The sequence below is a fragment of the Lampetra planeri genome, chromosome 17 (genome assembly GCF_965212315.1).
Source record: "Lampetra planeri chromosome 17, kcLamPlan1.2.h2, whole genome shotgun sequence".
NCBI lineage: Eukaryota > Metazoa > Chordata > Hyperoartia > Petromyzontiformes > Petromyzontidae > Lampetra > Lampetra planeri.
The window spans coordinates 1,976,268-2,047,746 of record NC_136123.1 but is presented as its reverse complement, the minus strand read 5'-3'; the positions used below and the strand labels follow the sequence as shown (position 1 = coordinate 2,047,746).

General features: G+C 48.5%; 3 protein-coding genes across 9 annotated transcripts; 1 reads left to right on the top strand and 2 right to left on the bottom strand.

The window, feature by feature from the left end:
- Positions 1–20,952: 20,952 nt before the first annotated feature.
- Positions 20,953–38,140, bottom strand: DNAJA2 (DnaJ heat shock protein family (Hsp40) member A2). Its single transcript, XM_078601846.1, has 9 exons — positions 37,992–38,140; positions 32,421–32,480; positions 30,306–30,544; positions 29,292–29,372; positions 25,139–25,272; positions 24,340–24,536; positions 22,415–22,559; positions 21,659–21,786; positions 20,953–21,282 (listed from the first exon to the last, which is right to left on the bottom strand). The coding sequence occupies exons 1-9, from the start codon at positions 38,067–38,069 to the stop codon at positions 21,076–21,078; spliced, it is 1,269 nt and encodes a 422-aa protein (XP_078457972.1). The 5' UTR covers positions 38,070–38,140; the 3' UTR covers positions 20,953–21,075.
- Positions 38,141–39,685: 1,545 nt separating this feature from the next.
- WRNIP1 (WRN helicase interacting protein 1) lies at positions 39,686–50,074 on the bottom strand. Of its 4 annotated transcripts, none has more exons than XM_078601840.1 (7): positions 48,675–50,074; positions 47,289–47,483; positions 46,543–46,802; positions 45,605–45,837; positions 45,123–45,278; positions 44,487–44,561; positions 39,686–42,671 (listed from the first exon to the last, which is right to left on the bottom strand). In XM_078601840.1, the coding sequence occupies exons 1-7, from the start codon at positions 49,554–49,556 to the stop codon at positions 42,601–42,603; spliced, it is 1,872 nt and encodes a 623-aa protein (XP_078457966.1). In that variant the 5' UTR covers positions 49,557–50,074; the 3' UTR covers positions 39,686–42,600. The 4 variants fall into 4 exon arrangements, with proteins under 4 accessions (XP_078457966.1, XP_078457965.1, XP_078457964.1 ...); XM_078601839.1 differs by having other exon boundaries at positions 45,127–45,278; XM_078601838.1 differs by having other exon boundaries at positions 44,482–44,561; positions 48,675–50,071.
- Positions 50,075–50,115: 41 nt separating this feature from the next.
- PDRG1 (p53 and DNA damage regulated 1) lies at positions 50,116–58,960 on the top strand. Of its 4 annotated transcripts, XM_078601842.1 has the most exons (6): positions 50,454–50,898; positions 53,342–53,414; positions 54,030–54,104; positions 55,236–55,316; positions 56,689–56,740; positions 57,847–58,960. In XM_078601842.1, exons 1-6 carry the CDS (start codon positions 50,815–50,817, stop codon positions 57,911–57,913), a joined length of 432 nt encoding a protein of 143 aa, XP_078457968.1. In that variant the 5' UTR covers positions 50,454–50,814; the 3' UTR covers positions 57,914–58,960. The 4 variants fall into 4 exon arrangements, with proteins under 4 accessions (XP_078457970.1, XP_078457971.1, XP_078457968.1 ...); XM_078601844.1 differs by lacking the exon at positions 54,030–54,104 and having other exon boundaries at positions 50,116–50,898; XM_078601843.1 differs by lacking the exon at positions 56,689–56,740 and having other exon boundaries at positions 50,463–50,898.
- The last annotated feature ends 12,519 nt before the right edge of the window (positions 58,961–71,479 follow it).

The following is a 71,479-nucleotide window of genomic DNA, read 5'->3' as shown; positions in this document are numbered from 1 at the left end:
CCGCTCGCCTCCTCCTCTTCTCCCTCTTCGCACTGCTGGTGATGACGCCGTCGAGCGGCGTCCTTCATCGCAAGGCCCGTGGGCCACCGGAGACCCCTGGTGGCCTTCGGTGCGGCCACCGACAATTACATAAGCGTCGTCAAGTTTCAAGTTTCATTTATTAGGTATGGCCCTATGAGCCATTCGGCTCTTGAATCGGGTACAACCGCAACAAACAAAAAAACAAAAACATGAACAAGAAAACATCTTAAGGTGACTATGTGCAAACAGAAAATCCAAGAAAAGACAGCTAAATATTGCAGAACAAACACCGTACACCAACACTGTGTGTAAAAATCCCAATGGGGTGCAAGTCAAACATCAACAACCACAAGACAACTTAGATTAAGGCCATCAGTCTAACTCTGTACTACAACAAACAAACATGGCCAAACCGAAAAACTTTTCAAAAATCACCAAAATAAAGCCATAAAAGCAATGAAACAGTGATCATAGAAACTGTGACCGAGTTTTCACAATAAACGACGTCAAAACACCCCATCATCGCGTTGGGGAGACAAAGGCGGCCAGGCGTGGTGTTGGCCACCCTCCCCCCTTCCTCGTGTGCCGTGCCGGCCTTCATATCTGCTACTCGCTACCAGCGCTTGCCCCAACAGTCTATCAAGGCTACACGGGGGAGCTTTGTCGTGGTGTATGTCTGTGCGTGCGGGGAGCGGTGGTGCAGCGGTTAGCTCGCCGCGCTCGGAAACCGGCGAGCCGAGTTCGATTCCCGCCCACGGCCACCGTCGGCAATGAATACCGCGTCCTGGGTCGATCTTGGCCTTCCGCTAGGTCAACTCGGCATTAAACGAGTACCTGGTCGCGGTGCTTGCTCACAACACTTTCCCCTCCAGTCTGTAAAGGCTATACGGGGGCTCTTTGTATTTGTGTTATGAGTCTCTATCCCCCTCCCCCCGGCCCGCGTGCACACCCACGCCGGGTTCAGTGGGAACGGGAACCATCGAGCCTCAATTATTTACATTATTAAAACACGCGGCCGTATTGTTGCATCACGAACAACCGTGTACCGCGTGACATCGGGCAGCTGAAGAAAGAAAATCCTCCCAAGCGAGTTTTGCGGGATAAAATAGAATTTACAAAAAAATATAAATCAAATGACGATGGTGCAGGGGGGGAAAAGGAGAAGTGAAATTAAATATCGGAGAGTTCCAATTAGTCAGGCCAGACGAGTAGAGATACATTCCTCGAGGAAGAGCTTCAAAAACAACAACAACCACTATTCATTGCTGAGTGGCGGTGACGTTACCACAGCATTTGTGCCAGGCTAGGTGCACCTTGAGGCCACGTGAAGTGTCGAAGGCCCGCTGGCAGGAGGTCACGGAACAGACCCAGGCCCCACGGGTTAACTGACCGATGCACTCACTACCTGTGCTCCCAAAGGTGCCAACTTTCTGCGTTTTATTAACCGCCCGGCGCTCCGCTCGTTGTTGTGAGCGTCGGCTCCTCTGGAAGGCGACTTGCCTTCCAACTCCCAAGCGGTGCCCTTCACGAACCTCCTACTCTACAGGAGGCACGATCTTGACACCGCTGGTACCGCCACCGGCAATTGCAAACGGCTCCACACATCCCTCATTCTGTACCACATCAGTCCGTCTCTTCCTCACACTCCACACACGCGCACGCTTGCACGCTCACAGCCGGCAAGCTCATCAAAACACACACCACACGCTCATAAAACTCGCATGCTTCCCCCGTGTCATCCTCCTTGCCATCGCCAGCTACTGCTGCTGCTGCCGCTGCTGTAATCGTCAACCTCCGACGCCGCGGAAATCCACGGAAGGCGCAAGAATACGCGTCGCAGCGCTTGCAAGACGACGGCACACCAGGGTCAGAAGTGCAGCCCCTGCAGTTGCTCGCCACGGTACACTGTTGGCGGAAAGGTTTCCACTAAGGAGCTCTTCTTGAGTGGTGTTTTTGGCCGACACTGCCATGCTGGTTGTTTTGTGTTTCGTTTTTTTTGTTCTTCCCTCCCCCCACCGCCGCACCTCCGATTAGCACGGTTTGGCTACGTACGGTGCGAAAGAAGTTCAACGTATTCATAATGCTGGGCCACGTCCTGTCCTCACCACAGACGGAAGCTGCCGATGGACTAACCTTCATACTGCTGGGTGGTACAGAGGGGAGGTTGGCGGGGGGGGGGGTTAAGAAACGTGCAACGTTGTCTCAGAGTTTCATTTTCCGCGCCGGGAAAATTAAGTGACGACCTCTGTTCCCGGCCATTCGACAGGGGCATCACCCCAAAGGCCACTCACACGCAGCGCCGTCAATCCACTGCTGCACTCGGTCACGGAGGTTCGTTTGTTCAGGAGAGTCTCACACGACCAATATTCATCTTCTTGGTTCTTTCGGTAAATTCACGTAGAAGGGAAACAATACAAAAATTTGTATAATTAATTTATTATTTTATTGTTTCCCTTCTACGTGACTTTACCGAAAAAACCAAGAATATGAATCCCTGCAGTCACGAAAGCTTTAAATCAAAATTTTTTGACCAATATTATTCATAATAAAAAAAGGTTTTTGGGTCAAATTGCGCAGAAATATAAAAATGCCGTGTCGTGACCCTCCACCACCCGACGCAGCCAATTAGTAAGGGATTTATCACGTAAACAAAACGCCAAGTAGTTGCTACTTCAGCCCACCGGTGTGTTTGGAGAGTAAATGTTCAGGACCATACTTCACCATGCTTCACCATACTGCACCATACTTCACCGCGGTTCGTCAGCCTACATAGGGCTTGGTGACGGAGGGATTGTCACAGCCCCAATCTCTCGCCGTTGACGTAAGCAGCAGGGGGGGGGGGGGGGTCGGCAAAAGGAATGTGACAAGAGGCGACATTTATTTCGAATTCAGTAAAAACAACCTCAAAATTTCAAGAGCGGCAATGTGCTGTGTGTGGTGAATAGCGCGGCTGTCACGCACGCAAGACGAAGTGGACCACAGCTTGTGTCCACTGAGAGGACACGGGAGGTGAAGCCTGTGATGGAGGGGGGGGGGATGCTGGAACAAAAAAAAACCAAAAGAGTCCCCCGAGTCGGCCTCGACTGCTTCCCGGACCATCTGACACTGGAGTCATCATTCAAGTTAAAGTTCAAGTTCATTTATTAGGTATAGCCCTGTGAGCCATTCGGCTCTTGAATCGGGTGCAACCGCAACAAACAGAAAACAAAAACATGAACAAGAAAACATCTTAAAGTGACTATGTGCAAACAGAAAATCCAAGAAAAGACAGCAAAATATTGCAGAAAAATCACCGTACACCAACTCTGTGTGCAAAAATCCCAGTGGGATGCAAGTAAAACAACAACAACAACAACCACAAGACAACTTAGATTAAGGCCATCAGTCTAACTCTGTACTACAACAAACAAACATGGCCAAACTAAAAACACTTTTCGAAAATCACCAAAATAAAGCCATAAAAGCAATGAAACAGTGATCATAGGAACTGTGACCGAATTTTCACAATAAACGACGTGAACAACATGTACCACCAAACTCTGCAGCCATAGCTGGCTGCATGAGTCACATCAGTCCCCAAAACGAGCCGCATGCCGCCGCTCCGAAGCCGCGGGTTGGCGACCCCCCCCCTAACCCCCACCCCCCCGAGTTGAGAGCCGTGGGCTCAGAATCGAACTGCCGCTTGGGTTTGTAGCGCGGAGCGCTAACCGATATTGACCGCCGCTCCACGCGAACCGGTTAATTGCACAAGGAGGGGGGGAGTGCGCGTCCGCCGGCTCGCCTCCGGTTGTGTTTTCGGTTCGCGTCGCGTCGTTTGTTCGCGAACGTTGTCCGACGTTTCGCTCCACTGGGCGAGAGAGCATCTCCCGGGAAGCGAATTCGGTGTAGTTCACGTGCAGGGAGTTGTTGTTTGATGTCGCTGTTGTCAGGATGCGAAACAGCGTGCGGTGACAACCCGAAAACACGTCGGAGTGATGTACAACATAAAGATACAAAGATCCCCCGTGTAGCCTTTACAGACGCGGGGTAAGGGGGAGGGGCAAGTGCTGTTAGCGAGCACCTCGTAAGGCCGCTGAGTTGTACACGCAGCCGCGCACAACGCGAGTGTGATTGAAATATCGCAAGCCCTCATCCCCGTACAGCAGGTACACACGGTGAGGTCCTCTGGTGGAAGAAAACTCTCGCTCCCTACGTCTCCCCCTCTCCCGCCTCGCTTCAATGGACAGCTGCCATTCGTCACCGGCAGCCAGGGATGTCGCCAAGGAAATGGTGCCAGGCTAGGTGCACCCAGGCCTTCACGTTAGGTGTCTAAGTCTCGCTGCAGGTAGGTCACGGGACAGACCCTCCCCCCCCCCCGGGGTGTCACGGTGTGACTGACCGAGATGACTGGCTTGTGCTCCCCCTTGCTCTGAAACTGTACCTGCGTTTTAGCCGCCCGGGGATCCACTCGTTGTTGTGAGTGTGGCTACACCGCCCTCTGTTGTTGTTGTTGGAAGGCAAATACGTACAACGATCCCCCGTATAGCCTTAACATACGGTTGGGGCAAGTGCTGTTAGCGAGCACCTGTAAATGCCGGCAGAGCACACGAGGGGGTGGGTGGCCAGCACCACGCTCGACCGCCTTTGTCTCTCGAGTAGCGATGTTGACACACCGCACTTATATTTATTTGAGGCCGAGTTGACCTCGGGGAAGCACAGAACCGGTTCTGGTATTCGTCACTGGTGTTGGCCGTGGGCGGAAATCAATCTCGTGTCAACGGGTTGGTAGCACAGCGCGCAAACCACTCCACTATGCAACAATACAATAAAGACGCCCCGTATAGCCTCGACAGACTTGGGAGCAAAGTGCTGTTCGCGAGCACATATGAAGGCCGGCACGGCACACGAAAACAAAGGACGAAGACTCGCTCAGAGGTGTCGTGTTGGTGATCAGAGGTCGCCCTCTGCTGCTTCGAGCCACGCGTGCATGCTGTATAAGTTGAGTTCGGCATCCACGTGGTTCAGAGGCATCTATTGAAACTGAAAAAAAAAAATTTAAATGTTACCAGGTGAAGGCCACTGAGCTGTATAGCTCTTTATCGGAAGCAATCTGGCGATCACAAATGATAGCTCATCGAAGTGGGTTTTCACGTGTCGCAGCCAAATTATCTAAACGCACGTTGATTATAAAATGCGGAGGGAAAACACCGAAAGGAACCCGGGAGAAAAATCCATGCGAGCACGGAGGATAGAGAGAGAAAGACACATGCAAACTCCACATGTACAACAGGCGTCAGGATCTGGATCAAAGCCACGATCTCCTGCAAGCCAGGCATGTAGAATGGTGAATTAAATCACTTTCTTCAACCCGTATCACTCGAACTCTCTGGAACCTTGAGCGTGATGTGAAAGAGGACCACTGCCCGAAACGTCTACCTGTGGTATTTTTGTTTAAATTTTAAAGGCAGTCGTTATTGACGAACGTGTCGAGTGGATTTGTTTATTTGTGGTATGGTGTAGTTTTGACACTTTGAACCTTTGAACTTCGTGCCCCTTGGCGTGGTGAAAGAACACGTGGACGAAAAACACATCCGACTCCGCCGCTATCGCAAAGTCAACTCGGAACAACTCGGGCACTTCCTCGTCACGAGAGTTTCAAAATCATCCCAAGATACCAGTCAGCTCTCTACTCTGTCAAGAACATTCGTAAAAAAAGAATAACAAAATATTTTTTTCGTAGCTGCATCACGATTGCCAAGCAAATGACCCAAAGTTTCCCCGAAAACGCCCAGCGATCAGCAGCAAGCAGCACCTTTTTAACATTCGCAATCGATGTTTTTCAACAATAGTTTCGTGCGCCACTATTATTATTAATTATTAATCAGAAATCGTTCAAGTTTATTTCCCACTGAGTAAAGCAAGTTGAGTTAAGAAGCTCCTTTTCAAAGGCGACTCGTCTGGCAGACGACACAAAATCATTCTACAATCATAAAAAAAAAACTAATAATGATTTAAAAAATGTTACGAGAAATAAGGATAGGTTTCACCCTTTCTGGCAATAAAACAGGTGTTAAGATGTTAAAACACCAAATAGAAACCTTTTGCAAGGAATCAAGTCTGCATTAAGCACACGTACTTGTAGTGGACATGCAAACAAATAGGCTCTGCCATAATAGAAGTTTTTTTTGGGTTAGATCGCGTAAATTTATAAATGTGTCGTTAAACCCGCCACCACCCGACGCAGCCAACTAGTAAGGGTTGTCACATAAACAGAACGTGGCCAATTCGTCACTAGTACAGCATCACCGGTGTGTTGGAGAGCCAAGCCACAACATTTACAATCCGAGTACGACGTTTATATATTTACGCGATCTAACTAAAAAAAACCTCTATTATGGATAATATTGGTCGCGAAAGCCCTACGTGTTAAACTAAACGTGCGCTAATAATTATGTATGGATTGTCTTTGAAACGGATGGGCCTACACTAGAGACAGCCTTATTTATGGCCTAGTCTCACAAATGTCAGACCAGAGTACAACGCCAATATTTAGCTGATATATCAGATAGCTGCTTCATAGCTGGTATAGCTCCTCATCCAGAGTCATATATACGTGCATTGTCTTTGTATTGGTCGCCTTTTGGCATTCTTTGGTCTGACCCTGGTGTGTGACAAGGACATAAAGAAGGCTGTTTCTGGTATAGGTTAATAATTTTCAAAGATAATTAATGCGTATTATCAGAGCAGGTGTGTTTGAACATCTTCTTGGTTCTTTCGGTAAAGTCACGTAGAAGTAAAATAATAAAATAATAAAAATAAAACATAATAAAATAATTTTCACGACGTTTCGGCCACAACGCAAGCAGACGTCTGTCGAGAAGGCAGAGTCTGCCTTCTCGACAGACCTGTTCTCCACCTGAAGACGGCTGCTTGCGTTGTGGCCGAAACGTCGTGAGAATTATTTTATTATGTTTTATTATTTTATTATTTTCCTTCTACGTGACTTTACCGAAAGAACCAAGAAGATTAATCCCTGCAGTCACGAAAGCGTTAAGTCGTGTTTGAACATCTAGTTGTATTGCCAGAAAGGGTAACACCTATTCTTACGTCTCATACTTTAATACTGGAAAAAAGGCCCGCATGATATTACAATTATGTTGTAAAATTACGTTGAAATGTAAGCTTTAATGATTTTAAGAGTCCGTTTAAATGGGGACAGAATGAAGATGCCAAGAGGCGAAACAAGATGGTTCCAAAAGCTTGGGACAGCGTCTACATTAAATGTTTTTGATGCAAATTGCGCGCGAAATCTGGAAACTATTACGACTATTTACGTCGTGTTTGTTGTTGGCATAACGCGTGCACACGTTACAAGCACTTGTGAATTGGCTATATCTCGTGTTGGCGGGGCTCACGACACAAATCTAGCCCGGTTATATCCAATTTCGTGGCCCAACACAAATATAAATGATCAATTATAAATCCTGATACTGCCTTCCAAAAATAAAAACCACTCTCAGTGTTAAGTTATCACTGTTGAGGTTGTCATTGCGCAACGCAGCGCTAACCGTTGCGCCACCGCTCCCTCGCCCCCCCCCCCTCACCACGCAGATCTACAACCCCCACCTGTGGGAAAGCCATTGGGCCAGAGTTCCCCCGCATGCGTCCAAGCCAGAGACAAACAGGGGAGGGAGGCAGCGAGAGAGAGAGCGCGGTTGGAACGAAGCAGCTTCCCCAAAAGCAGCAAAGTTCCTTCCTCCATCCGATAGCGAAAGCGCCCCCACCGCCTCCCCCCCCCCTCGATTTCGCTATTAAAGCGCTGACTCGATGTCCGCGGGCACCGCTCACGTGAGCGCTCTTCTGCAAAAAAAACAACACACACAACCTCGTGCTCTCTCGCTGACGAAACGTCACAGCAAGGGGGGGTAGATTGCCCCCCTCCCCCTTCCACCCTCGTCCTTTTCCGACCCCCCTCCCCCACCCCCCTTAACCTCTAATATCGCCCCAAAGACAAAGATCCACTGTATAGCCTGTACAGATTGTTGGGGCAAGTGCCGTTAGCGAGTTGCAGCACCTATGGAGGCCGGCACGGCACACGAGGTGGTGGGGGGTGGGGCAGAACCACATCATGCCGCCTTCGGCTCCCGAAGTGGCTAAAATGCTTTTCAAGCTCCTGCTTTTAACCTGAAGTGGCTGGAAGACGTTCTCGCCTGCCTGGCTGCACACCGCACCGGGAACTCATTTTAGGCTAAGTCAACCCAGAGGAGGCCCAGGACCGGTTTACAGATAGCCGTCACTGGTGTTGATAGCCGTGAGCGGGAATCGAACTCTGTCTCGGCGGGTTCCGAGCGCAACGTGCTCACCGCTGCGCCACCGCTCCCCACCTGCAATCGATCCCTCGTGCAGCGAGATGCACGCGAGCCGATGTCATCGCTCCGGTCTGCACGGGGTGGTCATCATCTGGGCACGGGGTGGCCATCATCTCGGACCACTTTCCCCCCTTTGACTGTCAACTCAGCAGTGGACAGACCAGGGTCTGTAATTGTGATATTGCCAGCGAGACATGACCCCGTCACGTGGATTACGGCACCGCAGCGACTACGAGGGATTGCAACAGGGATGAGGTGGGGGGGGAGATGTTCGTCATCCAGCAGTGGATAGATGATGGTTGATGATTATGAACCACTTTTGGATCATACTAGATTATTATAACGGTCTCTGTGGTGGTGGTGTTGATGATGATGCATCTGCTGCTGCTGATGATGGTGGTGGTGCTGCTCGCTGCTGCTGCTGCTGATGATGATGATGGTGGTGGTGCTTGCAGCTGCTGCTGATGATTATTGATGGGACAATGAAGTGCAGCATAATGGAAGTTGCATCACTCACCACATTAATCTCAACCACGGAAGTGAAACCAAAAACAAGCGACGTTTAACTTGGCCCAAACATCCACAAATAAAAGTGCAGTCTCACTCTTACTTCCACATGACCCCGCTCACACACAGCACACACACAGCACACACACACGCCAAGACACACACAGCACACACACAGCACACACACGCCACCACAAACACATCACGCACACACAGCACACACATACACACAGTACGCACACACAACACGGACACACACAGCACGGACACACACAGCACACAGCACACACACGCGGCACCACACACACATCACGCACACACAGCACACACACACAGCACACACATACACACAGTACGCACACACAGCACGGACACACACAGCCCACACACACAGCACAGCACACATACAGCACACACGCGCCACCACTCACACATCACGCACACACAGCACACACAGTACGCACACGCCAGCACGTACAGAGCACGCACACACAGCACAGCGCACGCCAACACAGCGCACACACACCAACACACACCAATAAAAACACAATGGCAACCAGCAACACGTAGACAAAGATCCTCCGTATAGCCTGAACAGAAAATATGGGCAAGTGCTGTTCGCGAGCACGTTATGAAGACGGGCAAATCACACAACGGCGTGGTGTGGACGTAACCACAGCCGGTCGCCTTCGTCTCCCTTGTGGCATTGTTTACACATCGCACCAGGTACTCATGCGATCATGAATCGACCTGGGGGAAGCCCAGGACCGATTCAGATAATCAGCACCGGCGTTGTGGGCGTGAGCGGGAATCCAACTCGGCTCGTCGGGTTTGCAGCGAAGCGCGGCAGGAATGCCGACGCGAAATCACCCGCACACGTCCGTGGTGCTCAAGATCCCACGAATCGCCGGTTCAATCCCTGCCCATAATCGCTCCCCGATGCAGACACTTTTTTTTCTTCCGCCACCTCCTGCTGCACCTCCACGTGTCTGGCCCCGTCTTTCCCGATTCGCGTAGGGCACCACGGTGGGTGAGACGTTAACCGCCTCGTCTGGTGTACAGGAGGAGTTCGTGGGTTCGATCCCGACCCTGCCCGATGCCTGTAACATTTGTAGTTTGCGTGTCTCACTCTCTCCACGTGCTCGCGTGGATTTTTTTCTCCGGGTCCTCCGGGTTTTTCTTTCCACGTTTAGAATGAACATCGCGCGTTCAGAATATTTGGCTGCTATACTTTGAGCGGACACATTTGGCGATTGCCAGGTCGCTTCTGAAAAATAGCTACGTAGGAGCTCAGTGGGCCTTACCTGGTAAAATAAAAAAAAAATGTTTTTAGTTTAAACAGTGTTCCTAGGGGTTTTTCCGGTAAAGTCACGTAGGTAAAAATAAAAAATACAAATAAAATTTATATTTAAAAAAATATATTATTTTTAAAAAATAAAAATAAAAACAAATAAATATAATAAATTAAAATATTTTATTCTTATTTTGTTATTTTATGATTATTATTATTTTTTTCCCCTACTTGACTTTACCGAAAAAAAAGAAAACTAAGAGTATGAATCTTTGCAGTCACGAAAGCTTCCAATCTAGAATTTAAACAGTGTGTTCATGTCATTGTCCGGCTAAATATTGAGGCTTACTTGCGCCTGTATCTCACCTTTTTCTGTCGCCTTTCATCTCATATTACATCTGCTCTGTTGCTCAACTCATACGCATTTTGTTTACGACCGCTACAACACCTCTTTGCAATATCCCTTAAGTACCCCCACCCCCCAACACTGTTGTACCTCGTTCTCTGCAATATTGATGATGGGGTGGTTGTTGTTGTGTTGTTGCTGCTTTTATTATTTTAATTTTCTTTCTGTCGCTGTGTAGCCTTCACGCAGCACCACGGATCACCCGTAGAAAATAGCCGGGGGGGGGGGAAGGGGGGGGTAAGTGGCCAAACGAAAAACCATCATCCCGTGTGTAACAAATCAAGACGTGTAAAACTTCAAAAAAAAGTAAACCACGACGCTCGCACAAACACGCGGAGCCCCCCCCACCCCCCCCCCCCCCCCGACGCCCCCCCTCCCCCCAAGAGTGCTCATCGGCGCATCCTCTTTAATTAAAGCTCCTGAATTATTTAAGCGCAGCGCTATCGACTCTCGCTCGTAGAAGCGCCGGGCGCTATAACGGGGGGGGAGTGGGGGGGTGTGATGACGAGGGGCGGCGTTTTAACGAACGTAGCGCGTTCGCAGTAACGCAAGGACAAAGGTCACCCGTACAGCCTTCACGTCGTTTTGGGGGCAAGTGGTTGTGAACCGTTCACCTATGGAGGCCGGCACGGCTGAGTCGACCTAGGGGGGAGGCATGACCGGTTAAGATAATCGCCACCTGCTGTTAGCCGTGATCGGGAATCCAACTCGGGTCGCCGGGTTCATAGCGCAGCGCGCTAACCACTGCGCCACCGCTCCCCAAATTAACAACCACCACAACCACCAATATCAGTGGTCGTTAAAATCCACAAACCCTAAAACCACAACCACCACTAGCCACCACAACCACCACGAACAATAGCCACCACTAACCGCCAACGCAGCCACGATCCACCACCACAACTACCACCACATGGCTTCCTCAGCACTAACAGAGGATCTGTTCCGCTCAGCACACATTTTAATATAACAATAGCTCACAAGCAAAAGCTTGCCGCGAGTATTAAACATTTGTCATTTCACTTAGACATTTCCAAAAAAGTTTTTTGTTAAAACCCGGAGGGAATATATACATTAAAAAAACATCACAGATTTGAGTTAATGTTTAAAGCAAATGTTTAAAATAATAATATTAAGTTGGAACAACTTGGCTGTCCTCTCTCGCACGCCAACTCATCTTTTGAATTAGCTTCCCTTGGATGCGTTTCTAAGTCAAGTGGGGCAATAGAAATCCGCGGAAGTTCCAGTGTATGCGACTGAAGAAATCTGCAGAAGTGAATTTAATTTATTAAATGACTCTGAATCATTGCAATCTTTATGTTTTGGCCGTTTCCTTTATTCTTATCAGCATTTTTAATCCCATCTGGATTCTGTCTCCACACGTAAATGAAATCCATTGGCGCTGCAGACCAATATTATCAAGCGGTATTTGTTGAACCATGCAAACTTGGGACCCGTTTCGACCTGCTAGCTCTCATCGGCAGTTAGGCTTGTTAAACGAATGCTTTTGGATCGCCGGATGTTATTGACAAAAGCAGTCCCCAGAAATCATGGGGCCCAATTCATCGCCAAAAAGAAAAGTCATTACCTTGCACACTCACGCATCACGTGTTTGTGCTTGCAGGCTCTTTCGGGTAAGAGCTGTTTGCGAGCACCTATTAAGGCTGGGGCTGTGGACAGGGCCACACCAGGCCATCTTTCTATCCCCAGCGCGTATTCTTTTTGGCACACACCTCACTGGCTAGTTATTTAAAGCCGAGCCGACCTGAACACCAAAAATAAAACGCTACTTTCCAAAAGAGCCAAGCAAATGCGTAAACACTTTACGTGTATGCACACTGTAATTGAAACGCAGTTTTGTTGGTATGTCGATAATATGCCCCCTCTAGTACCCGATTAGTCCGGCGAGGACGCGACGAGAAGCGACTACTAAATATCGTCTCCAGAGCCGTTTGGAAGCTGTGGACCTAAATGGATGATGATACCAATCATAATGACAACTTGTTAAACGCGAACAAATTCGCAAAAGGACTCCAGGTTGAGCGCGACTCGGGGGGCGTGGAGTCAAGCTCGGAGTGATTCAAATAAGTCGTCGCGGGTCGCGTGGGTTAACCCCGCGATATCTACAGGAACTCATCCACTCTCCAACGAGGGGCCCTGAGATTTCTTCAGATCGCCTTCTGCGAAAGACACCGAGGTCACGGCTCTGTCCCCTGCAGGGCTGATCGCGATGTTGCCACCGTGCGCCTCCCAAACTTTAGAACTACGCTTTGCCTTTTGATAAGACAATCAGAGTCGTTAGATATAATTAAGTCATGTCTTGGCGTCTCACCTCGGTAAACTGGACTTGAACTCTCGTCGAGTTCTGGCCGTTTACCCTGCAGGTTCTGAGCGTGTGGGTGGGTGGGTGGGTGAGCTAGTGGGTGAGTCGGTGAGCGAGTGGGTAGGTGAGTCGGTGAGTGAGTGGATCGGTGAGTCGGTGAGTGGGAGAGCGAGTGGGTGGGTGGGTGGGCGAGCGAGTGGGTGGGTGGGCGAGCGGGTGGGTGGGCGAGCGGGTGGGTGGGCGAGCGGGTGGGTGGGTGGGTGAGCGAGCGGGTGGGTGGGTGAGCGAGTGGGTGAGTGGGCGAGCGGGTGCGTGAGCGTGTGAGTAAACTGGCCTTTACCCCCCCCCCCACCCCGTCTAGTTTTGGCCGTTCACCCTGCAGGTTCTGTTGCTTTCCTGCTTTCCGTACGAGGCATGGTTGGGTATCTACGGATGAAATGCGCCTAACAAAATGCAAATTTATCACGTAGGCTTTCGTGACCAATATCATCCATAAAACAGCTTTTGTAGGGGAGGGGGTTAGATGGCGTAAATAATACATGTGTCGTTAAACCCGCCACCACCCAACACACAAACCCTTACTAATTGGCTGTGTCGTGTGTTGGCTGGTTTAACGACATATTCATATTTACGCGGTCTAACCAAAACAAAAAAACCCCAATGTATGATGGAAAATGTCAATGATTATTAATATTAAACGAAGTCACGGGTCGTGCTTGGCCCGCGGGGTGGCTTTTAAGGCCCCCTCCCCCCAACCCGTTTGCTTGAGATATACACGTTGTGCTTATTACAGGGAGACACGGCTGCTGTAAGTCGACTTTTACTACTGGCCTGAAATTCACGAGCGTCCTTAATTGTGGCTAGGCGTGGTACGTGATTAAAAGACCATTCCGCGCTGCCAACAACACAACAACAACAACAACAAAAATGCAATGCGGGAGCGCAAATGTGCTTACGCGACTATGTGCGCGCGGCTAAAAAGGGGGATTATCTTCACGATGAGACGTTAATTAGAAGGGTTGTGTTAATTGGTGATCTCTGTCGGTCGCGTGTTTAATTGGACATAATTTAAACGCGATGGCAGGCAGGGATTGGGGGCGGTGGGGGATGTTGCCGAAGTCGGCCGTTGCGATGGCTTGGTTGATGGGCCCGTGATTGTGCGAATTAATGGTGATGGAATTAGCAAGTGCACATTACGCAACTTGCTAATTTGCTAGAGCCAGTGGTTCCGAGTGATTCAACTCACGCACGTGGATGTATACTATATACCTACACACAAAGCGGGCAACAGCTCCCTGTACTTGCTGGAAAGTACGTGCGGTTTGCGAGCACCTATTAATAAAAAAGGCACGCGTGATAGCGTGGTCGGCATCCACGCCCGATCCGTCTTCGTCTTCCCGGCTGCTCGTCGTGTTGTTGCATATTCGAGCAAGTTCTTATTTAAGGCCGAGTAGACTTAAGGGAAGGCTTCAAGTACCGCTTCGGATAATCGCCATTGAACGTTTCGCCATCGCCAGGAATCGAACTCGGACTGTCGGGCTCGAAGCGCAGTGCGCTAACCACTGCGCCGCCGCTCCTGCCGCCGCCACCACCGCTCGCCGCAACCGCTCGCACGAAGAAGCTCATTTTCAGGCCACCTCGACAACGCGGTCGCGAAGCGCAATTTGTGACTAAACGGTGCCCTCTGCTGGCTCCTTGTGGCATCGCATCAAGGCGCCAAGTTTGGAGACGCACCTAAAGCTCCTCCCGGGTGTAGCCTTTAGGGCTTAGGCAATTCCTCGTCGGGGCAATTCCTCGTCAGGGCAATTGCTTCTCTTGAGCGCCCACTGATAAGGCACACGTGGTGTCGTTCATATGGGCAACACGACGCACGGACGCCTTCATCAATCCCAGTGCTAGTTGTGGTGGCGGTTACGCAACATGCCGCCCCAGACACTCGTTTCAGACGGAGTCGACTTGGGATGAAACATCCAGGAGGACATTTCTGCTCAGATAAAACGTGCAAACCAATGGCCAATGTATAACACTGGTTTGCACGTTTTTTTTTTTTAATCGACGATGGCCTTGAACCCAGGCACGCACACAGAGACCCCCGTCATCGGCCACGATCTATCTATCCACTGCTGCACATTTCTCTATAAATTAGTTGGGGGGCAGGAGAGGGGGGGGGGCTTTGACAGGTTTGTGGGGAGCGGTAGTGTAGCGGATAGCGCGCTGCGCTACGAACCTGGCGAACCGGGTTCGATTCCCGCTCAAGGCAAACACCGGTGACGATTATTTGACCCGGTTCTGGGCTTCCCCTAGGTCGACTCAGCCTCAAATAAGTACCTCGTGCGGGTAAACATCGCCACTGGGGCGACAAAGGCGGCCGGGCGTGGTGTTGGCCACCCACCCCCTCGTGCCGTGCCGGCTTTACTAGGTGCTCGCTAACAACACTTGCCCCTACAGTCTGTTAAGGCTATATGGGGGTTCTTTGTCTTTGGAGGATGTGTGTGGCACAGGTGCTGCATCGGCAAGTCATCTGTCAGTCGACCCATGGCACCTGCTGGGTCTGTCCCGTGACCTCCTGCCAGCGGGCGTTAGACACTTCACGTGAATGTGTGGTTGGACACTGCTTTGCTTCTTCTGGACATGTGAACAAAATAGCTTTGTAGCTCATAAAATTCCTCCAATATAAATTTACCGATTCCCGATGCTTTCTAATCCGGTCGGGAAAAAATTATCTTAAAGGAAAACCCCCTCGAAGCCGGATTGATTATATTAATGTGCGCGTACTATAATTAAATGTCTACGTTTATACGTACAATGACAAATAACGAAATATCACTTATTGGTGACATGGCCTTATTGCAGAGGTTCGCGGTTGTATTCCAGCGACAAGCCCGGATTAATATTATATAGAAATAGGCTGTCTATGTTACCCGCGAATTACTACATTGGAATCCTATTGTGAAATATTGGCAGGACACCTTCCTGAACATGTCACGAGATTCGACAAGACTTGTGGGAAAACAAGCGTGATAATTAGTCATTATCGGACATGATCAATCCACTGCTGGATGAAGGCTTCTCCAATCCACCGCCACCTCTCGTGATTCTGTTGAAATTATCTTGCACAGCAAATAGCCAACAGCGCGGACAAGGACGACAACACGTAAACATTAAGACATTTATGGTCAGAGGTGGGACAAAGTCATTGTTATGCAAGTCCAAGTCGAGTCGCAAGTCATCAAATTCATGACTCGAGTCTGACTCGAGTCCAAGTCACATGACTCGAGTCCACATCTCATATGTGGGACAAAGTCATTGTTATGCAAGTCCAAGTCCAGTCGCAAGTCATCAAATTCATGACTCGAGTCTGACTCGAGTCCAAGTCACATGACTCGAGTCCACATCTCATAGGTGGGACAAAGTCATTGTTATGCAAGTCCAAGTCGAGTCGCAAGTCATCAAATTCATGACTCGAGTCTGACTCGAGTCCAAGTCACATGACTCGAGTCCACATCTCATAGGTGGGACAAAGTCATTGTTATGCAAGTCCAAGTCGAGTCGCAAGTCATCAAATTCATGACTCGAGTCTGACTCGAGTCCAAGTCACATGACTCGAGTCCACATCTCATAGGTGGGACAAAGTCATTGTTATGCAAGTCCAAGTCGAGTCGCAAGTCATCAAATTCATGACTCGAGTCTGACTCGAGTCCAAGTCACATGACTCGAGTCCACATCTCATAGGTGGGACAAAGTCATTGTTATGCAAGTCCAAGTCGAGTCGCAAGTCATCAAATTCATGACTCGAGTCTGACTCGAGTCCAAGTCACATGACTCGAGTCCACATCTCATAGGTGGGACAAAGTCATTGTTATGCAAGTCCAAGTCGAGTCGCAAGTCATCAAATTCATGACTCGAGTCTGACTCGAGTCCAAGTCACATGACTCGAGTCCACATCTCATAGGTGGGACAAAGTCATTGTTATGCAAGTCCAAGTCGAGTCGCAAGTCATCAAATTCATGACTCGAGTCTGACTCGAGTCCAAGTCACATGACTCGAGTCCACACCTCTGACAGAGACACACACAGACACACACACAGACACACACACAGACACACACACAGACACACAGACACACACAGACACACAGACACAGAGACCAGAGGTGGGACAAAGTCATTGTTATGCAAGTCCAAGTCGAGTCGCAAGTCATCAAATTCATGACTCGAGTCTGACTCGAGTCCAAGTCACATGACTCGAGTCCACACCTCTGTTTATGGTATGCCAGGCGTGGACAGATCCGGAAACGCTATCCGCATCACTCGGTCCGCCTTCAAGAAGTTTTCCTGTATAAAAAAAAAAATCAGCCAGATCAGAAAGAAAGCAATGCTGTGATCGTGTCTATTTAAAAAAAATCACCAGAAAACCGTATCGTTAAACTCAAGAAACAAGAGGCCGATTTTCGATTTAAAGCTTTCGTGACTGCAGGGATTCATCTCATTGTTCTTTCGGTAAAGTCACGTAGAATGGTGAGAAACGTCGTGAGAATTATTTTATTATGTTTTATTTTTATTATTTCCATTCTACGTGACTTTACCGAAAGCACCAAGAAGAAGAGGCCGATTATCAAGTGAAATTAATTTATTTTAATGAACCAGGGTATTATAGTCTAATTTGGGAGTGTGACCTGGGTCTCCACAAATGACAAAATGCTAAAAAACTAATTAAGAGTAGAGCAATGAAGCAAATAGGAAACAGGGCAAGCACAATTGCGTCATCGCCACATGAGAATTCAAAATTATTTGGAAACGTTCAATAATTCCCCCAGACCTTCAGAAGGGGGGGGGGGGGGAAATTATTGAATAACTTCGAGGGATCAAGGCAAATTCCTTTTTAAAATTAAAGTTTTGCTTTATTTTAAACTTGATTTGGCGCATACATTAGTTATCTTCCCATGCTTTGTTGTCCTGAGCCCACACCTCCGATTAGCACGATTGGCTACGTACGGTGCGAATGAAGTTCAACATACATACACAAACACATTCCTGCGGAGGGAGCTGGTAGGAACGTTGGGTTGCTCGCTCAATGGCCAGGGTCAACGGCGGCGTGGTGTATTCCGCAAATATGCCCGACTGTGAGGGCGGGCACAAGCCGGCGTGAGTAGGTTAAACGTTGAGTTTTATAAGGGCACCACGGGGTGACCCTCCCCACCCAGCCCCACCCCTCCCCACCCAGCCACACCCCTCCCCACCCAGCCCCACCCCTCCCCACCCAGCCCCACCCGTCCCCACCCAGCCCCACCCCTCCCCACCCAGCCCCACCCCTCCCCACCCAGCCCCACCCCTCCCCACCCAGCCCCACCCCTCCCCACCCAGCCCCACCCCTCCCCACCCAGCCCAACCCCTCCCCAACCAGGCCCACTCCTCCCCACCCAGCCCCACCCCTCCCACCTAGCCCCACCATTGCATGACGGACGGACACAATAATCCCGTGGGCTGGTGGAACCAGTGGGTTCCTACCAGTAAAAGCTTCTCAAGACTTGTTCATAAACCCACTTGCTGTACCTCTACCTTCGAGCCACCCTGCAAGTCCCATCGAGTTTGTGAGTTTTCGTAAATCTGCGTGCTCTTAAACCAACCAACACCTTGCGTTTCAAAACACTGCATCGAAGGCGGCGCGCGCATGTGTTACAGCAAGCATATCAAGGAACGCACACTACTTGGGGTTGTCATGGGTAATGTTCAGTTACGTGTTTATTGAGAAAGAAAGAAAAACCATCTTGTTTTCCATCACAGTGTGAACAAAAGAAAAACCATGGGCACGATGGAGCATATACAATTGGGCTCAATCGGATACAGACCACGCACGACGCTACAAGGCTTCACTGTCAAAAATAGGAGTTCCCGTGACCATACTCATTACCTGTGGAGAACCGTCCTGGGCAGGGAAAGAATGGCAAAACAATATATACTATAGCATAAACTTATTAGAGAACTACATGAAAATATTGCAACTGCCAATCAGACTTTAACGACTGTAGATGAGATACAACAGGAATAAACCTTTGGGTTAGTGGCAGGAAACTCGAATTTGCTTTGACACTGTTGTGACATTCACGAAGGGGTGGGGGCTTTTATTTTGACAGGGTGCCACCCTAAATGAAATGGGTCCGTCTTAGAGGTGCAGCCAAACGCATACCGTGCGTGTTAAATAGGCACGACACAATGTATTTATGATTAGACGTTAAACGCAAAGCATTGGCGACAGAAACGGGAGGGGGGGGGGGTAGAGAGGACAGAGGTGGCCCCCTTGCCACCAATACCATTGTCATCACATCAGTGTCAAACTCTCACACATCACTAAAACGACACCACAAGGCCCGGATACATTGGTCAGGTTTTCTTCACGATCTGTCGTTCGCTGGGACAGAACATCCTGGGCGCTGGCACGCGATAGCAAGCACAGCTGTTCGCCAAGTCAAATTTCTGACCGGTTACACTCCAAAATAAATGTGGCGCAGAAAATGCTGGGGGGGGAGGGGGGGGACCCGAAGCGGCGTTGCCTATTCATGTTAGCTGAGATACGACAGTAATAAATTAGGACTGATTAGGGGTTACACGCACTTTGGGGGGTATGGGTAATGTTCGTGGCACTATTTAAACCCCACCGGTGCTTGCCGCGCGACTGTACGTGTGGGTCTCGTTACCGCCAAAGCACACTTGCCTATACTCAACGTTTTGTTTTTACACAACTTGCGCAACTTTGCGTGAAATAATTAAATTATTAACATGCGATTACACGATGATAAAAGCAATAAACTAGTAAGCAGTGGAGAGGGAGGCCAACTATTTGCTATCCCCATGGGTCCAAGCAAGCATAACTTACAACAAGTTGCTGACCAATGACTAACAAATAAAACGACCGCGAGTGCACGCGGCATCTCCTCCACTTGCAATTTTGTACAATTTAGTTTCTGCTTCCATCACGCGTGCTCCCAATTGATCGCCGTTGGACAAACGTCCGTACAAGCTGCTCCCGCGCGCCACCCCTACCACCCCTAGAGTGAGCCCGTTTCCACGCCGCATCACACGCGCAAACCGCGGGGGGGGGGGGGTGGCAGGTTACCACCTTTCAACGTACTGACGGCGCAGTGAGGTGCAAAGTGACGCCAACCACCTTTCTCAACGGTTCTTCTGCACACGGGAGTTTTTCCCCCGGTCTGCTCGTCCGTTAATCTTTAACCCACAGCACGTATATAAACGACAAGGCTGCGCGCCAACAACTAAATCACAGTTGAACCAAATCAACGCGAACAAGTCCAACACACAACACACAAAAACAGGCGTGTGGCTAAACAGAAACAATTTGCACCAAAGACAGGCAAGGATACACACTGCCGCCACAAGATAACGGGTGTTGAATGTACTCGCGTTGAGACCATCTCTGAAGATGACAGACCTGAACGGTCGCTTGCGGATAATTTGGGGAGTCATGAAGGGAGTCTTGGTGGCGTCCCATGGAGAGTGATGCACCCAACTTAGTTTACCAATCGTGCAAGCCGCGGGGGGCTGGTTAAGCAAGGCTCCTTAACACTGTACATATCACTGCAACGAACAAGCGTGCGCACGCACACATACAGAATCAAACGAAAGGGGAATTGTCCTAGTCGAACAAAACAATGCAGAGAAAACTGGGCTGCGACGATGCTTTTAGGGATTTGACAAAATTAATAATAAGCAAGTGTACTTATTGAGGAAGGGGGTGTGGGGTGAAGAGGGGGGTGGGGAAGCATTAGCTACACGCGCGGGTCGATATTTCACCTCTACCGCACTTGCGTGCGCGTGCGTGCACGCTTCGCGGTTAGGAGTGCTCCCCCGAGCGCCATTGCCCGGACAAAACAGAAAAAACTTCACACGAGACAAAAAAAACCCGGCTCAAACACGCGCGTGCCTGCGCGTACCTCCACGTCCATGCGCGACAGAATGCGGTGGGCCCGAGCGACAAAATGCACATGGGCCTAGCAGTAGGAACGCACCAACAAAGCTATGCGCGCGTGTGCAACCGCGAGCACACACGCGCACACACGCGCACACACGCGCGGGGCAACGAGCGCCAAAGCATTCACGCACGCACATGGGTGACAATCATCAAAGTGCACGCAACCGCTCATGGCGCGCGCACGCGTGGCCCGTCACTGGTGCGCGCACTGCACGCCGGGGCCCTGCTGGTAGCCGCCCTCGTCGTCCGAGCCGTCCTCGTAGGCCTCCCGCCGGCCGCCGGGACCCCCGGCGCCAGCCCCTCCGCGCGTCGCCTCCAGCTCGTGGAGATCCACCTCCTCGAAGTCGCCACTCGTGGGGCGCGGCAGCGTCGGTCGCTCGGGCAGCAGCTTCTCCAGGAGCTGGTGGTGGGAGAGCGAGAAGGCAAGGGGGGGGAGGGAGGGCAAAGCGAGAGAGGGTGATGGAGAAAGGGTGGGCAAGGGAGGGTGATGGAGAGTGATAGAGAGAGGGTGAGAGGGAGTGAGAATGGCGGTGCATGGTTACGCTTTGCCACCGCTTAACTGCGTTCCGTTTGAATTTTACATTCCAATAAAAAAAATGGGCACTGCAATTTTTGGGAAAAAAAATCTAAAATATTTTAACTGCCCTAGATACACAATGCCAGATGATGGTTACAAAATATTTTGATTAATACAAAAACATTTTTTTTAGGTAAACATCGTCTTTCCTAGTTGGCACAGCACCAGTGAATTCGCCAATCCGACCCAACAGCCTCACCTCCAGTTTTTCGCCATCGATCCAATTCTTGTCGGGGAACTCCACGTCAAACTTTATGTAGAGGTTTCCCTTCTCGAAAGGGTTGCGGTAGTGGGGCATTCCCTCCCCAACGATTCCACGAATGCAGCCTGCACACACACAAGTCACCACCAAAACCAGTGTCATCAGCCACCATCCCATGGCACTGCTGGAAGAACGCATCTGAGAGTTGTCATCTCTCGTTATGCTCGATGTGTTAATGATCCATCCAGCACTTGAACGCTAGCCAATGTCTTCCCTCCATCTCATCTGCAGAACGTCCTCTCGGGATGCAATCCATTCCTTCGTGGCATTTTTTCTTGATTGTTGTCCATTAATCCTTGCGGTGACATGTCCCCGCCAAGCCCATTTAATAATCTTAACCCAAGTCGATTACAATTAGCCAACGCAAACACGCTCGGTCTCACATTAACGCGTTCATTTATGCACAGATATTATATTTTACCTTCATTGAGATCATCTTTAAGAAGAGATTAATTACGTTCCGGCACTCACTCATTCAAGTCTCATCAGCCGACAGTTGCCTCCATAGCACTGTCCCATCACTGCTACCGCCGTTACTGTTCCAATGAGCACAGTTGGCCACGTACGGTGCGAAAGAAGTTCAACGTGCATACACACACACTCCTAAAAACAAACCTACAAGTCTTGCGAGGCTCTTGCTGGGTGAACAAGCTAACGGTGAGCGACAGCATGCGCTATCACCAGGTGCCTCACCTGGCTGGATGACGTTCCCCGGGGGGTAGGTGACGAGGATCTGCCGCCCGTCGAGGTGCGCCAGCGTGAAGCGCACCCCGCACAGCGCCTCTGCCAGACCGATCTTCTTCATCATGTGCAGGTCGTTGCCGTCTCTCTGGAACACCTTTGTGAGGCGACAAAACATCGTCGTCATTGTCAAAACAAGCAAAAAAATACCAAAAATATAAGTTGGGAAAGATATTTGACACGCGTTCGCGCTCTCCTGACACTCGTCCATCTTCCGATTATTTAAATTAACGACATGCAAGCCGATGCGGGTAGCGGTTTGGGTTAAAACACTTGCATATTTGCAAATAGTCATTTTATCTCCATGTAGAGTGAGGGGGGGGGCATCTCCAAAATTTTGGGCAACGCCTTCATCAATTCGCCTCGTTTTCAAATCGGGCAAGTACCTAATATCTACACGATTGTAAACTACAGATTGGTTCTTGTTGGGTCATCTTTACAAGATGGGCAGAAGTAGTGGATTGGCAACCTTGGTTAGAAAGCGTTAAAAACAGGCGGCTAATGATTCATCCTGGCATCTATGACACACCGCCGGCCATATGTAAGAGTTGCAGGAGTGAACGGAGGTTTATAACAGGTGGCAACGTTTTATTCCCAAATCTAACGCGATGAAAGAGATTCCTCAATGAGGGAACAGCCACCGAGAAATACTTTTTCTTTACCATAGACCGAATCAAACCTTAGGAATTTTAGAGTAATCATCGATATTATACAGGGTGACCATTTGATAAATACTCCACCTGATTTCTAATGACCCTCTGTATATCATCTCAACAGGCGACTGAATATCGTGAAAGCGATAGCTCCACGTTTCAGAGGAGTGTTAACTTATTTCATGAAGTTAATACATAGCAAGGCTTTCACAGCCAATACCATGATTCTTAATACATTTTTGGGTTAGGCCAAGCAATGATCTGGCCAGATTTTTGTCGCAAGATCCTCCACCAACTGACACAGCCGAACAAGTCAAACTATCACCCATTCAATCGTATAACGTGCCCTCGTGTCATTGCTTAAAGCTGACCGGTAAATTGAAAATCAATACTGACAACCATATTTATAGAGGCCTTGAAATAAAACGGTGCTTTCTCCGAATGTCTCGCATGTAATGCCGTTTGCCATCCCTGTTCACACCCATGTGCAATACCTTCCTGTTCTGCTCTCTTGATAGGGGTGGGTAACCAAAGGCCCACGGGCCAGGTACAACCCGTGACTTGACTTCACACGGCCCAAGACCTACAAACTATTTGTATCCATCGCTAAGCATCTTAGCGGCACTAATCGGGCACTCGTTTCTAATTTTAACGCGCTAAAGTCACTTCGCTCGTTGCAAGGGCCCTCCCGCTAGTAGTAACCTCCGATTAACACGGTTGGCTACGTACGGTGCGAAAGAAGTTCAACGTGCATACATGAATACAGAAATGACTGGGTATGTGCGAGTCACAATGTGTAGTTGTAGGCCAAAAGTATCTCCAAGTCCTTTTCTTGCCCCTTAGGTTCCCGACCACTGATGTACAACCCCCCCCCCCACACCCACTAAAGATGGCCCACTCTTTTTACACACTCCCGCAAGGTTTTACTCTGGGCATGAACGGTATTTTTTGTTCACAAACATCTTCCATCAGCACACTTCCACCACCACCGGTAACTGCTAGCCCAGGAGTCGGCAACCTACGGCTCCGGAGCCACATGCGGGTCTTCGAGAACTGCTTCATGAGGTTACGCACACGCATTGCGGCACTTGAAATAAGTTTTTTTTACACCGAATTATTCTGGTTGCCAACCCCTGTTGCTAGCCTCACGGTAACACAGTTGAGGATGGTGACGTGGTTGCCACGGCAACACCGTTGCCCCTGGCAGCCTGTGCGCCCTTTCACCTCGTGGTCCTTCTCCTGCAGCACCAGCACGATGTCGCCGGGCTCCAGGTCCGGCGCCTGGTCACCCTCGCCCCGGAAGGCGATCTTCTGGCCGTGCCGCATGCCCTTGTCCACGTGCACCTCCAGGATCTTCACCTCCTTCACCACCTTCTTGCCCTCGCATGCCTTGCACCGGTCGCGTTCGTTTATTACTTGGCCTGTAAGGGGATGGCGACGTACGGTCAGGAAGAACGCACGCAACGAGTGCCCCCGTGCACAAATGCACGCGACAAAGATCCCTCATTAATATAAGCACACAACCCCCAGCCGGTGTGGCTGGTTTTCCACTGGCTATTTACCAGGCCAAGCAGAGTCAGAACCAAAACCAATATTACGGAACCACTGGTGCTATGCACTTTAAATTTGGATTGAAAACACGTTTCTTTAGAACAGCTTTTTGTGTCTAGTTTGTTGTCCTTCCCCCACACGTCCAATAAGCACAGTTGGCTCCGTACGGTGCAATAGTAATTCAACGTAAATACATACATGCTGACCCACCCATAATGGACATCTGTAGAAAAAGAACTTCATAGCTCAGATTCCTCCAGTCTAAATACAAATTCTGATACATTTCAAACCGTGTCGTTACGTGTGTGTGTGTGTGTGTCATGTCAGCATGCACGGCTTGGCTTCTGCAGGTGGATAAACCCGACACGTCCCGCAGCCGTGCGGGGGCTCGCTCGGAACGGGCACGGCGCGGCTCTGTTGCGGTAGTGGAAAAAAAGAGTGCCAAGAGTGTGCCGGGTAGTGGAGGCCTCACCCTCCCCGTGGCAGTCGTGGCACATGGTCTGCATTTGCTGCACCATCCCGGGCGCCAGCTGCCGCACCATCACGCGGATCCCTCGGCCCTTGCAGCTGGAGCAGACCTCCACAGCACCAGCCTTGCCGCCTTTGCTGTATGTGCGTGCGTAAGATGGTGGAGGTGGTAGGGAGACGGTGATGAGAAATGGAGGTTAAGACAAAAAAGATAAGTTGGGGGAAAAAAAATCGTGCATGCACATGGATTATGTAACACTTTCAAATAAGCATTTTTTCTGCAGTTGCTGCCAGGGAAAATTGTGTATTAGACAACTGCAAATAATTATTTTTTTTATTTTACTTTGGTTCGTCTCTCCAATATTTTTCGGCAACATGACGGATCAATTTGGCACATTTCTTATAGGTTACGTCCCGAATAGCAACAATATTATACTGCAAGTTCACTCATATTGCATCATCATTACCAGCAGTGACCACCCCATTACAGAATAGACGGACAGACAATGTAGAAATGAATTTCAACCTCCGTTGCAAAGTGTAAAAAAACAAGTTAACGAGCCTATGGTGAAATCTCCAGCACAGTTGTGCTTGGTCACTACTTGGGATGAGAAACTGCCTGGAAATAACAGGAGTAGTATGTCTGTGCTGCAGGGTGGCCACACGATGGCAAGATAGCAGTGGATTATTCAGTCTATTGCAAAGTAGACTCAAGATGGCAAGATACGCAGTAGTTTTATTAACAGGTTATCTGGTTTCACACGGAATTGGGCAAATGTCATATGTAGCAGGACCCTCCTGAAAAAGTCTTGAGACTGAATTAGACTTTCCTGGATAAGTAATGAAAATGATTTTGTCTAATCATATTTAACCTGCTCGTTATGGAAGTCTCCATGTACAATGGAAACAAATCACCAACACAAGTACAAACGAACGCACCCATTAGGTACACAAGCTTCACACCCACACACTTGCGTTGTAACGGCAGTCACGCTGGTACGCAGCGTGTCATTTGTTCTTGAACACTTTCAATTCACAACCTTGCCCAAGAACTACGCAGATTTGAACAACGGTATTGGAGAAAGGTAAAATACATTTTGTAGCCGTTTTGTTTCGGTGTTTGGTATGTCAAGGGCTCTCGGATAGATAGACAAAAAGATGGAGGAATGAATGCTACAATTCCTAAGCACAGCAATAATAGTCGTGAATAAACAAATTAAAGCATCACCAGAGATGTATAGGCGGATACGGTTTCCTACGTGCAGTGACCTTCACAGCTTTCATCATCACCAGTCATGATCAATAACAACGCCATAACAAAGGTCTCCCAAAACCGTAGTAATCTCCCGCGGTACCGCGATGCAGCAGTCCATCGCTCACTCTTCTCATACTGCCTACGTCAAACAGTACTCCAAACAATCGCGTATATATTGACTGTGAGGCAAGGACTACGAAACGTTTGATAATGCTTTGCCTCGGGTCTTTTAACGGCCTCATGTTGATACCCCCTGCCAACCCTAAACGCTCACTCGCTACATCGTGATCAGTGTAAGGAGAGAGCACGGCAAGTCATGTCAACCTATGTATGTGCTGCGGCTTAACCTGCCAGCCATTCTGGTGACAAGGGTACCGCGTGTCAAATACCAGCGCGCGAGTTAACTTCGGAACAGTTGTGACACACAAACAAATCTGTCCCGTTAGAAGCAAGCCAAAAATGGTTTAACCCGTGTAAGTGTACAACCCCTGCTTTGTCAATCGGCTGCGGGATGAAGGCCTCCATGCCGTGTGGGTCGTGGAAGTTTGTCGACCACACTTAACCAGGATGATGATGAGCGAGAGCTGAAGGTGGTGAGAGCAGCCTACACCACCTTGATGCATGATAGCAGCCCACCCAAGCACTTTGCAGGGCTCAGCCGCGCTTAGCTTCCGAGATCTGATGAGAGCAGGCTTCGTTCCGGATGATTTGGCCATCAGCATACCTTTATACTGTACTGTGACACGTTAACCAATGCACTAATTCTACACGAGAATCACTACGTTTTGGAAATTTACCCAAACAAATGGTTAGGTAGAGGTATGTGAAAAAACTGGTGAAAATTGTTTGACATCCATCCGTGTACAATATATCTGCTACCTCGAATCAGCCGAACTGACCCCCTCAGCAAACACCATCTGCGTTGGTTCATGTTAATAACTATGATTGGATATAATATATATGGGAGGCACACACACCGTAAGCGCTACTAGCACAGTAATACAATAGTTTGTCTCGCAGAAATCATGTACTCTCAGAAGGATGGGTTGTATTAGAAACAATTTATTATGCGGACAGATTTGCAAAGGAGACTTTGCTTATTTATTTTATACATATGCTCCGCAACGATAAATATTACTTGGTGTTATGTTTCACATAACGGAGCGTCAAACAAACTGAGACCTTATATCGTAAGGAGAGGGGTGCTTGTCTGTACGATCTGCAGTTGACGAGCAACGATTACGTTTGCTTGACTTCAGACAAAGCTGCTTAAATTATGCACTGCCATAAGTCTACACGGCTGAAGGGTTGTGTAAACCAACGTTTATGTTTTCGTCTACTTATTTCTTGCCATTTATATTCTCTAAATGACAAAAATTATTAAATTCAGTAATCCCACTGAACACTTTCCAAATGTGCAGGTTGTAGATAAATGTTTCCTTTAACCAAGGACGGTAGATGCACTCACGGGCGAGTGCGTGACACGTGGTGGGAACGCCAAAATATTTCCCTGGTTTATAAATAATGTACTATACTTGGCATGGCCTGGATGTTTTCAAGTGCACAGATTTGTGCAGTCTGAGATAGCGGTGTGGAGTGTAACTGCATAGTTCTTGGCAATACTGTACTAGTGGTAACTGGTAAGTTCAGGTCCAACAAAAGCCGAGTATACAATAAAAAAAAACTTGTAGTGCGCACAGTATTTACTCGCTGTCCAAGACAGAACGACTCGGAGGCACCAGGAGCCACAGACAAGCAAAAGGCAGCAGCCAAGCGGTGAGCCGATAAAACAATGACCCAAGCTCTACAGTCCTCTATACATTCAGATTTTTCAGCCAATTAATGAGTATTTATATACGCAGGAGAAAATCGGAAGCACTCAACAAAAACCCACGCATAGTAAGGGGGTAACAACATGTCGTATAGAGTGAACAGATGGAGATTAGTCCACACTTTCTGGACCGCCTGGCAGGCTAGGGTATGGGACCTTGAAGCCCACCGAAAGGGAATTTCACAACATTAGTGTGATGGCACTAACTCTCGCCCCCTCACAGTTGACTACGTACGGTGTGAAAGAAGTTCAACATACATACATTGTGCCGAATTACAGGCATGTGCCACCACCGTCCGATATACGTTGAGGCCTTTGCCCAATACACGCATAAGGCGTCGAATCTCACCAGATCACAGAAGCTAAGCAGCTTGAACCCTGGTAATACACGGATGGGCAACCACGGTGCCGAGTGGGGGTTAAACGCCACAGGGCTACATCGTGGGCAAGCGGTGGGCACTGCCGCAAAAATGTATCTGTCCAATCCTTATCTCTACAATTCTAAAAAAAACAACACTCACACACCTATGCGCCACAGCCAGACCTCCACAGCACAGTGTTTTTCGCACACGAGACCAGTGCCCACTGAGCTGCATTGGCTTCAGGTTACCGAACAAATATATTGTAACGTCGCACTCATTACAAAGTGCTTGCAGCAAATGAGCCGCAATACCTTGCTGATCTCATCAAGGAGCATAAACTATCACGCAAACTCCGGTCACCCTCGCAGCGGCTTTTGGCTAACCATCGAACAAAGACAGTCACCGAATCGTGCCCTTTCAGATGTGCTTCTACGGCCGTCTGGAACGCTCTTCCTTCCCATATTAGGACGCCACTGGGGCTAAGCACTTTTAAATCATCTTCATTAAAAAAAACATTTCTTTAGAACTGCTATTTGTGTTTAGTTCAATGTCCTTCCCCCCCACCCCTGGCGAAGCATGGTTGGCTACGTTCGGCGGTGCGAAAGTTCAACGTACATACATACGCAGGCATGTGGCTCGCTGCCACGTAGCGCAAAGCTCTACGCGGCACCGCGAAATCAAAACCTCACAGCGTGGGGCACAAACTAACCCGCTGCAGCCGCTGCAGATGACGTTTTTGCTCAGCTGGAGTTTGGTTGTCTTCCCATTGTAGAGATCCTCCAGGGACACCCTGTGTGGATACCGGGGGGAAGGGAAGAAAAGATACGAGAAGCTTAACACAAACAAATGGGTGGCGACTGAATCTTACTTACCGCTGTTTTTTTTTTTTCAAATGAACCTAGCCAACTCGCCAGTGCCCTACAATTTCCATGGCGTATGACTACGGTACAATGACACGTGTCCGACTACCTGGGGTATCAGCAGATAAGTGAAAAGGTTGGACGTGTTAATTTTTATTGAAAATAACAACCATGTATAAATAATGCACTGGGTGTGGGCAATGTAGTATTCCGAACTTTATGCATGGCGCGCCGAGATCCCTGGATGAATTGCACTTCATAAATGTCAGTTATTGTTGTTCATGGTGAATAGGTGATGTACTGTACAAATTAAGCCTTCCACTGTGTGAAATGGGATGTAATAGAACCTGTGATGTACTTTGCAAGATAAGGCAGTGTTTTGCCAGGTGGCCGAGTGGCTCGGAGCGCTGAGCTCACACCACTGAGTGGGGAGGCGAGTGCTGCGCTCTATGCTGAACAGAGGTGGTCAATTGAAGGAATTAATAAAGTAGCTGTCAGATATCCGCTTCCACGGATCGTTTTCTAACACGAAGGGTTCAACTGCTCTGCGAGAGATCCGGATAACTTTCGCTTGTCAGAGAACAGAATTCAGTAAATTCTACCCGGCACGATTAAACAAATTATAAAGCACAGCTGGTTAAAATTACTTGCGCGCATTGAACTACAACGTGTTTAAATAACAGGATGCCGCGCCGCATTTTTTTTTTACTGAGAACGTTCAACACCGCGCGGTTAAATAAACGACACGGCTAAACAAACGACACGGCGGCGTTGCAGGTGAAACGTTACTCGGGAATGTATTAACCACGACGTCGTTAGTTGAACGGGAAACACATTCGTTGCGCATTGGCATCGAGGATTACTTGAGCGGGTGCATCATGTCTTCCCCACGCCTCCTGCGACCCGCGCCCGGGTGGCCCCCGCGGCCGCCACCACCCCCCATGAATCCGCCGAAGAGGCCGCCGCCGAATATGTGCGAGAAAATGTCGTCCATGCCAGGGCCCCCACCACCCTCGCGCAGTCCCTTCTCGCCATGCCGGTCGTACAGGTCCCGCTTCTCCGGGTTCGAGAGCACCTCGTATGCGAAGCTGATTTCCTTGAACTGGTTTACGTAGGGGAACGATGCACGGTGGGCAAGGGCAAGACACACGGGGAGGGATGAAAAGATTAAGTGACAAATTAGTGAGGAAGAACGTGAACATTAAGAAACGCAAACCGGGAAGACGATGGCCTGAGTGCTAGCACGTGTTTGCGGCGCGTTGCAGAGCTTTGTGGTTCGAGCCGTATGGCCGACCAGGTTAATGCTGGGCGTGTATTAAGCGTAAGTATTTTCTTTGTGATGGATGTTAAATAACCCATGGGGAAAAATAGTTGGCTACAAGCCGTTTTGGTGTTATGGTTACACTTTTCCACGTGTAGAGAATTAACCACCAAATAATTATTTGGGAAAAATGACTTTGTAACATCACCCCCTACTGGCAGGTTACACCTGTCTGTGAAAGTGCCTTGTGAAAAAGAATGTTGCGAATATGGAACACACTAAATGATTAATTGTTAAGCATGTATCATAATAATTAATCATCAGCCATAATCTATCCACTACTGTCAGGATGCAAAGCCTAGGGTGTTCAGCTACAAGATAAGCCTCAGTGTTTTTGTATGTTGCATTTTAATATAAGCAAGGCAAACAATTCGGACAGCCTAGAAGCTACAATCTGAACACAAGATGAATAACTTTCTTCCTCAAATTACCATTGACTTAAGATAAAATCTATAAGGCAAACAGCTCCCACTGTTTGTTCTGGACTGTCAGTGAGCTTGCCGCTTCATTAATGATAAAATGAGAACTCAAAGTCAACATCACATGACTCTGGATAGTGTCCTCTAGTTGAAACAATGAAGGTATGACCCGGTGTTTATTTTTATACAAAGCTGAGAAAGGAGGTGGGGGGGGTGTGTTCCTGGAAAAACTGGATAGGTGATTTACCTAAATTAAGGGTTATTGTTAATCTCTTGTTGGCCCAGCTGGGAGAAATTATTCAACAAAATTGTGGACTGTCAAGTGAAGCCAGCACCAATTACCAAGTATTTATTTTTCAGGGCACCACTCAACTTGGCAACACTGCTATGTCATCATGACACGCGGACAGTGTGTTTTGGTTTGGCCATTTAATCAAAAACTTTCATTCGAATTAATGTTACTGTTCTCATGTGTCCCAGGTCACTGGCAAGCTGCAATACTTGATGTTTCGTCGGTATTATTTGATGGAAAAAATATCGTTGTTGTTGGACAAAGTCCAGAGAGCTTATAGTCTTAAGTTACACAAATCCAAATTATTATCATGATTGTGGGAACCGGTACTACAGCGATGCCGCGACTCAGTGGATTATGAGAGCCAGCCATACGAAGCAAACCCAAATCGGAGCGACACTAGGAATTTTCGACGTCACAACCGTCAGGTTTTTTTGATTTGCAGTTTAATTTACAGGAGCAGATGTACGGGCACAGTGATGAGGGTCAACGCTGCTTTGATATTAAAATAACCAAGCAAGAAAATTCAGGTATGCGCATGGCTTCTGTCACACTTTCAAACATGGGGTAATTCTCAGAAGTGTTCAATTAGCGATAACGTACGAACCAAGCTTAACAATGAGATGTCACATGGCAAAATGACATGTCACTTCATCGCCCTGGCCAATAAGGCTCATATTTTTAGCGCTCGTTTTAATAGCCAAATTCTGGCCAACATTTTCATCAATTTGAGCAGCTCTTTGTCTAGTCAAACCCTTACAGCAACACAACTGTAACCTCAAGTTTACCGTATAATGGATCATCTTTACAAAAACTATCACGACCCCTGCTATGGACAAATAGAGTTTGTATATTGTTTATGCTTTAAATCTGAGTTTGAAAGCATTATGAAAGGGCTTCTTTGCTTTTTAGGTTCCTTCCAAGAAGTTAAAAAAAAAAATCTTACCTTGTCTCCAGCTTCAGGATTCTTGTCCGGGTGGTATTCTTTGGCGAGCTTTCTGTACGCCTGTCAGAATTACAAGTAGAGACCAGTGAGACATGCCGATCTGCAAATATGAATTGCGCAAGGATCTAAAGACAAGGAAACTTGTTTTGCTATTTGAAGCAGTGTTTTACACGTTAAACAAAGCAGACATTTTAGGTGCCTTGGTTACGTACGTCCACACTGTTAATTAAGCTTTGTGGGTTTAATACTGTGCTTTTAAATCTGCCACGGTTTAGGTTTATTTGCCAACGAAACAAAGAAGCACACAGCGGTCGGAACTCGTGATTTTTTTTTTCTACGGAAAAATCCAGCTACCTCATCTGTGGTTTCACACAAACACACACCTGTACTACTATACAGTGCTGTCAAGGGCAGGATTGGTGGACAAAAATCCAATTCTTACAATCTGCAAAGGATGGGAAACACGTCCCATAGAAAAGTGTGCAGGACCAGTGATCCCATCATGCCTTGCGTTGCCACATGACAATTGCCTCACTGCATTTATAACCACGCTTGTTTGGAATCATCAGTACAAAATAGTCATCGTTGCCTACTGCTGTATTGTAACTCAGACACTTAATTTGGACAAGTCCTACCTAATCCCTGTGAGGACACCCTGGCTCTGGCCTAAGGGCAACAGTAAACCAACTGACACTTTCTCCTACAAGTGAAGAGCAATTAAAAGTGCGTGCAGCACATGGGTCGTGAAGGCGTCACATGCGTGGCACGTTTTTATCAAGGTAGTCCAGTTTCCTCCCTCAAGCATCAACTCCTTTAAAATGGGGGTGAATTTGGACAAACATTCCAATGCAGGATCCTTCTAAAGGGTCTTGAGGCTCAATGATAACTTCCTGGATTTATAAAGGACTGAGGAACATGGACTAACATGTCCACAATCAACCAATGGCAAAGCTTCCATTAACACCAGTTCTCAATCTAGAGATAGACTTACATTTCTGATTACTGATCCAAGAGCCAGAACTGGCTTAAAATTTGGGTTCGTGTTCACATCATAGTGATTCAAACAAAGACTAACTCATTGACATAATTAGAATCAATAGCGTCCAGTGAATGTTGTGAAAAGGATATACGTTTTCTTCTTAGGTTTTTTCGGTAAAGTCACGTAGGTCAAAATTAATGAAAATAAAATAAAATAAGAAACAAAAATCACGACGTTTCGGAGGCAACACAAGTCTCCGTCATCAGGTGGGACCGTCACAGCCAGATTAGCTGCATCAAGTGTGACAGCCAGATTAGCTGCATCAAGTGTGATGCAGCTAATCTGGCTGTGACGGTCCCACCTGATGACGGAGACTTGTGTTGCCTCTGAAAAGTCGTGATTTTTGTTTTTTATTTTATTTTCATTAATTTTGACCTACGTGACTTTACCGAAAAAACCTAAGAAGATGATTCCTTGCAGTCACGAAAGCTTCAAATCTAGGATATACGTTGTCTATTCAACCAAGCTACCAATGTAAATAAGAATAAGTAAAATTAACCACTGCACTGAAGAATTAGCCACCAGGACCTAACAATAAGGATTGTTTACCCTCTCAACTGTGTCGGTTTACTCTGGAAAACCTGTTTTCTTACGAAAGAATTGGCCAAATAACCAAATGCAGGACCTTCAAAGAGTCTTTAGACTCGGTATGTTTCGAATTATGCTAAACATATGCACGCAACATGAGCTTCACTGGACGCTCGAAACAAGTTTTCAATAACATGTGGTAAGGCAATGGAAAGGGAAATGGTTCGACTATGAATAGATTCCACTACTGGATCAGCAATGTAAACAAATGAGCACTGTTCCATTCTCATTTGCGTGGGAGACCAAATTGATACCTCTTTACATTCAGCCTGTGGCTCCACATTTCCTCACCTCTTGCATTCTTAACAAAACATTCACCCTAACAAAGTGTTCTTCATTGCAAACCCCGCAGGCAACTGACGGGCCCTGGTATTACTTTAGTGTGGCCCCTGACGTGCAGTCCCCAAAAATACGAAATGCTGTCAAACCCAATGGTTTAAAGTGTGATGGCCCTCACACTGCTGTGTTATTGGCGAAAGTAGCCCCCACCTGAAAATTAATGAAGACCACTGCCCTAACATATCTCCTGTTCATCCAACCCTTGACGACATTCTCCTGTTTGAAGACAAAATCTACATTTTGTGCTGTGGCCTCTGCTCAAGTTAAGGTAACCTGAGGTGGCTCAAATTCAGAGTAATGAGCTTAGAACACTTGGTTAAAATCCAGGAAGAAACCGATGATTAATCTGGGCCCCTTAGCGCAAATGATTTTATTGTCTCAGCCAAGTATCGCAGAGACACACTCGCGTGGACTAAATTATGGTTAAACTAGGTTTTGAAATGAAAGCGAATTGATGTTCACTGCCCAGTCACCAACTTCACAAGTTTGGTTTCAGTGATATGAAATTAACATTTTCCGCCAGGGCATATACAAAATATGACCTGACGAGGCCAAGTTAAAAGTGATCTTAAAACTACGTTTGTAACATCATCTTCCGGGGCCATTATATGACACAGGGCGATGGAGAAATCTCCATCTCATGACATACCACAACTGAAATGTACTCGGGGGTGGGTGATTTAAAAAAGAAAAACACGTTACTTTAGATAAAATGCAAGCATTGTATCCAGGAAGCCGTCAGTCACCCACGCTGAAATAATACAACCACGCCAACAAAACCATGCCACGGCCCTTGATCAAACCACGGCAACAGTAAGGGCAGGTCTAGGCCAAACAAAGAGCGCATTTCACTTGCCGTGGAACGCAGAGCACACGGGGAATGCAAACGCATTGCAACACCGACAGAGGTGCACATGTGCTGTTCAGACCCCATAAACTGGTGGGAGATTGAGAAATATAACGATACCTTATTTCATCTTTAACCCGGTTTTACCCCCCCCCCCATTACCCATCCTTGAGATGATATACTGTGCTCTTTACATACATTATGAATACATTGCTTATGTATCGCAAAATCACATGAGGTTCACCCGTCAGTCACCCACGCTGAAATAATACAACCACGCCAACAAAACCATGCCACGGCCCTTGATCAAACCACGGCAACAGTAAGGGCAGGTCTAGGCCAAACAAAGAGCGCATTTCACTTGCCGTGGAACGCAGAGCACACGGGGAATGCAAACGCATTGCAACACCGACAGAGGTGCACATGTGCTGTTCAGACCCCATAAACTGGTGGGAGATTGAGAAATATAACGATACCTTATTTCATCTTTAACCCGGTTTTACCCCCCCCCCCATTACCCATCCTTGAGATGATATACTGTGCTCTTTACATACATTATGAATACATTGCTTATGTATCGCAAAATCACATGAGGTTCACCCGATCTCATTGTGCAGGTACGATGCTGCATAACAACAGGTTGCTATAGGGTACTGCAGAACAATGGGGGTGGGCAGCAGAGAGTAGTGAATCACATTCTATTGTCTTTGGTTCTTTCGGTAAAGTCACGTAGGTATAACATTAAATCACGACGTTTCGTGAAATTCCATTGTTTGACCTTTACTGTGATCCCACGTCGATGTTCTCTCCACCTTCACCACAAAGTACGGTCCCCCTCCCAACCCGACCCAGTGTGGGGGAGGCCCTCTCATCCAGCAGTGGATTACAAAATGGTTGTACACGTATATCACATGTACACCCGTCCTTTCTGTCTTCAGATACTGCCGTATAATCTCAAATAAATATGGCAAGGTTATTAAGTATCCCTTTGGCAATGGACCGAAAACTGTGTTGCAATACCATCCGTATTCTTCACCAGTTCTAAACGGGTATCGTTTAATCAAGTGACTACCGCCCCTAAATATATATTGATCCAACCATCGACCATAAATTCGACCATTCGCAGACCTTCCTCGGGGTTCAGTCGATGGAAATACAAAGGAAAGCCTAGTATTTAAATTTCAAGTATGGTTAAGGGATTCTGGTTTAGTGGTCCGTGCTTCGGAGTGAATGTTCAGTGAGGGGTTTTTTACGGTTCGTCTTAAGGTTGTATGGGTTTTAGGCTTCAGGGTTAGGAGTTTGGGCTAATCGTCTTAGGGTTCAAGGTTAGGTGATTGGGTTTAAGTGTTGGGTTATGGTTCAGCTTTATGGAGTTGGATACATAAGGCTGTTTCTAAAAACAACAAATCTGCGGGGCACGACAGTCGTATCCATTATTTTATTGGAGGAATGAGCTGCATTTAGCATTTGTATTCTGTGCTCTCAGCTTCCGTATGAGTCATCGTTGGCTATGGTTGTCTTGCGCTTACGTATATGCCACACAGAGAACGCGGTGTGCCTGGAGATGATTAGACCATTACAATTGCCGGAACAAGAGGCATGCGGCTACAGAAATTAAGGCAGGGGTATATCTTAATGTCTAATTTTCAATCACTCAATTCAAGGGACACCATGTACGATGACAGATATACATTTGTTTTAACGCGAGTTTGTTATTCTGGAAAAAAAGATAAACCCCCCCCCATTGCCTCAAGAGATGGTGAAAATTGAACTTGCGTCACAATACACACGCTTTCATTTCCCGTTTAAGCACCATATACAATCACCATGGTATTGCAAAAGCAACCTACTATAAAATAAAATATTGTACATGTGTTGTGAATTATATCGTGATGGTGCCGTCCAGTGGCGAGTGATATCTGAACCGGTTCTGCATTCCCCCCCCCCAATCACATTGACCAGGGCGGTGAAGTATGGTCAAACAATCACCATTACCAACCACGGCGCTTGGATGCCTTCATCCAGCAGTGGATTGACAAAGTGTGGTCGTGCGTTATTCTGAAAATTCTGCAAGAGCGTGCGATTCTAAATACATTGTCGAGACAGTATATACATGTAACACTACATTAATTAAACATTACGTTGGACACTAGACATATTTGAAAACGGAATACGTTACAAGTCGTTTTTTTTAAATACCGTATCACAAATTCTGGGTATTTTACACAAAGACCGCATTGGGTGGGTGAGGAAAACCCCCCTAATTCTGGCACAAGACAACCCTAACAGCGACAAACTCTAAGTCTTACACTCGTATCTCAATTAATCACCCCAATCATTTCTCGATTAAATAAAAAATCCGTAATTTTAAAACCACCAGCGCGGCGAGGCCTAATCTCCTCGCAAGCGCCTGCCCTCGCCTAGTTTCCCTGTCGTCAAATGCCGGGCATTCGCCATGTTGAAAAGGGGGGAGGGGGGGGAATGCCTCCAAACCCCCACCTCGCCATCACGTGACGCGGCGCGGCCAATAGCGAACAGGCATATCGCCCTCGTGACGCGCGCCGACCAATGGCAACGCGCCGATTTCCCTCACCGACGGGAGAGCGACAAGGCTTGGGGGGGGGTAAAGGAAAGGACTTTTACTAGAACAGTCGGCGACTCGCATCGCTCGGGAGACAAAAAAAAGACGGCCGGGCGAGGGGAATCCAACGACGCCGCCCGGTCGACCGGACGTGGGGGTAACTGTAGTCCTCCTCACCTTCTTGAGGTCGCCTTCGTTGGCGGTAGGCGTTACGCCGAGCAGTTCGTACAACCGAGTGTCCGCTACAGACGCCATGATCGCTCTCTCTCTCTCTCGGCGGCGGGGAGGAGGGAGGGGCCAGAGGGCGATTCCGTCCAACTGCTTAAAACACGCCCCGTTTTAAAGACGTCATCGCGCCTCGCGCTTATTGGCTGAGAGCTCAGGTTTAGACCCCCACCCGCTCTCGGTGACGTCATTGCGCCTCGCGCTTATTGGCCGAGAGCTCAGGTTTAGACCCCCACCTCGCCCGCTCTCAACTACGTCATCGCAATGACGTCAACGCGCTCGGCACTTACCTTGAGGTTTTTGTCGCGTGACGTAATATCGCCTTCGTGTATTTCCGAGAGACGGCGTGATCGAAGCCGCCCCGGCCTGGTGACGTCGTGTCCACCATATCACCCCTCCCCCCACACACCCACGCGGGTAATGACGTAATTACGTAACGAAGTTACGCTCAAATGCATAGCTACGTGGTGACGTCTTCACGCAAACATCGAGAACACCCATCGCGTACGCCAAGAACAATGCGTCCGTCCTTCTTTCACAACTCGACAACAGCAAGGCCAGAGACAGAGTGGAGAACAAGAGTTGGACATTGCATTTTACACCACAGGTTCCGATGAGAACATAAAAGAACATGTTTCGTGATGACCATTTTTTTACTTGGCATATGAACTTAGGGGCCGTCCATATATGACGTCACGCGATTTTGGACGATTTTTGACCCCCCCTCTCGTCACAAAAAATCAGACCCCCCCTCAAATATGACGTCACCAAGCTCTGCCCCCCCCCCCCCCAAAAAAAAACAGGCTTCAAATAGCTTTAAACTATTGTCATTGTAGTGAGTATTTAATGTGGCGCTGCACTGATGTTGTAGAAAACATGTATTAAAAAGTCTATTTAATAATGTCTGTCTATAGTTTGTCTATAGTTTTCTAGTTAGATTTTTGTTGCTATTTCTTTTATGCCTGATGATGATTGCTTGTGTTGCAATCGAAAGGTCGTAATATGCTATTATTTAATTTATTATTTTATCTTTAGACGTGACTTAACCGAAAGAACCAAAGAATAATTCCTGCATTCACGAAAGCTCCAAAATTAATAACGTGTTTATATTTATTTAAAGTTGCGTATTTTGATGTGACGTCACATTTCTCACCCCCTCCCGTCACAATCGTCACAAATATCTGATGCCCCCCCCCCCAGGTGCGTGACGTCATTTATGGAAGGCCCCTAAGACCATTTCCTGCGTTGGCGAGATGTTAACTACCTCGCCTGGTATACAGGAGGTCGCGGGTTCCATCCAGATGTTGACGCATGGATATTTGCACGCCTCTCTCGCCGTCGTCGCGTGGATTTTTCTCCGGGTCCTCCGGTTTTTCCATTCACATTTAGAATGAACATGCGTTTAGGGTATTTGACTGCTCTAAATTTCCACATAAGCCACTTATTTGGGATATCTTTTGTGACCAGGTCGCTTCTGAAAAATAGCTGCATTGCTCAGTGGGCCTTACCTTGGTGAAGTAAAACATAGTATTCAGAATCAGAAGTTAATTTCCTGAGGAAAGCCCATTGAGCCAAGAAGCCATTTTTCAAGGGCGACTCTGTGGCAGACATCACAGCATTCCACACTTAAAGATAAAAACCTAACAATAATTACGTAAAATTTTATTTCACTTAAACTTTTGTGAGTTTAATACAATAGTTGGTATAAATGACAGAGATGGCAGAATGAAGATGCCAAGAGGCGAAAAGAGACTTGGCTCCCAAAGTTTGGGGCAGCGACGTAAAAAATGCTTTTGATCAAAAAAATGTGGATTGTCTTATGGTAGAAAATTGAACAGAAAATCAGCTATCCCTTGCAACAAAGATGGAAAGCATTACATATCTTGCTTTGATGCACTCAACACTGCTCGAGTACAATAACATTTCATTGAAAATGGGAAAGTTGTTTTTATTGGTATATAATTTACAAGGAATGCACAGGATATATATATACAAAAATACAGTTTTACTGCCAAGTGTACATATTTTAAAAAGTTGGTAATGCTCGTGCGATTAATGACCCCAATCAACGAATAATTATCGTGTTTTTGCTCCGTTGAAATTTCACGCGTCAAATGAAACATAAGCACGTTTAGAAAAAATGGACCAACACAGTAACATTTAAAAATTCATAAAATATACAAGTGCTAAACATTCATAACTTAACACTTTTTGGGGGTGAAATGTATCAAAAGAAGTAATGTGTGAAAATGGAAAATATTCGGCATTCTCAAGCTTACATATAATTGCTGCTAAATTTGAACAAAGTGCAAATCTGCAGTTGTATAATACGATGAAGCAAAATAATTGCCGCTCCATCACGTAACCTCTGGCTACAGCCTTCACATCACCAGCCCTTGGGTTCCGGAGTAATTGTTATTGAAACGCCCTTTGTACCGGGACATCTCGGTATTTTCAATGCAATGAGGCAACTTACATAACATCTAAAAAATGTTTAATGAAATGTGTCCCGTTGAGTGGCAGTTGTCACCTGTGTGGCACAGTTTTTGGCATCTGGCCTGTAAGCAGGTATTACGTCTGCAAGTCGAGGGCGATGATTGCGGTGTAATGAGTAATTCGTAGAGGGGACATTACTCGAATCGGAATCGTCCCAGCGACATCACAAGTGCCATAATAACACACTTGACCAACGTTAACATCTTGCTCTGTCATTAAGGAAGCTTTAAACTCATGTCCATAGCCCAGCAGACATTGTATAACGTGTATACAATATGTAATTACGTATTTTTTGAAATATAATTTTGCAATTCGTAGTCTGGCCAGGTGGCTTAGTGGCAGAGTGGATCGCAAGATAAATACTGCAAGTTATCATCCTGGTTGTGAGGGTTGACTCAGTACATCCCCCAAAATTCAACAAAGTGGTTAATTGTGGGTAAGTCAACAGTGGTTGTGTAATGCACTTAGACTCACCTCTTCCATAGAAATGTGAAATTTCTATCACTGGGTCAGGGATGTATTATTCAGTTGATGAGCCACCTTCTGAGTGATGTATTGAGCAGGAAATCGCTGATGACTACCAATTAGTGCCAAATTGAATCAGTAGCGGACGTTATCATTGTCATGTTTCTTTTCTGGCCTCTCTATTTATGTGCTGTGAAGGGCTATTGCCCAAAACGTTGCTTTTTAAATATTTTTCCTTTAAAGGCCACACACAAAGTGTTATTGAATACTTTGTTTGTAATTTACACACGCGACGAATGAATGAGACAGTGAGTCCGTCCGTCCCTCCCTCCTGCCAGCCAGCAAAACTGTTTTATAGTATAACATGTATGTATGTTGAACTTCTTTCGCACCGTACGTAGCCTATCGTGCTAATCGGAGGTGTGGATCCGAAGAAACATGGACATTGGCGAATAAAAGAGAACAGCTGAGAAGTGCGCAATGCAGTGTAGGGAGACATGTGCGTGGAATTACACTGGAAGAGAGAAAAAGGAGCACGTGAATCAGGAAACAAATATCAGAAAGAATACATAGTGAAGAAAGGTGAGCTTGGACAGGACATGCCGCTGTAAGGGATGAAGGCCGACGGTCGAGACCGAGAATGGAATGGCAGCCAAAAAAGTGAGCAGCACCCAAGCGAAGTCCCCCACGGAGATGGGAGTGATGGAATCAGCGCAAGCGCCGGTGCTGGATGGATTGTTGCATTGCGTGAGAACACAAGAGAAAACCTTCATCCAGCAGAGGCTATATCATCGGTGATATTATGCACCCTGTGGTTGATATACATCCACCATAGTCGGATAAAGAGATGGTTTTATTTCTTTAGCCGACAGATGAGTTGGGAACCATGAATTGTGACACCTTGTTTAATCGTGAGGGGGCGAACCATTACGTTCCTATAAGGCAAATCAGTATTAATATTTCACATAAATTCTTAGTTTGAAAGCCTCAGCGTAACACCCCTTGCCCCAACATACATTGGGGCCTAATTCGTACGTTAACAAAAAGGAACTGTCCACCAAATTCTGAACGGAACCATTTCCAAAAAGGTGCTACATATTCACGATCGTGACTCACTTTGCATGTTTCTCGTCAATTTAATCCCGATTGTGCTATCGGCATCACGTCACGAGACCAAGTAACCCATGTAGAGCTCTCGCAGAGCAGTGCACAAACAGCCCACAGAAGCGGACACCACCGAGCTACCTCCGAGATTCCTTCACTCCCCACCCCCACATAGTAGGGGGGGGGTGGGGGCAGCACTTTCACACCTCTGGCCGAGCAGTCGAAGCGGAAACAACCCTACACTGCCACCGCCGCTGCAGCGACGGCTTTCAGATTGTTTTTAGATCGTCGCCGTGCTCAGGCGGGCTTGAAAAAGTCGGTGCCTCGCAGCTCTTCTGGTAAGTACTCCTGCTGAACGGGCGCGTCGAAGGCCGGGTTGTACTTGTACCCGCGCCCGTAACCCAGGTTGCGCATGAGCCCCGTGGGGGCGTTGCGCAGGTGCAGAGGGACCGACGGTAGCGGGCCACGGTGGCAACGCACGCTTGTCTTGGCCCGGTTATAGGCCGCGTACACCTCCACCGATTTGGGAGCGCGGGCAAGGTACGTGGCGCACTGCGCGAGGATCACCTGTGGCAGGGATGAGAAGGGGGGGTGGGGGGGCGTCACGGTTGGAGAGGAATGTTATCTCGTCTCGCTTGGTGTACACGCGCAGGTCGTGGGTTTGATCCCGTGACCCCGACCGATGCCTGTTGTATATCTCCCCGTGGTCGTGTGGATTTTTCTCTGGGTCCTCCGGTTTTTTCCCTCCACATTTATAACCGTGTGTTTAGAGTATTTTGCTGCTATAAATGTTCACAATAGCTACTACGTTGAGCTATCATTTGTAGCCAGGTCACTTCTGAAACAGTGCTATATAGCTCAGTGGTCCTTACCAGCTAAGATAAAAAGTTAGTTAATATATAGATTGTGTGTTCTCTCTCTCCCTCTCCCTGTGATGGTTGTGTGGATTATTCTCCGGGTTCCTCCCGGTTTTGCCCCCCCCTCCTCAACAATTAGAAACAACGCGCATTTAGGTTATTCGGCTGCTACTATACTTTCCCACGTGTGAAAATCCACTTCAATGTATGGCCAGGTCACCTCTGAAAAAGAGCTAACCTGGTAAATAAAATAGTTCAGTTTCGTTTGGGAGGGTGGAGGTCAGGAGGGGAGGCAGTGAATACGTAAACATATCCATGGGTAGTCTTTATAATTATGTATGCATAACTATCTGCAGAGCTCAACTACTCCAGCAATCAAAATTGGTGTTAGAATGCTCATTATATATTAATTACCTTTAACGTCATAATTCAAGCTTATGGACCATGGTGCTACTTATCCGCTCTACAATTTACAACAGTCTGCCTCGTGATGTGGCCCCATTTATTAATCATACCATTTTCCATCAATATGCTAAATTCCAGTGTTGATATGTAAACTCCTTTGTCAAGGCGCTCTCCTCCCCCCGACCCAGCTTAAATATACGCTGCCAAGCTTGGCGGTGTTCATTAGGACGCTGTCTTTCCGACAGCTCTGTTTCTTCACCTGAGGACGGCTGCTTGTGTTGTGGCCGAAACGTCGTGAGAATTTATATTTAATGTTTAATTTTTATTATTTTATTATTTCCCTTCTACGTGACTTTACCAAAAGAACCAAGAAGAATCATACCATTGATAAACGCGTGCCATTGGGGAGGAATGTTGGAGGTGGACGGGGTGGGGGAGCATTGGAATCTCTAATTATGCGCTGCCAGAAAGCCGTGCGGCTGACGGGTTGTATAAGTAATACTTTTAATTTTCATGTAGAGACAGGAATACGTTCAGGATATGTATTGTCTGCTCATTTATTTTGTTATTTGAATCTCAGTGGGCTTTCCACTATACTGTATAACCGCATCAACATTAAGTGGTTAATGCCAAAGGTCATGCCAGTCAGTGGCTGGCAAGCCATGTCAGTCGAGTGGTCAATGTAGGGTGATGGTGAGTTGAGCGTAATGCGAGTGGCAAGCAAATTTAGTGGGCAGCCCCCTCCTCCAGGTGGGATGTAGGAGAGGGCTGCCAACTAGAAGCATAAAAGTGGCCAGGTGGCACCGAGCCAGCAACACTGAGATGCTGGGTTTTATTCTGGATTATAACCCCAAACCCGCCGTGATGTAACTCGGTTCCCATTTGTAGTGGCGTTCACGGTCTCAGCCTGGTCACTCATGATTGTACATAAAAAAAAACACATCAAGTTTCGTTTTTAACTGAATTTGGCTAAATTGTAGCTTTTGCGATGTCGAATATTGGTTCGCCTGCCACATGACAAACATTACTCTTTAGTAGGGCATTGCGTGGGCAAGGGGGCAGCACAAGAGTTTGAGCGACCTCCCACTGCGCAAAGGTTGAATTAAAATAACCACCTCACACTCGGGCATCCCGATGAAGTGGCAGGACTGGTAGGCAGCAACCGCCTGGGGGAGTGCAACTGGGTCGGCCAGACCTAGGGGTTGGGAGGGGGCGCAGGGTGGGTGGAGGAGGGCAGAAGGGGTGGGGGGGTGCAGGGTGGGTGGAGGAGGGCAGAAGGGGTGGGGGGGGCGCAGGGTGGGTGGAGGAGGGCAGAAGAGGTGGGGGGGTGCAGGGTGGGTGGAGGAGGGCAGAAGGGGTGGGGGGGTGCAGGGTGGGTGGAGGAGGGCAGAAGAGGTGGGGGGGTGCAGGGTGGATGGAGGAGGGTGGAACGGGTGGGTGGGGGGGCGCAGGGAAGGTGGAGGACACGATGCTGATCAGCAGTCAAGCAACATAAAGCAAAACCACACAGTCCAAAGAAATGTAATATTTAACCACGACAGTCAACAATGTCACAGTTCTTTTGGCGGAAAATAAAGTAAAACCGTCGTGCCTAGGTGTTTCTTGATGGGAGTCCTGGAACGTGGGGCCCACAAGAATGTGATATCGCATGCCACATCACGACAACAAATTGCTTTGAGCGCAGCACTCACCCCAAAGGTCTATTCAGGCTATACGGAGGATCTTTGTCTCGCGTGTACCCGTGCCCCATGCATACCCACGTCCTCGCTGGCAAAACGCACAAGCCTCCTGGCCACGAACAACGGATCCTCGCCGCCCTCCAGCATGCGCGCCAGCCAGTAGAGGCCGGCACTGGCGTCCGATCCGCGCAGTGACTTGTGCAGCGCCGAGACGCAGTTGTAGTGCTCCTCCCCTGGGGGGCGATGGGACAGATCGGATAGCGTGCAGACAAATGGTGGTGAGATGTTAACTACGTTGCCTGGTATACAGCAGGTCGTGGATTCGATCCCGACCCTGACATCGGTATAGATGGAGGTTGCATGTTCTCCGCGTGGTCATGTAGATTTTTATCCTGGTCCTAGAGTTTTTCCCTCCATATTTATAAACATGCTTTTCGAGTATGTGACTGCTATAAATTTGTGGCCGGGTTGCTTCTGAAAATGAGCTATATAGCTGAGTTCCCCCCCCTCCCCCACCCCTTATCGCAATCATCATCGTCGCCGCCACCGCCATAATCACCAGCTCGGTCGTAGAGCAGGTGCGAGCGCTGTAGGCCTTCCTTGATGTGGGCCTCCGTGACGATGGGCAGGAGGCCTCCTGCAGTGTCCCCCTGCGATGACGACACTGCCGCCGACGATGCCAGCACCGCCTGCACGGCCATCTGCAGGCCGTTGAGCGCCGCACGCGCGTCACCGTCCACCAGCAAGGAGATAGTGTCCAGCGCCTTCTCCTCCACCATCACGGCCACCGGCCTAACAACGCAAACGCGTCAATACCCCATCCCCCAGGTTTACATCGGGGCGGGGGAGGATGCGTTCCTGAAAGATGCACCGTCAAATATCGAAACGTCCGTCGCAGCAATTTTCTCAAATCACCAAAATACCGTACGTAAATGATGTATCGTATGCAAAGTGGTTTGCGCAGAGGGTATGGTAGAGGCCGAGGCCAAGAGGCGACGGATACAAGGACAGATGATGCTGTCAGCGACGTAAGTGTGGATTGAGGAGACGCAAATCAGGAAGTAGTAGTAGTAATAAAGTGATGACGTATTTGCGAAATGACCCAAAAAAGGGGAGACTTAAATCGGGGTATTACTGTAATCATGATTTGTTTTTGATGTGGCGCCCTTGACGCCGGGGCGACTTGCATCACATCTCGTCTCCGATTAGAACTCTGTATAAAATGCTTGCTGCTGTAGACTAAGTAGCATGTTCAGCAACAGCAGCAGCGGCAGCTAGCATGCACAGCGACGTTCATGACAACACTAGCAACGGCTGGCAGACTGTATGATGGCAGCAACATTGAGAAGCCACCACTGGTTCACCAAAGGTCCGGTTTAGACACGTGCAGTCACACCCGAATGAAGTTGACATTATACATTTTAATCAAGGGGGCTGGATGATAATTCAAATCTAAGCCGTCAATATTAGTCACGAAGCATTAACAATCCGCCTTACTGGGCGCCGTTGGGAAGACCGGGCTGCCCCACGTCCGCGAGCTGCTGCTGCTGTTGCTGCTGCTGCCCGTGCAGGACACTGGCCCCAAGTTGAGGCAGCGCACGCATCAAGATGTGCCGCAGGTGCTCGGGCGAGAGCTTGCGCAGCACGACCACACGGCAGCGGCTGAGCAGCGCCGCGTTCACCTGGAAGGACGGGTTCTCCGTGGTGGCGCCCATCAGGGTGATGACGCCGCTCTCCACATGCGGCAGGAACGTGTCCTGGGCAGGGCGCGCGACGGACGACGATCAAGAGCCAACACCACCGTTTGAAGTCGTATACGTTAAACTAATACTGAACAAAATAAATTTTATTTTACCAGGTAAGGCCCACTGAGCTGAATAGTTAGTTTTTCAGAAGCGACCTGGGCATCACAGCAGCCTAATACTCTAAAACGTACGTTGATTCTAAATGTGGAGGGAAAAACCAGAGGACCCGGATAAAAATTCACAACCACTGGGAGAACATGCAAACTCTAAATATACAGCAGCCATCAGGGTAGGAAATTAACCCACGACCTCCTGTATACCAGGCGAGGTAGTTAACATCTCGCCACCGCAGCACCCCAATTCAACATTCCAGGCATTATAAACACACCAATGGAGTAAGGCCTTCCCCATTGCCATGTTGGTCATGGTTTTTGTTAATAATCATACATCACCACGTTGGTCAGTGCGGGTTGATCGCGCCATACATCGCCTCCCCACCTGCTGGCTCTTGTTGAAGCGGTGGATCTCGTCGATGAAGAGGATGGTCCGTCTCTGTGCAAGCCGCAAGTCGTTCTGCGCCTGCCGGATGGCTTCCCGCACGTCCGCCGTGGAGGCGTTGGTGGCCGACAGCGTCACGAAGCGCGTGCGGCCGCTCCTGCGCGAAGAGGCCGCGATGACGTGCGCCAGCGACGTCTGCGTGTCGATGAGGGGCACGGTGGGGGGGCAAATGGGGCGCCGTGGTGGCAAGATGTTAACTGCCTCGCCTGGTACACAAGAGGTCGTGGGTTCGATCCCGACCCTGACGCCTGTTGTATATTTGGAGTTTGCGTGTCTTTCTCTCTCCCCTTGGTCGTGTGGATTTTTCTCCGGGTCCTCGGGTTTTTCCCTAAACATTTAGAATCATCGTGCGGTTAGAGTATTTGGCTGCTATACATTTCCACGTGATAAGCCACTTCGTTCGGCTATCATGTGGCCAGGTCGCTTCTGAAAAAGAGCTGTATAGCTAAGTGGACCTCACCTGGTGGTAAACTAAAAAAAAAGTTTTTTATATCCGCTTACTACACCATCATAAAGGAGACTTTATTTGCAAACGTAGAATGCATGATTGACGACAAATGCAGATCACAGTTAATCGTTACGTTTAACATCTCTTGAGAATGTATCATTGAATGTGGCGGCCTGACTGTGGGTTGATCCCATGACATTTTGTTCAGTTTTATTGTTTACCCAGATGATGATAACTTAAGGGGCAACAACCGAGTGCCATTTGCAAAAGCGACCCAGGTCACGAAAATGCCACAAGCAAAAAAACATCAACAAACGTACAGCAATGAAGTAAATAGAAATCGGTGCAAAAGCAACTCCTGAGTGAATATGAGCAATATTAAACATTGCACTAAATCTAAACACTTTTAAGCAATGCATTCCCTATAGCACAAAATCGACTCGGGCAACATCATGTTAACACTGATAATAGTACAAGTACAATTTAAGTTACATTAAACAAATACGCGGTGACTATCGTGTAAAGAGGTGTTACACACACACACGCACAGTCCCCACTGAACACGTGTTGTCCCCTCGCACCTCCGACGAGCACGACTGGATGCCTACGTACGGTGCGAAAGAAGTTCCACGCAGGTCAGTCATCACATACCCTCTCGTACCGGGTCAACACGTTGGTGGTGCACGGTGCTTTTTTCTGGAAGACTTTGTAATTTTTTCCTGGATTTTTCAGTTTGCGCATAATCACTTTAAGATGTTTTCGTGTTCATGTTTTTGTTTGTTGTTTGTTGCGGTTGCACCCGATTCAAGAGCCGAATGGCTCACAGGGCTCTACCAAATAAGTGAAACTGAAGGTGGTGCTGGTGGGGGGGGCCTCACCTTGCCGCAGCCGGGCGGACCCCACAGGATGATGGAGGGGATGTCGTTGGCCTCCAGCAGGGTCCGCATGAGCGTCTTCTCTCCGATCGCCTCGGCCTGCCCCACCAGATCCTCCAGCGTGTCGGGTCGCATCCTCTCCGCCAGAGGTCGGCAGTCGAGTCGGGCGGACTTGGGGGTCGTGGAGCCCGCGGTTAACGAGGCTGCAGGCTTAGCGAACCACGAGGGGGACGCCGGTGGTCGTGGGTTGAACTTTGACGGTGATGGTGGTGGTGGTGATGACGGTGGATTGCTATTTAATGCTGACGGAGGCGATGAAGCAAACGCATGTCCTGACGGATTAATAATATCCGATTGCAGTGATGGCGATGCTGGTGTTTTAACATTTGCTGCTGCCGATGACGAACGCATCGCAGAAGCCCTGGCCGGCTTCGTCGTCCCAAACGCAGCCGACCCCACCGCGTTCCCTGCCCGGGTCGCACCACCGCTGCTCCGACCACTACGTCCCAGCGTCTCCTGAGATCTTTGCTTCTGACTGAAGAGTGGAAATGAGGCCACGGGACCAGCACCACCACCAGCACCACCATCGCCCGCGGTGGCTCTCAACTGAGAGGAGGGTGAGGTCCAGGACCCGGGGCGAGGGCTCACGGTTCGAAGTCTCTTGGACTGTGGGGTCAGTGACGAAGATGGTGAAGACTGTGGTGGTGGTAGTGGTGGTGTTGGTGGTAGATCGTCAACATTGGCGTCATCGTCGTTGTCTTCGGGAGGGAGCGCAAGGCAGCTGTCGAGGTGGTTGTTGATGAGGTCTGGAGCGATGGGGACGCCACACACGGGACACTGCAATGCCATTTCGGAACTGCCAGGTCTGCCACCGACTTTTTGCATGACACGGAATCGATTCCGGGTAGGATCGTTATTGTGGAATCGATTCTTCACGGTAATGTGGACAGTTGGCGAAAGATTATAACGATCCGTACTTTCGAGATTCTTCAATGCAAAGCTTAGAATCGATTATCCTACTTTGAATAACAAGCGTATGACGATTTATATAAATTAGTATTTGTTTTTAATCGTTTGATTTTTTCTACTTGTACATTTGGTAAATTATGTTTTTTTTAAATGTATGTTTAACTTCTTTCGTACCGTACGTAGCCAACCATGCTAATCGGAGGTGCGAATAACTGGTAACAGAGATTCATATTCTTGGTTCTTTCGGTAAAGTCACGTAGAAGGGAAATAATAAAATAATACAAATATTAAACAATAAAAAACAATAAAAAGCTTTAAGTAAAAAAATGATAACAGAGAGTTAAACAATTGATGTTTCCACTGTGGGCAGTGCCAATCGATACCAGCATCGCAGGTTCGTCTCTCGTATTGGGCATCGTCACTTCACCACATTGACGTCACGGCATTTCCGGGCATGTTAAACGTCACTGTCTAATGACGTCATGTAACTAACGAATGGCCAGAGTGCGATCAGCAATGACGTTTCCCATTTGAAAACGTCATCATACAAACCACCAGCATGTCCGTGCGTAAGCTGTGACGTCCCGAAACAAATATCAAACTAAGCGGTCAATAACGCTGCCTTAACAACAAAAAAAACATAGCTGACGTTTGAGGCAATGACCCTTCTTCAGAGCACCGCTAAAACCACACCGTGTTCACTTTTTAATGACGTTTTGTGCTTCCGCCGCACCTCTCATGAGCACGGTTGACCACGTGCGGTGCGAAAGTTCAACGAAAACACGCAATGACGTCATCGTTATCAAGAACCCCCACGTTCAACGCGCTCACAAATGACGTCATGTAAACGCTGACGTCACGACTCAACGCACGGGGGTCCTAGCTCATAGCTGCCCCTGACAATTGCGGCCTGTTCGCTTTGGCACTCGTTTTTTTAATTTCTTTACTTTCGCTTTCAGCAGCAGTAGCTTCATCATCATCATTAACGACCACGTCGTTGTACCCTGGATTATAAGACGCACGTTCCTCCTCTATCCCCCCTCACCGACGTCTGGTGCGGTGCGTCAATGTCGCCGGGCCACGTGCGCGTTCGACACGAAGCAGCAGATATCCGTGCTTGTTCGAGATTCGGAGTTTCCGTGCTTGTGTGTAACTTGTGACGGCGACGACGACGATGACCGCCGACGCGCAGTTCTTGATCACGTACCTCACGGAGGTGGAGACCTTGGCCGAGGATTTGCTGGCGGATAAACACCAGGTCCGTATGATAATCATGTACTGTACTGTACTGCAGCATTACACTGGTCAACAAACAAACATTTTTTTCTGGCCTGGACTTTTGCAGCTCTTCTAGACTAATTTCAGGGTGCTGATTCCAAATCTGATCTCAGATTTGCTCTATCACATCTCATTTTTATGCTATCGGCATACCCCATTTTCATTGATTTTACCCGAAATTAACTCTGTCACTTATGATTGCAAGTTGTTGCGAGTCAGTGACTGATTTAGTGTTAAAATATGGTGCTGTATTTTTAGGATAGTGTGTTTATAATATCATTTTATGTAGATATCCACATTTATTTAAGATGTTTCTTCTGCAGTTTTTATTGAAAATGCAATATTTGATATCTCAAAAACCTGAAGAAGGGTAATTGCCTGAAACGTCGCCCACACGTAGTTCCATCTCAAGGCCGCAGCGAAGATGCTGCATTTTAATTCTACAAACGCGAAGCCTCTCATCCAGCAATGGATTGAACACGGCTGACGACGATGATGATGGTGGTCGTGGTGGTAGTTCCACAAAACGTCGCCTAGACATTCCCAAAGGGCGCGCTACGATGCTTAAATGTGACAGGCGTGTTACGTTCATAGCAAAGAGGGGAAGAAAATAAACAATGGCAAGGAACTCTGTTCGATTTGTGATGTGGCAGGAGGGCTGCCTTAAAAGTGTTCGGCCTCGCGTGGTCCACATTAGGGTCCGTCCATAAATGACGTCACGCGATTTTGGACGATTTTTGACCCCCCTCTCCCCTTGTCACACGGCGTCACAAAAAATCAGCCCCCCCCCCCTCAAATGTGACGTCACAAAGCTCTGCCCCCCCCCCCAAATATATATATATATCATGCTTCAAATCGCTTTAAACTATTGTCATTGTAGTGCGTATTTAATGTGGCGCTGCACTCTGATGTAGGAGAAAACATTTATTAAAAAGTCTATTTAATTAAGTAGAGCGTGTTGTCTATATTTATTTAAAGTTGCGCATTTTTACGTGACGTCACATTTCTCAACCCCCCCCCCTCGTCACACATCGTCACAAATGTCTGACCCCCCCCCCCAGGTGCGTGACGTCATTTATGGACGGCCCCTTACCTGATGAATCTCAACGTGCATCTTACAAAGTCTCATCACAAGGGAGAAACACGAAAAATAGATGCAAAATAACTTGTTTTGCCCCGTATTGACACAGCTGTGCGCCGTATGAACCTAAAAACTAACTTTCCCTGTCTAAGAAAACGGGGTTAAGCCGCATGGCTTGACACGGTATGTTGTCCCAAGGGCCGGTTCACATGAAGTTGTTGGGTGCATCTGGCCCAGGGAGTTTGCAACATTTATAAGAAGAGGAAGAGCCACCATCTGTTTCAGTTTGTACCACAATATTTCGAGATCCGCATCACGCGAAGAGAGAGAGGGCTGGTCGTGTAACATGGCCTACATTTTGCCATGTAAATACAAATTTTTTTTTTTTTACAAAAAAACAGTAAGAGAAGACTGACAATCGTGTATATTATGTAGCCGGAATGGATAACTCAACTTAACAAATTGTATTACTTCGCAATTGTAACAATCGGTAAACTCGTCGTTCACACGCCTATGCTTATTTATTTTATATCTTCCTGTGGGGCTCTCACAACCCAGCCACCCCACTCTGCTCTCCAGGCTTAACTGAACCCTACGATCACCCCTTTGTACGTTGTGGTGTCCACCTCCCTTTGGCATGTAGCCTGTCAATTTCTTTATGGATAAGGATTGTCTCTTGATTTGAAGCTTTCGTGACTGCAGGAATCCATACTCTTTGGTTCTTTCGGTAAAGTCGCGTAGAGTATAAAATAAAAATAAATCACGACGTTTCAGGCGGAACACAAGCGTCCGTCATGTTTTCTCACCTGATGACGGACGCTTGTGTTGCGCCTGAAACGTCGTGATTTATTTTATTTTATACCTACGTGACTTTACCGATTAGGATTGCGGTTCGCTATACATCTTCGTGTACACAAACACATTCTCGAGCAGTGGTTTTTAACCTTTACTGCAGCCTTGTAGCCCTTTGGTTCCCAATGGTTAAAAATAATGTATGGTAATAAATACATAGGTTTGATGAAACAAAGTAGTTGTACGCACGTGTCCGTGCTTAATTTGTGTTTTGATTATTTACCTTCTAGTAAAAATCTGGCCATGTCTCGCACCCCCAGGGGGAGCATGCACCCCAGGTTAAGAACAGCCCACTGCTTTAGAGTGTAAATAACCTATTAAAATAAAAAATAAAATCTTTAAAAAAACGGCCGCCCGCCCGCAAGGGGGCAGCCAAAGAGCCGTATGCGGCTCTGGAGGTGCAGGGTTGATAGATGATGGAGGTGGTTGGTGGTGTGACTGAGTTGGATCTCAGTTTTAACGCCGATCTCATCTCTCTCGTTCCCTGCAGATGGTCGACTTGGACAGGAAGAGGAACAGCAACAGAGAGGCTCTTCGTGCCGTGCAAGGGGGCGCAGCTGCGGGTACAAAGACTCCAGAATGTTGTTTTTCAGAATCAGAATATTAATTTAAACTGGAGGAATTTGATGAGCTATAAAGCTCTTTTTTCACAGATATCCAGTCGGGGCATGGGTCAGAACGTTGCAACAACAAACAGTACAAACACACGATTGGAGTGCAAAGTATAGAAGCAGTAAACAAATCGCTTAAGAAAATATACGAATAAAACTAAACTATTTTATCTTATTCTTTGGGTCTTTCGGTAAAGTCACGTAGATAGGTGCAAATTAATAAAAAAAAACTACGACGTTTTGATCACAACATAAGTGATCGTCATCAGGTAAAGCCCGCTTAAGTATTAACTTATTATTTAGAAGTGAATAATAAAACTCCGACCATGAGTAGCGTTGGAATGACTGTCCGAACACACGTCTCATTTTTCCTATTAAATGAATGGGTAAATCCATTCCTCTTCATGAAATGTTGTTTTACCGTTGTTTATTTGAAGAATGCATCCCTTTTGTAAGCCGACACCTTTCCACGTCTCCTTCGTCAAAATACGAACTAGCGTATTCATTGTCTGAAGACTTTTTTGAGTTGTGAAATTTGAAAATGGTTGTGTTTGATTTTTTTTTTAGAAAAAACCTGGGTCTGTTTTGGAAATATGTTCATCAAAATACCCCGATCGAAAACAAGACAGATGATAAAAAATGGTAAATATCTTTGCCGCACAATCGCACTCCACACAATTACACGCCTCGTCGCGTTTGAGTTTTAAATCACCGATCGGAGGAGGCCGGGTGTCTTGTAGGTCAGAGCGCTGAGCCGGTGCTGCTGAGAATCTGGGTTCGAATCCAGGCAGCTGCCTGTTATTAAACCGGGTTCTCAAGTGTGCAGTGATTCATGAGCCACAGCCCAGTCGCCAATGACTACATGACAAAAAAAAACACCATGGGAAATTCGGTTCCACACTTCTTGTTTCGTATGGCTGCCGATGTAGATGCAGAACAACGACTACAAATTCACATTCAGGTGGTCAAGCCAGACAACGGCTTCAGTAGCAGCGGAGTTGGTATCATCAGAGTGATGTCTCCTTCGTATTTGTGGATCAGGAATTGCGTCGTTATACGTTGTACTGTCTAAATTTCGATTTAAAGCTTTCGTGACTGCAGGGATTCATATTCTTGGTTCTTTTGGTAAAGTCACGTAGAAGGGAAATTATCAAATAATAAAAATTAAACAATAAAATTCTTACGACGTTTCGATTGCAACACAAGCAATCATCATCAGGTGGGAAAACCACAGCAATACATTTTGGTTCTATGTGACTTTACCGAAAGAACCAAGAATATGTTGTACGGTCTGTTCTGGATGACCAAAATCGCAAACTGGAGATTTAAAAATGTGTCCTTTGTGCATCATGTATCCGCATCTGCCATGGTTTGTGCGGATGTACTTTAGGGTGGACCATGAGGGATCTTCTTCAGGAGTATTTTTATGAAAATGCTTTCCCAGTTCCATGTTAAACAAAGGTGATTTGAAAGCGATCTCAGAGGTAGCTCTGTAATATCAGCTTCTGTGGACCGTTCCCTGACACGAAAGTTCTCGCTGCTTTCCGAGAGATGTATGTATGTTGAACTTCTTTTGCACTGTACGTAGCCAACCGTGTTAATTGATACTTTGTCTTGAGGCATGATACTGATATCACGATCATGGTCGGGGGGTGGGGGAATAACTTTGGGAATCGTTTAGTTTGACAAGAATAAACGAACGAACGCCGCTTGCTGTACCCTCGTACACTGGATGCTTGAAGAGATCCTGTCGACCCCGTGTCTGAACTTCAGATCAAGAGCAGCTGGAGTCGGAGATGACGAGGATCCGCAGGGAGCTGAAGGTGAAGATGAATCGTCTGAACGAGGCGCAAGGTGAGAAGGTCACGGGCCCACTTGTTCGGGTAGCCGCGATGTTATTTTCACGAAACGATGTTCATTTCCGCGATATCGGTTTCCCATATAGCTGTTGTGGAAGAGTAGGCCAAGTATATCCTCTGTACAGTCCGTTGAGCCCAGACCAGATCATTTACATGTCAGTTACCATCACTTCAGTGGTTACAATTTCTCGTGGTCGCCACAAACGGTGAATTATAACCAATCGAAATGGGTGGGCTATGAAATAATAGTTGACTCGTAAAAGCCGTATAAATCATTCGGTACTATTAACGTTTTGCTCCCTTGGGTGGTACCGACTTCGTGGGCCTCTCTAGCGGAGGCCCTTCCGCCAGCAACAGCGCGAGAAAGACGTTACAGGGCTGCGCCTTTAACCTTTGCAGTATCGTACGATAGATATATCTTGGTATAATCCCCCATCATGGCAACCACCGCCTCTCTCAATTGACCAAAGCGCGGAGCGTTTGTCGCATGAGCGGTGATTCTCATTAAAAGAGGCTGCAATATAAGCGCCGCGTCTGACCTTTTTCCTCGCTCCTCCACGCACCTCGCGTCTTCACGGTTGGACTGAGCTGCCATCAGGCGACCGGGCGTCTGATCAGGATAATGGTCCCCGGGAGTTTGAGTCACCGCGCAAAATGTACAACCCGTTGCCAATCCACTGCCGGACGAAAGCCCTGTCCCAGGCTTTTCTGTGTTGGTCGCGCACGGGCGTCGAAGACAATTTTGTCCGCTTAGGTCGGTACGAGTTGACCGATGGCGGGAGGCTCAGGGGACCAGTTCGAATAAGAATATTTATATTGGAGGAATCCGATAAGCTATGAAGCTCCTTTTCACAAGATGTCTAGTAGGGGCATCTGACCACTGCCATCAGCCGTGGTGAAAAAAATCAAACTTGGGGTCACCAAGTTTTTAGCACAATTTTACTCAACACTGCACCGCCTCTCCAACATTTTTATTAAGCATGTCTTGATTGATTCTATTGTTACAGTTGTTTTATTCAGAACATGGATTGTAAATGTTTTTTTTTTACCCTTTTATCTGCCAACAAAACTGACACCTTTTTACAAGGAGTCATTGACCACAATACCTGCAGTCGGAATGCCAACAAAAAACATAACTCTGATAATGTATGCACTGTCCTTGAAATTGATTGGTCCACACCCGAGACAGCTTTCTTTAGAGCCTAGTCTCACATGGTATTGGACCAGATGACGCCATATTTTGCTACTGGCAAATGAGGTTCCAATGATGGATTGTAAATGTTTTACATTCTGACTAAACGACTGTTTTACCCCCCCCCTCTCTCCCCCCACCAATACATTTTTGCACGTGGACACAATGTATGAAGGCCTCCACACACCGTGTGGGGCGTGTGGGTTATCTGACCATACTTCACGCTGGTCAGTGCAAGTTGGACAGATGCATTGTTTTTCTGTTTTACTTTGAAGGGTGTCCACTTGGCACGTGCTCCAGATTTACAGATTAATCCCAAAAGCACCGGGCCTAGATACGAGGTTTCGGACGATCCAATTTTTTTTTGTTGAAGATCAACCGCAAAGTATGACGTCACGGGAAATGATGTCACTTGCATTACGTCTCTTCCGTGCTTTTCCGGTGAAAAGTGGTGTCACGTGACACCGGGTCACTTTTGTCAGCATGTAGACACTTTAAGTTCAAGTTTATATCGTTTAAAGAGATGAGGATTTAGTCTAATTTTCAAGAGTGGCTCACGGCTTTGGTCTGCCAGTAGTGGGCGGTAGTTTGCTGCCTGTATTTCCCAGTTGGTTTAACACGTAGGCTTTCGCAACCAATAATCCCAGTTGAGTAATTTACGAGTAATTTTTTGAGTTTGCCAAATTTGGACCAACTTAAATTAGTGCATAATGTCAATGATTATTACGAAGTGTATTTCTTTTTTTTTAATAAAAACCCAAAATTGTGTTTTTTTGTTTATCCGAAACCATCCCTTATTGTCTACAAATGTTCGATGTGCCTGGCTGTCAGACTAACCGGCCCAGTGGCTCAATGGAAGAGCTACTTGCTTACCTTTTCCCTATCCTTGCACTCATATCGTGTCTGGAGAGCTGTGAACAAAGAGCTTAATGCCTCATCGGATTCCTCCAGGACAAATAAAGATTCTGATTCTATAGGCACGATTGCAGCCGATCCACCGATTGTGGGCAAGCCGGTAGAGGTGGCGGTGTTGGTGGGGGGGGGTACCCTTTATGACGAGTCGTTGCAAGCGGGGTAATCGCGGCGGAAGAGATGTAAGTTGCGGTCATGAACCACACAACTCCATCCCCACCTGCAATAACACGCGGGGGATGAGTAACGGGAAATCGACAATTGCGGCACGTGGAGCGCACGCCACAAAGCCTCGGCGTGCCGCGCTTTTTCGGTCAAACGCAAATCCATTCCGCTGTCACTGCGATGAGCGTCCTGCGGTTGTGTGCGCCCGGCTTGTTTATATATATATATAATTTTTTCCCTCTCCGTTTTTCTGCAGGAAAACCGGAGCTAAAGGGCTTCGATCTCGCCCCGCTGTCGCGGGAGGAAATGCTCGCGATCAATAAAGTAATTAAAGAGTGACGAAGAAGCTGTTCCCGCGCGTTTGCCCTGCGATCATCGGCGCCGCGCGCGCTGGCTGTGACTCCTTCCGCCAAGCGGGCGCCAAGAGCCGCTCGCTATTTCGGATTAAACTTTTTTTCATCATCACCATCACCACCACCACAGTCGCCCAGCACGGGCCCAAAGACCCCCGAAACGCCGAGCGACCAGCAACAAACGACACGACCGAAGGCGCGATCTCGGGTCAGCGGTGTCGGATGTGCCAGTGTATACATCGGTGTGGGGACAGCCGTTTGGTCAGTACACTGCCGGATGAAGGCCTCCCTCCACTGTGTCGGCCACGGTGGTTGTTTGACCATACTTCACCAGGCTTGTCAGTGCATTTTGGTGAACGGAGCACATTTCTTCTGCTGAGAATCGCTATTCGGGTGAACAGAGCACTTTTCTTTTGGTCAGTCCACTGCCGGATGAAGGCCTCGCTCCACTGTGTCGGCCACGGTGGTTGTTTGACCATACTTCACCACGCTTGTCAGTGCAGTTTGGTGAACGGAGCACATTTCTTCTGCTGAGAATCGCTATTCGGATTGTGCCATTGGCATCACGAGATGAAGCGCTCATTCGGAACTCCTCGCAGAGCAGGGCAACCCTTGGTGTTAAGAGATTGAATGTCGCTTGGAAGCGGATATCACTGAGCTACCTCCGAATTACTTTTGAGTTTTATAATCCACACGTCTAAGGAGTATGTTTTTGTATTCGCTCATTTATACCCGAGTTCAAGAACGCATTAACCATTTTTTTTCAAATAGTTAAACGGTGATTATAGTGAAGTCACAATGAGTGTCGGCTAATGTATTGTGATTAGCGCGCTGAGAACCCGGCGACCCGAGTTCGATTCCCGCTCACGGCCATTGTACGCTGTACAAGCTACATTTGACACATGCAGAAAACATAAATCATATTTTTTACATTAATGACAAAAAAGCCTCCCGTGATTTTGAAATTTACTTTGCATTCTGTGTTCTCGAATGACAATAAAAATTGATGTTAACAAAGCAAATATACTTCCTGTGTAATGTTTGAGTTGATGCAGGGTCACAAAAGGAAGGAGGCTGGGTTTTGGTATTTCGAACCCTGAACATAACCTTGCCTTTTGCCTTGTGACTTTGCGTGTCACGGACTTGCCGACTGTGGATATTTTATTTAAAGAACGTAACCCCCGCGATGGGCAAGGGTTTGCTGTGTATTTAAAAATGCCGGGTGCGGGGTGACGGGGTGGGGTGGGGGATGACGATCGTTGACAATGCCATCCCTGTGAAGTAACAGCATGGCGGTAATTGGAGTGGGAAATTTCCCTCTCGCTAGCCCAGCGAGCTGCAACGGTTGTTGGACTATGGGCCCCTCTGTTCAAACGCCGTGCGGGAACACGCGGAGGTGTTTACGAGAGTGAGCCGGGCATGGCTGCTCGCATCCACCAGATATTTATTTTAGAAGATGTATCCACAAACAAGCCCGGACATGTCAGTCTCAATTCGAACAAGGAGTAGTAGTAGTGGTGGGGAGTTGCCACCTGTCCAGTTACCCCCCCCCCCCAAGGAGTCGAGGGAATTCTGTAAACCAAGGGTGGCACAGTCGGGTTTTTTACAATCGGGTTTCATTGTCTTTTTATATTAAACCCGATCATCTGAGATTGGGAGAAATCGGTTTCATTGGTTCTAATTGCAGAACCTCACTTCGCCAACTTCGCAACGATGGGCTTCATCCATTCCAAGCTAAGGAACTCACTGGCGCCCACGATTGTGGAGAAGCTCGTGTTCATCAGGACCAACCTGCCCGCCGCATTCTACGACTACCCCGTGCCCGACGGTGCCCCGAGTACGATAGCAGCACCGACGAGGAAGCAGCCTAAGCCTTGGATCAGAGTTTCGTATTCATTAAACCAGGTTTTAATTCCCCAAAATCGGGTTTAATTGTATTAAAGAAAAACCCCGATGCCTGCCGCTGGAAAACTCGGGTTTTTTCCACCCATGCTGTAAACAGAATGAAGTCACATGGCAAGACTTCCCAGTCTTCAAGGTGGCGCTGCGATGGTGATACACGTGCCTCAGCAAGTTGGGAACCCGGCCGGGTTCTATTCCAGACTAGGGCACTTGCATGCAGACACGGAACGGAGTTCTGGCTGCATCTTCTGTTAGCCGTAGAGTCACCTCGTATCGTAGTATTGCCGGAAAGGGTAAAGCCTAATCTTTGTTCTAAACTAAACTTTATTTTACCAGGTAAGGCTCTTTTGGAAGCGACTTGGTCAAATTATATAGCAGCCAAAGACTCTAAACGCATGATTTGTATTCTAAATGTGTGGAGGGGTGGGGGGGAGAAACCAGACGACACGGAGAAAATCCACGTGACCACGGGGAGAAGAGACATGCACACTCTAAATACACAACAGGCGTCAGGGTCGGGATCGAACCCACGACCTCGCGCATACCAGGCGAGGTTGTTAACATCTCGCCACCGTGGCACCCCGAATCATCGTCATCTTGACACCGACACAAAATGGTCACGTAGATTTAACTGCTCAACCCGAGCTATTAACCCTTCGATATCTGCGTTGTCTTCATGCTGTTCGACGTTTGGCGTTCTCACCAGTGAGATGAAGCCTTAAAGGAGGCTGTCTCTGGTGTAGGCCAATGAGTTACAAGGACCATGCACACATTATTATCAAAGCGCGCTTGATTGCATGTGCTACCACGAGCACGATGTGTGGTGATTGCAGACTTGATAATGCCTTGCAATAGGTGGGGTCTATTTGGTGTTCGAACATGTTACCACATCATTATTGCTGCCGGGATGGCTAAAGCCAATTATTGACCATCTTGATACCTACTCTTAGTTTTTTTCGGTAAAGTCACGTAGGTAAAAAATATAATTAAAATTAATAAAAGTCTTCATGTGGAACCGTAACAGCACGATTGCTGTATCAAGTAAAGAATAAATCTAAGTATGAATCCTTGCAGTCACGAAAGCTTCAAATCTAGAATCATCTTGATACCGACAAGAGAAAATGGTTCCGTAGACACATCGCCACTCCTCTTGCCACTAACGTTCAACTCCGAACCTCCAAGCTCTCTCCCCTATCCAGCACCCCCCCCCCCCCCCCCTGTGCCATCACCTCGAATTCCTTGCTACGAACGCGCGCGCTCCGCTCTCCGTCGACTCGTGCGTGTGGCGCGCGCATTCCTCCCGCGCCTCTCGTGTCCCCACATGCCTGACGGCGGCCGGGAGAGTTTGAGTCTTCGCGTACCCACGCTGTCTAGAGAGCTAGATAGGTGGGGGGAGGGGAGGGTGGCAAGGGCAGGGCACAGAGAGAGAGAACGAGAGAGACACGCACGCTGAGTCAAGGACTAAAAATTACTCTCCCGAGAGCTTCGCGAGTGACATCACCTCTCAGACTCGCTCCGAAGTTACTCCGGTGCGCGTGGCCTGACGAGTCGGACGTTCGCGCAAGCCGACTTCATAAAGATCTACCTGGATGTGTTTGTTTAGAATTCTCAGAGGACCCGAGCCGTGTTACGTGGTCGGAAACCTCGTGTTGTGCTCTGTTTGGTAGTTTGCTTTTACTTAAACCAAAGTCTTTTTTTCCGTATACGTTCCATAGGATCACCGATCTCGTGAATTAATTCATTGATTGCTTAATTAAAGAGTCGGTTGCTAGGACAGCTTTGCCAACTGTTGGCCTCATTACTCGACAACAGGCGAGGTAATCTTTTTCTCTCGAAGCGGCCGCGTCATTATTTTGTCCGCCAAAACTTGGCCGGCCAATTTTGATCTCAAAATTTTCGACAAGGGGACCTCTCCTCTCAAACCGAACGCTCAATTTTGATAGCCCCTCTCCCTCCCCCCCTTGGGCCAATACTTGGTGGCACCTTTTTGTTTTATATATCACGGAAGGCCATTTCATCAAGCCACCCCAGGCTCAGCCAATCAGCCATGGCCGCACAGTCTCAGCAGCTGGAGGACTGGGGGACTCAGCACATGAGCGTCCTTCGTCGGGAAGCCGAGGACTCGTACAGGGAAGACCAGCGACTGGCCCTGGAGGCCCTCCTCAGCGGAGGCATCCTCGCTTACCGCTCGCTGGTGGAGCGGGAAGGTGCGGAGGACTTCCTCGACGACGACGAGATGGAGGCCATCCTCGCCAGCGTGGAGGTGTCACCATTGCAGCATTGCCAGGATGAGGACGAGGAACAGCAGCAGGAGAGAGGAGTGGGACGTTCCGGTTACGTTGGTCACGAAGATAAGGCGGGCAGGACATTGGAAGACGCGCGGTCGCTCACCTACTTTCCGCAGATGTCCGATCTGGAGCCGCCAATGCTCGACCTCGGATGGCCGGATGAAAGAGACCTCATCAATCATCATCAGCTGCTGCTGCAGCCGCAGAAGCAGCTGCAACATCTACAGCTGCAGCAGCATCATCAGCAGCTGATGCAGGCGAGGTCGTGGAGGCGGCTGGGCATTCCAGTCGACGAAGCGATGGCGATGGCCGGAGTGATGGACGGCGCGGTGGGCCCGGGTCTCGGCGTCAGAGGCCCTGCGGGTCCGCGAGTGGAGGTGCGCTTCACGCCCAGAGCTCGCGACGAGGAGCCCAACTGCAGAGAAGCTGTGCTCAGGCTCATCAGGGCAGCTCGCACGGTGAGGTGGAGCGTGACACGACATCGCGTTGTTCCACCAGCGGGGGGGGGGGGGCTTTTTCAAACCGGCCACTCGATATGGATTAGGGGCAGTTCGACCAAATTGTTGGAGTCATTGTCGAACGGTGGGACCAGACACGGTAGCCTGTGCACACCAACACTACCACTACCAACACGACCACCACCAGCACTTTGCCATTGTGACGCACCACCACAACTACCACCTCCACCTCCACTACCACCACCACCCCTTTCCAATCGTCAGGCACAACCACCACCAGGACCAACACTATTATGTGTCGTGGTGTCAATGATGGTGCTGTTGTTCATTAATGATGATGATTATTTTGATGATGGTGATAATTTATGATGTGGGTGGTAGTGGTGATGATTCTGATGATGGTGCTGATGACAAATGTGTATGACGGATGATGATGAGGAGGAGGAGGGTTAGAATGATGGTGGTAATGACGGTGGGGTTGATGTTGGTAATAGTAACGACGATGATTAGTATATGATGATTGACGATGATTTATTATGATTACGGTCGATGTCGTTTCATGATGATGACGATGTTGGCGATCATGATGGTAATAATGACGTTGTGGATAACGGTCACGTGCATGAGACGTTTAAGTAAGTGTGACGGACATCGCTTTGACATGTCGTACACAACGTGACGAATCACGCCGCGTACCCGGGGCGACACGGCGCGGCAAGGGGGAGTCGAGAGAGTCGGGGATGCGATGCGTGGTGGGGGGGGAGACGAGGAGTAGGAGATGAGAGGATGGAGAAGGAGCGCAGAAACGGGGGCACGGGGATCAGGGGAGACGAGGAGAGACTTGACTTTTTAACAACTTTTATTGCCGCCAGCAGCAAAAGCACTGGAGGCGATTTCAATATGAAATACAGTCACCAGCAAACAAAAGAAATCAAACGCTACAAATCGACGCGCTGTGGCGCTGAAAGCACCACGCACAACACGAAAGAAAAGTCACGTGGTTGTCGTGTCATCGCGCACGCCACGGTGACGAGCGAGCGCTTCAGAAGGTGAACACCACGATGGTGCCGTCCACGCTGGTGCAGAGGGCCTTTCCGGCTCCCCAGCGTTCGAAGAAGACGTGCACATCACGAACAAGTGTGAGAGAGAGGAGGGGGATGCTGCGTCAGGGTCTTCACACTGCCGCTGCTGCTTTCACAGCGGGAGAGGGGTTCAGAGTGGGGGTGGCCAAGCACAGAAGTCACGCTGTGCACGGGAGGCTTGATTTGATTTAGATCGGGAGATGTATGGATGAGAGGGGAAGGATTCAAAGTGGGGCTGGCCACACACACCAGTCACGTGATTTACTAGAGGCTTGGGCTGATTTCAGATATACGCAGGATGACCCAAACGTCACGGCACAGAGGCTTATTTAATTCTTGTTAAAACTGATATGAACACATTTGAACTGTTTATTCTTTAAGTTAATACTTGATATGTTATTATCGCTATTTATATATTATTCTTGCGGGCTCACCTAAAAGTCGTCGTTTCGACAAAACTCGACCAGGAACCCTAAATGCATTGAAACAAAACATAATTGATGAATGTTCAAATATTACACCTGAAACCTTTTCTATTAAATGAGTCCTAAATTAATTTCTAAAGAGAGTTAATGCATCATATGTTAAAGTCAATACAAGCCGGTTAGAGTATTTGTTAAAATAAATTAAGTAACCCTCTGTGAATATAAAATTCTTCCCATGTGTCCTGACTTTTGGGCCACGCTGTATAACAATAACTCTGTGTGTCCTGACTTTTGGACCATGTGCACATTTCTAGATGCGCGTGTCGAGAAAGCATCATGTTTACACGTCTCTGCCCCCCCCCCCCCAATTCTCGACTCCCCCCCACCCCCGTGGGACTACACAGGTACTGGCTCTCGTGTGCAGGTCGCCCTCTGACCCCACGATCCTGCGCGAGCTCCTGGACGCGGCGCGTCGGCGAGTGCCCGTGTACGCGCTCGTGGAGGGCGCGTCGCTCCCCGCCTTCCTGCGCGCGTGCACGCGGGCGCGAGCGCCGCTCCTCGCGCAAAAGGTGATCATCAGCGAGGCGTAGCCGTGTCTGTGTGTGTGTGTGTACACCTGCGTGGAAGAGTAGCGGTTAGTGCGCCGCGCTACGAACCTGGCGACCCGAGTTCGATTCCCGTTCACGGCTAGCACCAGTGACGATTTTATGAACCGGAACTAGGCCTCCCCTAGGTCGACTCAGCCTCAAATGAGTACCTGGTGCGATGTTTAAATATCGCCACTAGGGAGACAAAAGCGGTCGGGCGTGGTGCTGGCTACCCACCCCCTCGTGCGCCGTTCCGGCCTTCATAGGTGCTCGCTAACAGCACTTGCCCCAACAGTCTGTTAAGGCTATATGAGGGATCTTTGCATTTGTCTATAATGTGTCTCAGCGGCGGCATAGGTTGACTCAGCCTTAAATGAGTCGCCGGTGCGGTGTGTAAACATCGCCAGATGATGATGATGATTGAATGATGAAGACGAGGATGATTGGATGTTGATAATAAAGATAACGATGTTGATTGATAACGACAATGCTAAACGATGCCGCCGATTGATGAATCCCTCTCCACGCCTCTTAACTCTCCCTAATTTTCGGTACGTATGTTGAACTTCTTTCGCACCATACGTAGCCAACCGTGCTAATCGGAGCTGTCTCATTTCCCATACCAACCTCTCCCCCCCTCCCCCCTCCCCCCCTCCAGTTCGTCCGAATCCGCACCCTGAGCGGCCTCCGCTTCGTCACGCGCTCGGGGGCGCGCGCCACGGGCCGCGTGCGCGAGAGCTTCCTCGTGGCGGACTGCGCGCTCGTGGCCACGGGCACATACGGGTGGGTGTGCGGCTACGTCATCGTGATCATTGTGACGATCATGATGACGATGATAATGACGACGAGTATGATGATGATGATAAGGATCAGGACGACGATGATGAAAATTATTATAACGATGGTGATGATGATGATGATAGCGAGGATCATATAACGATGATCGTATTCTTTCGCAACGTATGCAGTCAACCGCGTCCGTGGTCACGGGCACATAGGGGTGTGCGCGCCACCATCGTGATCATTGTGACGATTATGATGACGATGGTAACGATGACGACAACGATTATGATGATACCTATCATGATGACGATGATATCGATGATAATGATGATAACGATTACAATGATGGTGCTGACGATGGTGATTACGATCTCGGTGACGATGGTGATGATGACTTCAACAATGACGATAATGGGGATAGTGATGACGACGCCGACGAAGATGACGATGGTGGTGAGAATGATGGCGTAATGACGATGACGATGATGCTTATGATGACAATTCTCTAGCGATGCTAAGGATATTAATAAATGTTCTTGCCGTCTATAGGGCACCACAACGCCTCGGCGATTCCAATCCCCTCGCTGTAGTCTCGCCGAAGGGAACCCCCCCCCCCCGGTGGTTGATGTCTCTGTGCGACACAGAGTAAAGTCAACACGGGGCCCGCGAGTCAATGTCCAGCTGTAGTGCGTAGGTCAACTGTGCACGTGGCAACTACGTGATGTGCGGAGCGGTGGGCATTGTGGTTAGTGCACTGCGCTACGAACCCGGTGGAGTCCCGAGTTCGATTCCCGCAATAAAGTCGGCAGCTAATATCTGAAGCGGTCCTGGCCCTGCCCTAGCTCGACTCAGCCTCAAAATGTGTACGGTGCCTGGTGAGGCGTGCACACATCGCCGCTAGGGAGACAAAGGCGGCCAGGCGCGGTGTTGGCCACCCACCACCTCGTGTGCCGTGCCGGCCTTCATAGGTGCTGCTCGAAATCAGCACTTGCCCTAACAAGTGCGTGTCCATTTGCACATCATAAGCCATTTTGTTGAGCTATCATTTGTGACCAGGTCGCTTCTGAAAACTAAGCTAATTGCTCGGAGGGCTTTACCTGGTAAGATAAAAAAAAAAGTAAGTTACTTTTTTCGTCGTATATATTTGTAAGTGATTCGTTTTCCCTTTCCTATACTTTGCACCCCTGTCATGTTTTTTCCTATTATTTGTCGTTGTGACCTTCTGACCCCGTGCCCCGACTGGACAACCTGTGACCCAAATAGAGCTTTATAGCTAATCGGATTCCCCCAGTATAAATACATCTGATTCTAATTAGGGCTATATGGCGGGTGGGTGGTGGTGGGGGGGTCGTTGTCTTTGCAGCTACACGTGGAGCGACGGCTCGCTGAACCGCTGCTCGCTCGTCGTGCTGGCGGGCGAGGCGTGCGCCCTCTACTCGGACGAGTTCCGCCACCTCTACGCGCAGTCGGAGGCGGTGGCGTCTCTCGCCGAGGAGGGGCACGAGGCCCTGCCGCCATCCCCGCCGCCCGCCTACTCGCTGCTGCCGCAGGTGCGTCGCCGTTGCCATCATCAACGTCAGCATTTGTCGTTATCGTCATGATCATCATCATCTTGACCATCATCATCATTGTGGTCATCATCATGACCATCATCATCATGACCATCATCATTATGACCATTAGCATCATCTTGACCATCATCATCATCGTAGTCACCATCATGACCATCATCATCTTGACCATCATCATCATTGTGGTCATCATCATGACCATCATCATCATTGTGGTCATCATCATGACCATCATCCTCATGACCAACATCATTGTGACCATTAGAATCATATTGACCATCATCATCATCATCGTAGTCACCATTATGACCATCATCATGATCATGACCATCATCATCGTCATCATCAAAATCATCATCGTGGTCACCATCATGACCATCATCATCATCATGGCCATCATCGTCATCATCAATATAATTACCGTGCTCACCATCCTGACCATCATCATTACCATCATCATCATAGTCATAATTGTCTGCGTTGTCATTACCATCATTGCTGTTGCCAGCATCATCATCATGATCACGATTTATCACCACCAACACCGCCACCAACAGGTGCCAGGCCATGACCTCGCAGTCGAGCCCGTGGGAGTTCGACTCCCGACTCCCGAGCGGACCGACCGCCTCGGTCACGCGGGCTTTGTGGACGCGGTCATCGCGGGCGAACGCTGGCCGCGTCTCATGGCGCAGCGTGGACTCCGTCTCGACAGGAACTCCCTGCAGCCGCAGCTTCACCTCCTCAACCACCGACACAGCCTCACGGACCTCCACCTGAAACTGGCCGACGGCGCGGGAGGAGCCCTCGACGGACGCAGCGTCGCTGCCCCTCCGCGCCGAGTCACCGACGAGTGGCTCGCCGAAGCGTACGCGCACGCACATCCCGAGGAGCCAAGCGGCTCCGTGTGTCGCTTCTGCGGCAACCGCGACCCGCTGCAGGAGGGGTCGAGTCGGGGTGCGGGCGACGTCGTGACGGCAGAGAAAGTCACCGGATCGCAAAGTTCAACAGCGATGTCATCGCCGCCGCCGGCGGTTGCAGCAGCAGCAGCATCCCCGTCGTCAACATCACCAGCAGGGGCACAATTCATAACAATAGAAAGGTCAGCAGCGATCGCACGAGCGGTTCTAGCAGCAGCAGCAGCTACGGCAACAGCAGCAGCATCATCATCAGCAGCTGTATCATCATCATCACCACCACCATCAGCGGCAGTGGCAGAAGTGTTGGGCAGCAGATCCGTTGCCAAGCGCGACGCGGGCACGCAGACCGAGGAGAAACGACGCCGAAGCCCCGACGACCTCCGCTCGCCGCTGCCGCTGCCCCTGCACGTGCTGCCCTCCGCCGCGGCTGGGACGAAGTTCATCCGCTACCAGAGCCTCGTGGACTTGAGGTCGGATTGCGAGGGCAGCAGCGGTGGCGGGGGCAGCCGGGGCAGCACGAATTCCCAGCTGCAGCAGCAGCAGCGGCAGCGGCAGGGCGTGACTCGAGCTCTGAACGCCGCGGCCGGCAGCGATGATCCGACGAGACCGGCGAACGGCCGCAAGGCGAATTACACCTCGATCCGCGCCACGCTGGAGAGTCTGCTCAACAGTCTGTCCGGCACGCCGGGCAAGAGGTCGTGATCGCCTCCGCCGTCACTCCGCACACTGCTCGGCTTGCGCCGCCACGAAGCGGGGGACCCCTGCGGTGCTGTGTAAACATCAGTACTGGGGGTGGGAAACACCACCGGCTTCTCCGTGTGGGGTGAGCAGTGGTGTTCGCGAACGGACTGTGGTAGGCTGCGCTACGAACCTGGCGACCCGAGTTCGATTTCCGATCACGGCCAACGTCAGTGACGATAATATCTGAGCCGGTCCTGAGGCCGACTCAGTCTCAAATGAGCACCTGGTGCGATTTGCAAACATCGCCACTAGGGAGACAAAGGCGGCCGGGCGTGGTGTGACCACCCACCCCACTCGTGTATCTGTGTGTTTGGCGCAGTGGTTAGCGCGCTGCGCTACGGACCCGGCAACCTACGTTCGATTTCCACTCACGGCCACCAACACCGGTGACGATTATCTGAACCGGTCCTGGGTCTCCCCTAGGTCGACTCAGCCTCAAATGAGTACCTGGTACGGTGTGTGAACATCGTTTCTCGCGAACAAAGGCGGCCGTGCGTGGTGTTGGCTACCCCCTCGTGTGCCGTGCCGGCCTTCATAGGTGCTACTCGCTATCAGCACTTGCTCCAACATTCTGTTAAGGCTACCGAGGGGATCTTTGTCTCGGCTAGAGCACTGCGCTACGCACCCCACTCAATTCCCGATCCACCTGCTGGGCTCGCGCTGCCGCTGCTGTACGAACAGAGGAGACGACCGAGTGGAGACAGCGCGGACATCCAGAGCGAACTCCTCATTCGAGACCCCAAACATCATGCTCGCTTCGACAACATGCCTCTTCCTCCTCCTCCTCGAAGACACGGCTGGTGCAACTCCCGACCGCATCACAACATCAACAGGGCGATGCGCACCACATCTCCCCTTGCTGACTTGACAACTAAAGGCGCGAGCCACGGTAGTGCGACTTTGGCCATGCAACCCAAACTATGGACTATATATAGAAAGTTCATCCATTGAGACGCGTAGAGACCCATAGATAACCCATAGACATACTTAGAGAGCCACAGAGATACAAGGACACATATAGATACGTAGAGACTCAGAGGGATGATTTTAAGACAAGCAACAGCAGTGTAATTTTGGTCATGAAATCCAAACTTTGGGCCGTATCGTAAACCCATAGAGAGCCATAGAGACTCCGAGATACATAGATGAAGAAATACGTTAAAAACAAGCCACAGTGGTGCGACTGTGTCCATGCAACCCAAACTATTTAGCATGTTGTAAACCACTCTAGTTAGTTGTGATCATGCTGGTTGTAAGTCCTGGCGAGACGTCGTACTCAGATTGTAAATGTTGTGGCTTGGCTCTCCAACACACCGGTGTGCTGTACTAGTAGCCAAATTGGCATTTTCTGTTTCCGTGACAAACCTTACTAGTTGGCTGTGTCGGGTGGTGGTGGCAGGTTTAGCGACACATTTATATTAACGCGTTGTAACCCCAAAAAAACGATGTTGTAAACCAATGTAGTCTACGCTTATTCAACATAGGAGGAGGAGGAACAGCAAAACGACACGAACTCGCTCTCTGCTGAAGCCCTCCCATCGTGGCAAGCAGCAAGGACCTCGACATTGGCATGGATAGCCCCTGAAGCACGCATCAGGGGCCATCCATTTAGTTGGTACGCAAAAATCTGTCAAAACATGACCTCTTCCCCCCTCTCCCTGTACGCACGCGGACTTTTTACACCCCCCCCCCACCTGCGTACCCACGCCTGACGCACCCCCCACCCCACCCCAGAATCCTATAGAACGGCCGATATTTAATCCACGCAGAAACGATCAAGGCTTAATAATATTCACGTGTTTAAGCAAACAGATAGTCCACCGCCGGACTATCTAACTAATTTGAAGGCCAATGTAGACTAATTATTATCGAGGCTTCACCCCCCCCCCGTGTCCTATGCGTACGCACATTGTCAGTAGACCGCCCATACGCAAGCGTACGCGTTTGGGTGAACCCCCCTCCCCCTTCATGCGTTCGTACTAAATGGATGACCCCTCACTCACTACTGCTGCTGCTGCCACAATTGTCCGCCATGATATACTATAAATAACCCTCACGGCTCAAGAATCTACTACCGTACGTAGTTTTCCTACTCCGATTGGCACGACGGGCGACGTACGGTGCGAAAGAAGTTCAACATACTGTGTAGGGTACGCACAAACTCGCCCCACGAATGAATTTGATCGACGCGACCAACCGTTGCAGCCTCTAGAGGCGCTACAATGCACAGCGATACATAAAAAAATAACTCGACTTCGTTTCATAACGGCGTAGAATTGTAATGTTACTTCAGTCACAATCAGTCCCGGATTATCCTAGTAGTAAAAGTAGCTGCATGTGTAGTAGCTGCATGTGTAGTAGCTGTATGTGTAGTAGCTGCATGTGTAGTAGCTGCATGTGTAGTAGCTGCATGTGTAGTAGCTGCATGTGTAGTAGCTGCATGTGTAGTAGCTGCATGTGTAGTAGCTACGGACCCCGCACTTTCAAGGGCCCCCGCGCTAAATGCTTTCAAGCTATCAATTCCGGTTCAGTGATTCTGCACTTGCTCTATTACTATAGTACTATACTGCCTTCAACTTTTATGAACGACTGGGTGTTTAAGGTTAGCGATTTGTCGTATTATCTGGCTGTATAGCAAATGAAAAAATACAATTACTTTACTATGCAAGTTAAACATTGTGTTTTAATATTTATGTTTTTTTTTTAGGGCCCCTTAATAACAGATGCTACAGGCCCCGCACTAGCTTCAACCATCACTGATCATAATTATATATATAATGAC

Bases quoted from the DNA above. Each gene is read 5' to 3' on its own strand.
- PDRG1 (XM_078601842.1), top strand. From the start codon at position 50,815: ATGACCGCCGACGCGCAGTTCTTGATCACGTACCTCACGGAGGTGGAG. The intron at 55,317-56,688 runs GTGAGAAGGTCA...CAATGTATGAAG, and splicing joins TCGTCTGAACGAGGCGCAAG to GCCTCCACACACCGTGTGGG. The intron at 56,741-57,846 runs GTCAGTGCAAGT...GTTTTTCTGCAG, and splicing joins TCTGACCATACTTCACGCTG to GAAAACCGGAGCTAAAGGGC.
- DNAJA2 (XM_078601846.1), bottom strand. From the start codon at position 38,069: ATGGCGTCTGTAGCGGACACTCGGTTGTACGAACTGCTCGGCGTAACG. The intron at 30,545-32,420 runs GTAAGATTTTTT...TACGTAAACCAG, and splicing joins ATCCTGAAGCTGGAGACAAG to TTCAAGGAAATCAGCTTCGC. The intron at 21,283-21,658 runs GTGAGGCTGTTG...TCCCACCACCAG, and splicing joins TCGATGGCGAAAAACTGGAG to CTCCTGGAGAAGCTGCTGCC.
- WRNIP1 (XM_078601838.1), bottom strand. From the start codon at position 49,556: ATGCAAAAAGTCGGTGGCAGACCTGGCAGTTCCGAAATGGCATTGCAG. The intron at 46,803-47,288 runs GTGGGGAGGCGA...CGCCCTGCCCAG, and splicing joins GCTTCAACAAGAGCCAGCAG to GACACGTTCCTGCCGCATGT. The intron at 45,279-45,604 runs GTGATTATGGCG...ATCGCCCCCCAG, and splicing joins CCTGCTCTACGACCGAGCTG to GGGAGGAGCACTACAACTGC.